General features: G+C 58.6%; 4 protein-coding genes and 1 long non-coding RNA gene across 9 annotated transcripts in view; 4 read left to right on the top strand and 1 right to left on the bottom strand.

Annotated features, from left to right (window-relative positions):
* The window catches only part of YJU2B (YJU2 splicing factor homolog B), a 12,978-nt gene extending 7,901 nt beyond the window's left edge, over positions 1 to 5,077 (top strand). The window contains exons 6-11 of one of the 2 annotated variants that reach the window (XM_045811991.2): positions 892 to 952; positions 1,310 to 1,438; positions 1,766 to 1,908; positions 1,999 to 2,171; positions 4,117 to 4,255; positions 4,389 to 5,077. In XM_045811991.2, the coding sequence (XP_045667947.1) occupies positions 892 to 952; positions 1,310 to 1,438; positions 1,766 to 1,908; positions 1,999 to 2,171; positions 4,117 to 4,255; positions 4,389 to 4,855 (1,112 nt within the window). In that variant the 3' untranslated portion in view covers positions 4,856 to 5,077. The remainder of the gene's footprint in view (positions 1 to 891; positions 953 to 1,309; positions 1,439 to 1,765; positions 1,909 to 1,998; positions 2,172 to 4,116; positions 4,256 to 4,388) is intronic. The other variant, XM_045811992.2, reaches the window with a different exon arrangement.
* Positions 5,078 to 5,223: 146 nt separating this feature from the next.
* Positions 5,224 to 14,812, top strand: MRI1 (methylthioribose-1-phosphate isomerase 1). 2 transcript variants are annotated; one of them, XM_045811993.2, is made up of 8 exons: positions 5,224 to 6,321; positions 6,400 to 6,638; positions 7,439 to 7,614; positions 8,817 to 8,993; positions 9,071 to 9,295; positions 11,009 to 11,138; positions 12,648 to 12,703; positions 14,733 to 14,812. In XM_045811993.2, the coding sequence occupies exons 1-6, from the start codon at positions 6,190 to 6,192 to the stop codon at positions 11,134 to 11,136; spliced, it is 1,077 nt and encodes a 358-aa protein (XP_045667949.1). In that variant the 5' UTR covers positions 5,224 to 6,189; the 3' UTR covers positions 11,137 to 11,138; positions 12,648 to 12,703; positions 14,733 to 14,812. The 2 variants fall into 2 exon arrangements, with proteins under 2 accessions (XP_045667949.1, XP_045667950.2); XM_045811994.2 differs by lacking the exons at positions 12,648 to 12,703; positions 14,733 to 14,812 and having other exon boundaries at positions 8,817 to 9,001.
* On the top strand, positions 12,423 to 15,184 carry C14H19orf53 (chromosome 14 C19orf53 homolog). The gene is made up of 3 exons (XM_045811995.2): positions 12,423 to 12,570; positions 12,648 to 12,703; positions 14,733 to 15,184. Exons 1-3 carry the CDS (start codon positions 12,474 to 12,476, stop codon positions 14,874 to 14,876), a joined length of 297 nt encoding a protein of 98 aa, XP_045667951.1. The 5' UTR covers positions 12,423 to 12,473; the 3' UTR covers positions 14,877 to 15,184.
* A 6,855-nt stretch (positions 15,185 to 22,039) lies between these two features.
* Positions 22,040 to 40,008, top strand: ZSWIM4 (zinc finger SWIM-type containing 4). Of its 2 annotated transcripts, none has more exons than XM_087867224.1 (14): positions 22,040 to 22,450; positions 24,445 to 24,646; positions 26,110 to 26,466; positions 27,101 to 27,180; positions 27,353 to 27,503; positions 28,359 to 28,526; positions 29,054 to 29,416; positions 30,744 to 30,881; positions 31,192 to 31,446; positions 32,010 to 32,145; positions 34,368 to 34,522; positions 35,821 to 35,984; positions 37,520 to 37,601; positions 37,996 to 40,008. In XM_087867224.1, exons 1-14 carry the CDS (start codon positions 22,292 to 22,294, stop codon positions 38,853 to 38,855), a joined length of 3,270 nt encoding a protein of 1,089 aa, XP_087723350.1. In that variant the 5' UTR covers positions 22,040 to 22,291; the 3' UTR covers positions 38,856 to 40,008. The 2 variants fall into 2 exon arrangements, with proteins under 2 accessions (XP_087723350.1, XP_045667964.2); XM_045812008.2 differs by having other exon boundaries at positions 27,101 to 27,249.
* A 1,849-nt stretch (positions 40,009 to 41,857) lies between these two features.
* LOC148108981 (uncharacterized) lies at positions 41,858 to 48,317 on the bottom strand. Of its 2 annotated transcripts, none has more exons than XR_015726706.1 (3): positions 48,191 to 48,317; positions 46,530 to 47,348; positions 41,858 to 43,126 (listed from the first exon to the last, which is right to left on the bottom strand). It is a non-coding gene; the product is annotated as an uncharacterized LOC148108981 (long non-coding RNA). The 2 variants fall into 2 exon arrangements; XR_015726707.1 differs by having other exon boundaries at positions 47,139 to 47,348.
* Positions 48,318 to 67,212: the final 18,895 nt, after the last annotated feature.

Here is a 67,212-nt window from a genome sequence, read left to right as displayed (position 1 = left end):
CTCTGAGACCTCAGGCCGGTGACTTGACCCGCCTGGCTTCCGTTTCCAACTCTGATACAGGGATCCTCAGCCCTTCACGCAGCGCCTGGCCCAGGACAGCAGCTCGCTCTGTAAATACGAGTGGTGGCCCTTGGCACGAGGGTCCGGGGCCGTGGAAGAGCAGGAGGAGGAGGCTGGGCCACCCCAGTGCTGAGGAGGGGATGAGTGACACTCCCCCTCCCCACCAGTAGGTCCCCCTGATTGGACCCAGCCAGGGGCATCTACTGCGAAGGCCACCAGGTGCTCAGGGGACAGAAGCAGGGTGCAGCCTGACACCAGAGGCGGGCCACCCTCAGGGCTGTGAACCGAAGCAGCCACCAGGAAAAGAAAACTCAGGGCCACACCACCCAGCAGCCCAAGCTCTGTTTCTGTAGTTTCAGCTGTTTTCACATAATGAACAAGATTAAGCAGATCAAGAGTGTATATCATCTAATCAGTGAAAAAACAAAAAACGCGGACATTAATAACAAAAGCCAACCGTCCTTGAGCACTTGCCATGGCCCAGACCCTGTGCTGCGTGAGCTGTGTGTACCGTTAGCTCCTGTGATTCTCTCAACAGCGCTGCGTGGTAGGCTTTATAGCCTTCCCTGTTGAACAGATGGGGAAACTGAGGCCCAGAGGGCCAAAGTAGCCGGCCTAATGTACCTGGTTGGAATGTAGTGGAGTCAGGATTTGAACGTGGACCCTCCTACTGCCACCCACACTCCTCTGTGGCTTGAGCACCTGTCATGGATCCTGGACATGGCTGTTTCCCACCTTGACTATTAGGGCCCTCTAGAGGTGTCTCTGGAGGAAGTCCACCCCCATCCAAGGAAAAGATGCTGAGCTTCCCTTCTTTCCCTCTCCTCCCAGGTGTTCGCTACAATGCAGAAAAGAAGAAGGTTGGCAATTATTACACAACCCCAATCTACAGGTACAGGCACCCTGGTGGGCATCTCAGAGGGACGTATCAGATAGCTGCAGGAAGAAGGGGCTCCAGAGCAGTCCGACTAGAAGGGCAGCCTTTCCATGATGGCCACTCCCTGCGGTCCTTTCCTGGAAACTGTCCTGGTCTGTCAATCAGGACACATCCCCTCTGCCTGGAACCCTCCATGGCTCCCACCTTCCTCAGAGTAAAGGCCTGAGCCCTCCCCATGGCCCATAAGGCCTTGCACGCTCTGCCCGGTCCCCTCCCTATCCTCACCTCCTCCCACTCTCCCCCTCGAGGTCCCTCACACACCCCAGGAAGGCCCCCACCTCGATTTCCTCAGCCTGGAACGCTCTTCCCCAGACAGCTACAAGGCTCCCTCTCCCTCGGGTTTCGGCTCCAACACCGCCTCTCAGGCCTTTTCCAAAGCAGCGCTCACCACCCGACACTGGTTGCTTATGCCGTTGCTGCCAGTGTGGCCTCTGCCGGAAGGTCAGTCCCTCCCTGAGCAGGCTGGCACCCTTCACTGCTGTGTCCCCAGCAGCTGCCGCCCAGCCCGCCGCAGGGCAGTCTGACTCGGGAGGGTTTGTTGAATACCCGAGTGAACAACTGAATACACACCAGACAGAGGTCAGTTCCGGGCTGATGGGACAGTGTCTGTCTCACCCACGCTGTAACCCCAGACGCAGAGACTTGGTGCGTAGTAGGTGCTCAGTGAACACTGGTCGAGTGACCCGCACAAACAGAAGGAAGCAGGCAGGGCCGACAGGTGGCCTGGGGCCGCCGCAGTGTCCTGCCTTCCGCCCTCTGCCCACCCAGGTTCCGGATGAAATGCCACCTCTGCGTCAACTACATCGAGATGCAGACGGACCCCGCCAACTGTGACTATGTGATCGTGAGCGGCGCCCAGCGCAAGGAGGAGCGCTGGGACATGGCGGACAACGAGCAGGTGCTGACGACAGGTGAGCGGGGGGGCGGGGGGGTGTCCCGAGGCTAGCCCCGAGCCAGCCGTGCGGGAGCCTGAAGGCCCTGCCGCCTTCTGGCCGTCACAGAGCACGAGAAGAAGCAGAAGCTGGAGACAGACGCCATGTTCCGCCTGGAGCATGGCGAGGCCGACCGGAGCACACTCAAGAAGGCCCTCCCCACCCTGAGCCACATCCAGGAGGCCCAGAGCGCCTGGAAGGATGACTTCGCGCTCAACAGCATGCTGCGGAAGAGGTTCCGGGTGCGCAGGGGCCCTGTCTGGGGGCGGGACCACAGGGGGCGGGGGTCGCCCGCATCGGGAGGGGAAAGAATGCAGGGGCAGCCCTCGCCCCACCACATCCTAGCTACAGGTGGGTCATTGAGCCCTCTGAGCCTCAGTTTCCCCATCTGATCACGTCCCTCCCTCAGGGCACCCGTGGGAAGCCCCAGCTTGCCGGGCACTCACCTGATGCTCAGCTCCTAATACCTTTCGTGGGTCCACTCCACTATCCCAAAACGAAGTCCGTAGATTGTCAACGCACCCCTACGTGATTGCCAAAGTCATCTCTGCAGTGCCCTGTGGTTAAACAAACAAACAAACAAACAGGGAAAGTCACCTACAATGAAATGGAATGTGCATATTTCAGTATACGAATGCTTGGCCAAGACCCCTGGCCTGGCATGGCAAGTCGCTGAGGGCACAGGGCAGACACCGGCTCGTGTCCCCAGGGACACAGTCCTGGCTTGAGGACACCCCGGGGCCCTGCTGTCAGTGACCCCAGTGGCTTCTGAACTTGTACCGAAGATGCTCAGGGGAGTCACGTCTCAGGGAGTCGGGGCCCAGGATCAGATGAGTGCACCGTGGATGGATTTTTCACCCTCTGGGGCATCCGGCTGGGCTCTGGAAAATCCTGCGGGACGTGAGAAACTTCTCCCTCTTCTCTCACTCTGGGGGGTGTCTTGTGTCGCCCCCCCCCCCAGGCAGTACCTTCCCCAGCAACCGCCATGGGGCACCAGCTGTCACCATCCTACGACTCCTGTCCCTTCCTGCTTCCTTTCCTGATCGTTCTGTGGTCATTATTAGGAGTAAAACTGCTAGTTTTCTTACTAATTGTTCGTTACCGAAAACATATGCCTCCAGCCAGGCCTGTGCTGCAAGCTGTGTCCCCTGCCTCCGGGCACCTCCCCATGAGGTGTCTGAGGGCCCTCAAACATAACCTCCCAACAAGCCCCCATCTTCCCTTTCTCAGCAATGGAGGCATCTTCTTTGTCCTTCCAGGGACTCAGCCCCAAAACCTGGAGTTGACTTTGACCCCCCCTCACCTCTGTCTCCTGTTGGCAAATTTTTCAGGGTCTGACCACTCCCACAGCCCCCATCATCTCCTGCCTGGACCAGCACAGTCTCTCTGCCCTGCTCTCCAGGCTCCTGCCCCCCCACTTTCCCCACATACAATCTGTTCCCCGCATGGCCACCAGGAGCCACCTGTGAGTCCCTGAGTCATTTCACATCTCTCTGCTTAGAACCCTCCATGGCTCCCACTTAAAACAGAAGCCAAAGTCCTCCCCATGGCCCACAGCCCGAATGATCTCGCCTCCCCTCACTCACTGTGTTCCAGCCACACTGGCCTCCTCACTGTTCCTCCAAGCACACTTCAGCTTCTGGGGCTTTGCACAGGCTGTTCCCTCTACCTTGGAACACTTTTCCACCAGATATGCACATGACTCCTTCACTCAAACGCCTTTTCTCAGATGTGACCTCCTCAGGGAGACCTTGCCTGACCCTTCCCTCTCTCCTGCACCACATTTACAGTTGAACCCTTCGCTCACTCCCTCCCTGCTTCCCAGCATTCTTTCTCTCCTCGCCGCTTTGTCTCACCCACTAGAATGTCAGCCCCGTGAGGGCAAGGGTTTGTCTGCTCACTGCTGCATGCCTGGTATCTAGAACAAGGGCTGGTACAAGCTGATCATTCTGTAAATATTCATGGAATGAATGAGCAGAGGACTGAACAGTACGCGTGTTAATGACACCCGGATTTCGCACTTGCTGAGTGACTTCTGCGTCCCAGGCCCTGTGTGAGGCCCCTTCCTCGAACGAGCTTGAAGGGGAGGAAGCTGAGTGGAGGGACACAGCCCAAGTCAACGGGCAAGGAAGAGTGGGTCTTTGACACCCACCATGCCTTTCCCCCACCCTGTCCTCCACCACACAGGAAAAGAAAAAAGCCATGCAGGAGGAGGAAGAGAGGGACCAGGCGCTGCAGGCTAAGGCGAGCCTGGCCATCCCACTGGTGCCCGAGACAGAGGACGACCGCAGGCTGGCCGCCCTTCTCAAGTTCCACACCCTGGACTGTGCGTGGGGAGCCAGCGGGTGTGGGGGACTGGGCGGGCAGAGATGGGGGTCCCCGGCCATGAGTGGGCCGTGACAGGCCAAGGCAGGGGGCAGCTTTGGACCTCCTTCCCTCTCTTCCCTCCCAACCCCCAGCCTACGAGGACAAGCAGAAACTCAAGCGGACAGAGATCATCAGCCGCTCCTGGTTCCCCACTGCCCCGGGCCCCGCCACCAGCAGCAGCAAAGCCGGCCACGTCCTGAAGAAGCTGGCCCAGAACCGCAGATCTGCACCGGCCTGCTCCCCCGTCACTGTAGGGGACCTGGGCATCGTGCGGCGGCGGTCCCGGGAGGTCTCAGAGAGCCCCCAGCACGCAGCGGAGAACCCCAAGTCTGGGGAGCCTTGGGTGCCAGATGGGCCCACGTCCCCCCGAGACTGCTCTCCAGAGACAGCTGAGACCCCCAAGAGCAGGGGGCCTCTGGGGCAGGAGGGGAAGTGTCAGGACAGGCCCCAGTCCCCACCAGGCTCCTCTCAGGAGGCGGCCACCCCCCAGGACACGCCACACCTGTGCACCCTCAGCTCCTCTCTTGTGGCTGATTACTCCGACTCAGAGAGCGAGTGAGCAGTTCTGGAGACCGGACCTGCTCCAGAGGCTGCCACTCGCCCAGGAGGCCCCTCAGACTGCAGCCCTGCTTGCCCACCAGCCCTTGGAGAGCTCAGACGCTGCCCCTCCCCAGACCTCGCCTTCAGCCGTCCACGGCGGGGAAGTTCCTTATTTGCTCCTGGAGAGGGTGTTTGTGCCTTGTGCGGCAGCATCCCAGCATTAAAGCCCTGCTTCTTTGTCCCTGCCTCAGGTTGCTAGACGGGCCGGGGCTGTCTTCCCCCACCCCTCCCAACTGAGCTTCCCCGGACTCTCACCAGCCATGTGAAGCTGCAGCCGCAAGTGTGGGCCCGGCCACGGTCCCCCATGGCGTGACGAGGCTGTCAAGGTGGTGGCTCAGGCGGGTCTGCAATCAGAGCAGACTTCCCAGAGGTGGCAGCCTGGGCTGAGTGTGAAGGGTGGAAAGGGAACCAGGCCGCAGGAGCCCCATGGGGAAGGTGGGGGCTGGGAACACAGGCCATGCCTGAAGCAGCCAGGCCTGGAGTTGCAGGTGTGGGGTTTTCATCATCACCAGCCTGAGGGGATGCCTGGGAAAGTCGTGAAAGTGCCCCCCTTCCCTTCCCTTTTGAAGGGAACTGGTGAACTGAGCAGAAAATGGCCTGGAAACAGCAGGGCATCCAGAGATGCAGCCTACCCTCCTCCCTAAACCATGGAAAAGGAAGATCAGTTAACAGATAACCGATGGGGTATTTGCAGTGTGTGCGCCAGGCACTAACCTAGGCCCCGGGGAGACAGTGGTGAACCAGACAGCCGCGCGGCCCTCTTGGGGCTGAGGTTCCAGCCAGATTCTTATTTGGCCCTGTCCCCCAGGGGCGATGGTGGCCCCAGTGGCCGTCCGCAGCTCACCAGCCTTTGCTCCCTGCCGGGATGGAAAGAGATCAGGGCAACAGTAAGACCCCTTAGTCCTTGGAATTCCCCGATTCGGGCCTTTCTCTACTTGAGACCACCTTCAGCACTCGCTCTGGCCAAGGTCAGCCGCCTAAGAGTGTCCCCCTGGAGCTTGGGAGCATGCTATGAGGCCCTAATTCTGGCCGGCTAAACACAAGGCCCAGAGCCCAGTAGTTGCCCCATAAACGCTGCTGTCTCGTTTCCAGCAGGCGACTAACCCCCCAAACTTAACCGGGAACGTACTGTGGGATTAGTCACGTGGACCGCGGGGCCTGCGGGTTTGCTGTGCGCATGCGCCTCCTTGGAGGAGGGGCGCCGGTCCCGCCCCCTCCTCGCGTTCCAGGTCAGCCCCGCGTGCGAGTTGCCCGCCCTGCTTCCTGAGCGGCTGTGAGCGGGGCGGTGACACCATGGCTCTGGAGGCGATCCGCTACTCTCGGGGCTCGCTGGAGATCCTCGACCAGCTGCTCCTGCCCCAGCACAGCCGCTACGAGCCAGTGGGCTCGGTGCGCCAGGCCTGGGAGGCTATCCGCGCCATGAAGGTGGGGCCACGAGGCGGAGTGGCAGGGCTGGGGTGGGAGGGGGCGCCCCCGCCTGACGCCAGGATCCCCCCCCTCCAGGTGCGCGGCGCCCCGGCCATCGCGCTCGTGGGCTGCCTCAGCCTCGCCGTGGAGCTGCAGGCGGGCGCGGGGGGACCGGGACTCGCCGCGCTGGTGGCTTTCGTGCGCGACGCGCTGAGCTTCCTGGTCACCGCCCGGCCCACCGCCGTCAACATGGCCCGCGCTGCCCGCCACCTGGCCGAGACCGCAGCCCTGGAGGCTGAGCGCGAGGGTGCCACGGAGGAGGCGGTCCGGGAGAGGTAGGGGGACCTTGTGCCAGGAGCTGCTCTACGTGGAGGCTATGAACGCATTTTTTCGCAGAGCGACCCGGTTTACATATAAGGAAACTGAGGCACGGCACATCAGTCCAAGGCCACACAAGCAGGACTAAGAGTCCACCCCAGGCAGCTGGGACCCAAGGCCCTTGCACTCAGTCCCTTGACTCTGCCTCCTGAGAACATGTCCAGCCCCACCTGCCTTAGAGGTCCTTTTCTGAGCCACCACATTCTCCTGGTTTTTGCTTTTGAGGAATGTTTCCTGTCCTGATCCCCTCCCTGCCGTTTTGTTTTTCCACTCTCCCCTGCTGTAGCTGTGTGGTTGCCCTCTGTGTTCCTTGATCCCACCAAGCTTGCTCCTGTCTCAGGGTCTTTGCACATGCTATCTCTGTAGGCAGGCTACAGAGCTAACTCTCCATCAGGTTTCAGATTTCTGCCTTCCCCACCCCTTCACGTAACACAGCTCATCTCTCGTGCTCTGTCCCCTGATTCTGCTGCCTTCTCCTTCATTAAGTGTGCACCGCCTGCCTCCCCCTCCCTACTGTGAGCTCCACAGGGACAGAGATTTTTGTCCTGTTCATTGCTGTGCTCTCCCACTTACCTGAGGTAAACGTGTTATGTGAGCAAATGGTGTGACAGGTGACAACGGCAGAAGGGTGTCAGCCCCACAGCCGGGAGAGGCTTGAGCAAGAGGGCTCCTGCAGCGTAGCCTTGGCCAGGGAGGAGGGGCTAGCCTGGGTCCCAAGGCCTGGCGACTGGTGCTGAGAGCCCCTTGTTGGCCCCAGAGTGATCCGCTGCGCTGAGGACATGCTGGAGAAAGACCTCAAAGACAATCGGAGCATCGGGGACCTAGGAGCCCGCCACCTGCTGGAGCGGGCAGCTCCTGGGGGCGGCAAGGTGACCGTGCTGACCCACTGTAACACTGGTGCACTGGCCACTGCTGGCTATGGCACAGCTCTGGGTGAGTGGGCATCCATGGGAATGGGGAAGGGCCCTTTTTGGATGCTAGAGAAAGAAGCCCTAACCACTTTACCCACCAAAAAGATATGAATTTATTCTTGTACACAAGTGCTTAGGGCGTTAACGTCAGGTATGGCTGGATCCAGGGTCAAATAGCGGCCTCAGGATCCATCTGTCCCCATTCCTAAATTCTGCCCTCCATGATGGCATCATTCTCATACTCCACACGTCAGCAGGGAGGCTGCTAGGGTTCAGGTCATGAAGAGCCAAGGGTCTCTAAGCTGACAGTGCCAGAAGACTCTTCGTATCTCAGGGGCTTTGATGGGGTCACTTGCCTATCCAGGATCACTCGGTCAGTGGGTCCAGCCCAAGCCATGTTCCTAGAGAATGGGCAGGATGCAAATTCCAAGAGTGCTGAGAAGGGAGGAGAGGACCCCCCAAAAGAAAGATTGGGGTGGCCCTTCCTTTGTTCCTAGGGACTGAGGCCTTGATGGCAAGACATCGATGTATTCACTCAACAAACATCAATTAGGAACCAGAGTGCCCTACCATTCCTGCATACATGCACTCCTTTATTCACTCAGCATTTACTAAGCACCTACTGTGTGCCAGGCACAGTTCTGGGCACTGGGGACCCACCAGTGAACACAGTAGACAGAACCTCTGGCCTGAGGAACAGGAAAGAAGGAGGAACAAACAACCAATCAGTAAATATGTGTGCTGTGTTCAAAGGTCATTAAGTACTAAAGAGAAAGAGCCGGGAAGGGGTCAGAGGTGTGGGGGCTTGCTGTGGGAGATGGGGGATCAGGGAAGGCCTTACCGAGATGTTCTCTGAGCACCCATGTACCCGGCAGAAGGAATCACTGCAAGGGCCTGGGGACGGGACTGTGCCCGGTGAGCCTTTGGTGAGCTGTGCCTCATTTTTTTTTTTTTAATATTTATTTATTTTGAGAGAGAGAGAGAGCAGGGGGCAGAGACAGAGGGAGAGAAAATCCCAAACAGGCTCCACGCTCAGCATGAAGCCCAACACTGGGCTTGATCCCACAACCCTGAGATCACAACCTGAACCGAAATCAAGGGTCGGCCGCTCAACCGACTGAGCCACCCAGGCGCCCCTGTGCTTTGCTTCTAAACAATAAGCCACCCCTGCCCGTGTGTCGCTTTCCATCTCATCCTGACATCCTGGTGGGCCGGGCCCCACAGGTGTGATCCGCTCACTGCATGCCCTGGGCCGTCTGGATCATGCCTTCTGCACCGAGACCCGACCCTACAACCAGGGAGCCCGGCTGACGGCCTTCGAGCTGGTGTACGAGCAGATCCCCGCCACCCTCATCGCCGACAGCATGGCGGCGGCTGCCATGGCCCACCGGGGTGTGTCAGGTCAGCAGGTGCGGCACCGGTGGGCAGGGCTCCAGGCGTCCAGGGCCAGGTTATGACCCCAGCATCTTGCTCCCCAGCTGTCGTTGTGGGAGCCGACCGCGTGGTTGCCAACGGTGACACGGCCAACAAGGTGGGCACCTACCAGTTGGCCATCGCCGCCAAGTACCACGGCATCCCCTTCTACGTGGCTGCCCCCAGCTCCTCATGTGACCTCCGTCTGGAGACGGGCAGGGAGATCATCATCGAGGAGCGCCCAGGGCAGGAGCTGACCGATGTCAATGGGGTCAGGATCGCAGCCCCCGGTAAGCTGTCCCCTTAGAGGGAGGGCACCACAGCGCCTGGGCACCTCCCTTTAGGCACCGTGGCCCTGTCATGGGAGCCGGTGAATTTAGGGTAGAGTCAGACTTCTGGGGCATAAGCAGCTCCTTCCAGCCATATCTTGGAACAGAAGCACCTTGCAGGTCAGATTCCAGGTCAGAGTGTACAACACTAATGAGTTAGGAGACTTAGGGCAAGTTGTCCTGCTGTTCTCCGTCTGGGTTTCCTCCCTTGAAGAAGAAATAAGAATACTGCCTCCCCTAGTGCCTGTGAAGAGACACTGATGTTCTCAGCTTCCCCGTGCCGCTGGCTGCCAGGAGCAGGATGCCTGAGCTCTCCCGCCCCCAGGGCCCCAGTGCTCCCTTCTGATGATGTGGTGTGTCCCATCCCTAAGATGAGCTCCTACCATGGCCCAGCTCATAAACCCCAGGGCGCTCGTGAGTTCACCCACGTGACGTGGAAGACAGTGCGTGGCCCTTGCTTAGTGCTCCTTAGATAGTAACAATTAGGATTGGAAATCTTTTATAAAAAGGACCAGTTAAGATCCCTAAGCACTGAAAATACTGTGGGGCTGCTACCCCAGAGTCCAAGTACGGAGCCAAGGTAAAACCACACTATACAGCTAAGCGCAGGCAAGTCCTAACATTCTGTTGTTTTGTGCTCCAATTCCTCACAGCTTTTTAAAAATAGATATATTAATTCCGTAATTTTTTTTCCTCCGTTTTGCTTTTGGTGCCCCTGCTTTCCTGGAGGCCTGATGAGCACTGGCCAGAATCTGTAAGACTGTGTAAAGCAGCATCAACAACACCCCCCTCCCCCCACAATAAAACCAGGGCAGCAGGGTAACCAGGATGCGAGACACGGGCCAGGTACAGTCTGCTCCAGCCAGTGGTCCCAGGAACGCAGACCCTAGGGGGATGGGTCTTCTGATTTTTCCAACAGCTACATTTTGAAAGCTGGCAGCTAACTCAGTGGTTTTAACAACTGTAAGCAGAGAGAACAGAGGCCATGAGTTTGCAGCCTCTTGTGTAAAAGGTTGTTATTCATTCAGCAAATATTTTTGAGTACCTGGCCGATGCTCGGTGCTGCGCTAGGGCGCCGGGGATACAGGGGTGAAAAAGACGTCAGTGCCCCTGCACTTGTGGAGCTGACAATCCAGTGGGGAAGACAGACAACAAACAAGATAAATAACAAAACCACAGTGTTTGTTAGAAGCGGGTGCGAGGGCAGGAGAAAGACACAAGGCAAGGACGGGCATGGGAAGGGTCTGTGCGGGGAGAGTTAGACGCAGTGATTGGAGAAGTCCTTGCTGGGAGGGTGACATCTGAGCGAAGACCTGAAGGAAATGAAACGGTGAGTCATGTGCCTACTGGAGGCAGAGGGGACTGCCTGCACAGAGGCTCTTAGATGGGTTCCTGGAGCTTACAGAGACCCTTGGAGCCGGCAAAAGTGGGGTAGATGTCTATAAGACTTCTAAGCCTTCTTGGACAGTGACCGCCCAGGAATGGTGGGGGGTGTAAACTTGTTCCTGGGTGCTAACACCCCATGTAGTGCCTTCGTGCCCTTACAGGGTTAGCATCCCCAGATTGTCAAGGGTTCCCCAACTCATGAACCACCGTGCGGGAGACAGGTGATGAGCTTGAGAACTTTCACAGAACCACGTACCTGCCTTCTTGCCTCCCCTTTCTCTCCCGCAGGCATTGGGGTTTGGAATCCTGCCTTCGATGTCACTCCCCACGACCTCATCACCGGCGGCATCATCACAGAGCTGGGGGTCTTTGCTCCTGAGAAGCTCCGGGCAGCCCTAAGCACCACCGTGTCCTGAGGGTAGGGACCCTAGGTGGACCCCAGAAGTAACCTAGGGACCCCCAGAAGTAACCAACCTGACTCTCCATATCCTGGCCCTGTTCCCTTAGGTTTTATAATAAACTTCTCAAATGGCTTGCTCCCAAACTGACCTCCTTCCCCCAACCACCCTTCTTCCTAGAGCAGGGAGAGCACACAGGGCCTTTGCATGGCCCTTAAGGGCCCTGTAACTGGAGCCAGCCTGCCCAAGTGCAAAACCCAGCTCAGCCCCTTTCTCTACAGTGTGATCTTGGCCAAGTCACTTCTCCTCTCCATGCTTTGGTGTTCTCATTTATAAAATGGGGACAATACCAGCACTGCCCTCTTAGGTTGCTTCATGGCTAGAACCAGGGCAGTGACTGGGGTACAGAATTTTAAACGGGACACCTAAAAGCTCATTAATCAAGATAAATAATAGCTTCATGAAATATTTTTTATTTTATTTTTTCTAGAGAAAGAGTGAGCACAGGTTGGGGGTCGGGGCAGAGAGAGGGAGAGAGAAAATCCCAAGCAGAATCCATGCTCAGCATGGAGCCCAATGTCCGGCTAGATCTCACAACCCTGAGATCAGACGCTTAACCAGCTGAGCCACGCAGGCGCCTCTGATTTTATTTTTTTAATATTAATCTTTTTAAGTAATCTCTACATCCAACATTGTGGCTCAAACTCAAAACCCCAAGATCAAGAGTCACATGTTTCTCTGACTGAGGCAGCCAGGCACCCCTAAAGTTTTATTTATTTATTTATTTATATCATTTTTTTAAAGACTTTATTTATTTGTCAGAGAGAGAGGGAGCACAGGCGGGGGGGAGCAGCAGGAAGAGGGAGAAGCAAGCTCCCTGCTGAGCAAAGAGCCCTATGTGGGACTCCATCCCAGGACCCTGGGATCATGACCAGAGCTGAAGGCAGTCATTTAACTGACTGAGCCACCCAGGCGTCCCATAAAATTGTATTTTTAAATGTTGAGAATACTATTTATATTGATTACTGAATTTTAGGCACCTGTAAAGTTTGCACCAGTGCCTCAATCACTTCACCCTAGTCCTAAACTAAATTTTACGTACAAAGAACATAAAACTAAGCTTTACAAAACAAATGAGCGGTCAGTAAATGTTATCTTACCATTATAACTTTTACTAGGAAGTTTCTGCGAAGGGTCGCGTATGGTCCGCCCTTTTGCGGTCCTGTCTGTGTAAAGCTTTGCCACGTTGTGTCCCGTGAGCCTTTGCGCCCTGCGGCCCCACTGTATCCCACTTTGCCCTGCGCCTTCCGGCTGCGATTGCTTACAGCCCCGCCTTTTCCGGCGCATGCCCCATCATGGCGCAGGGGCAGCGCAAGTTCCAGGCGCGGAAGCCGGGGAAGAGCAAAGCAGCGGCAGCGGCCTCGGAGCGAAACCGGGGCCCCAGGAAGGGTGGTGAGGAGCTGTCAGGGGTCTGGGGAGTGAGGAGGGCCTGGGGCTCCCCGGCCTTACGCGAGTGCGTCTCTTCCTAGGTCGTGTGATCGCCCCCAAGAAGGCGCGCATCGTGCAGCAGCGGAAGCTCAAGAAGGTGAGTGGGGGCTTGCGAGCGGCGAAGGAAGGAGCCTGGAAGCCCGGGGGGGGGGGGGGCAGAGGATGGTGCCTGGGCCCGGTGGGGGAACCTGGAGAACTCAGCTCTCTGAGTCTCAGTTTCTTTCGACTCCTGTGCCATGGGTACCGGAACATCACGTACCACGTTCCGCGGGCCTCGGAGGAGCAAGGCCTGACGCGCAGAGAGTGTTCAGCACACGTTAGCTGCTCTCGCTGTTACCGTTCATAGAAATCAGGAGGGGAGGTGGCGTGGCAAAGTAGAAACCCCAGCTTTGCAGAAAGTGCTGCGTGCGGTCGCAGCTCCATCAACAGCTAGTATTTCTTCACCCTGAGTCTTGTACATGTAAAATGGTCATAGTCATAGCACCTCTGTTCCAGAGTTGTAAGGATTTAATGCCATGGGCCACTTGTAAAGCGCCGAGAACAACACAGGACACAAGGGAACGTTAGCTGCGTTGGTTGTCATTTTTGTGGTTGTACTTAAATGCAGCTTCTTTATATAGGTGGGTAGGGCTGAGTTTATAAAGAAGTTTAAAGAGATTTGAAACTGGTTTTACTGGAGTCAGATTTGGGTTCAAATTGTACTCCACGCTAACTAATGCGTAGTCTTGAACAAATTGTTTAGTTTCCCCAGACCCTCGGTTTTCTGAGACCTGGGTACCCAGCGGTCCGCTTACCTCCATCTGGCAGCGGAGGCGGGCTGTCTCATTGGCGTGTCAAACTCAGCATAGCCAAAACCAAACTCCTGATCCTCCCCTCTCTTTCCCCGACATGACGCTGCCACAGTCTTGATTCAGGAAGACTCTGTCCTTCCAGATACTTGGGATCATCCTCGATTCCTTCCTTCTCTCACATCTGGGTCTGATCCCATCCTTTTTGCTTTTAGTATTCATTTAGAATCCACCCATCATTCCCTTACCTGGTCCCATCCCATCAACTACCACCTGGACCCGTGCATTGACATCCTCCCTGGTCTCCTGCCTCCTCCTACAGCAGCCAGAGGGCGCCAGTGAGCACCCAAGTCTGGGCACCTTGGTCCTCTGCTCAGAGCCTTCAGTGTCTCCCAACCCACCTCAAGAAAAGCCAAAATCCTCCCCGTGGCCCACAAGGCCCTGCATGATCTGCCCTTGTCACCTCCCTGCCCTCCGCTCCCATTTTCCGCCTTGCTCACTGGCCCCTTATCCCACCTCCGCACTTTTGCACTGGTTGTTTCCTCTGCCCAGATTCTTCTCCCAGAAATCCACATGGCTCCCTTTCTCAGAGTCTAGTCTGACTGCAGGCAGTGCTTCTGAGCAGCTGTCCCCAATAACACACACTCCTCACTTGTTATCCTGTGCTCTTTCTTGGATAGCAGCATTTCCCTTCACTTTAACCTAGCAGGTCATGGGCATTTATGTCATCTCCATACACACGCTGAGTGCCAGCTCCCTGAAATTTTTCTGTGTCTTGTTTGCTGTTGTGTCCCCTGTACCCAGGTATGTGACAGTCATGGTGGTTATGGTGGTCATGGAACTCATAGGCAGGATGGGGTGGTTTGAGAAATATGATTAAAGTACCAGTTTTTTACCCCAACCCCTTTGCCCTTGCTCGCTCACATCTCTGTGTCTCGGAACCCCAGTTCTGCCATCTGCCAGGCGGAGATGACATGGGCCAGGAGGGACTTCTGCCTGGAAGCTGAGACCAAAGGCTCTGGGCACGTAGGGTTCCAGTCTCCCATCCCTCACCTGTTTGGGGAAGCCTGGGCAAGTGCCTCCTCACTGCAGGAACCTGTTTCTTCATCTGTGAAATGGGAATGAGCAGAGATTTAGAAGCTGAGGTCCAGACACGGGAACGGAAATTTTTAGTGCAGGGCAAAAGCAGGACTTAAACCCCAGACCCTTAGGGGCTGTTTCGGGGCGAGCTGCTCACCCAGCCCCCATGCGCTCTCTACGGAGAGAGGGCAACAGGTCAGGCACTCCCCGCCCTCCAGCTCAGGTCCCAGTCTCATTGCCCTGTGGTTGCCCCCTCAGGACCTGGAGGTCGGGATCCGGAAGAAGATCGAACACGACGTGGTAATGAAAGCCAGCAGCAGCCTGCCCAAGAAGCTGGCGCTGCTGAGGGCCCCTGCCAAGAAGGAGGCAGCCTCTTCCTCCTCCACCAAGACACCTTCCTAAGGACAGCAGCCCGTTGGAGGCCATCACCACAGCCTCCGGGCTCAGCCCCATGTCGGTGACCCCATAGACGGCGCTGTAAGGAGGAGCCGCGCTCCCCGGAGCCTCAGGGGGCGTGCATCTCAAGTTTCATTGGGGGCCTAGCCTGTGAGCAGATGATCAGCAGATCTGAAGTGCACTGGTCAGCTTCCCAGGGTGCCATGGACTCCAGAAGGGAAGGAAATGTTCACCAACTTCCTGTGTCCCCGTCCTCCAGTCTTGTCTCCACTGGTTTAACCCAAAGCAATAAACCTGACTGTGATTCCTCCTGGGCTCTGCCTGCTCCTGTGAGTGGGCCGGGGCTGGGGCCCAGGTGCCCCAACTAGGCTAGTCCCCACAGTTTCCACCAGAGACCAGCCATGTGCCCGGGGGGGACGAATGGGCTTCTGCACCTTCACCCCGGGAGCTGGAGGAGTCTTTACACCCCTCCCACCCTGGGTGACTCCCACCGACCTCACTTGCCCGCACACCCTCCACAGACATGCCTAGGTCACCGCCTCTGCCAGAGACAAGCCAGGCGTCTTAGAGAGTGACTTTCCCATCCGTAGGACAGATGCTGACACCACCTGGGAGGGTCTCGGTGCCAGTTAAACCAGAATGCACTTCTGAACTGCTCGGGCCACCTTGATCTTGAAAGCCCTGACAACTTGTATTTATGTAGTATCGCCAGTGGTCTAGGCACTGTTCTAGTGCTTTCCACCCCACTTCAGCCCTTGTGATGGCCCGGTTAGGTCATGTCACCAACATGACAAGAGCAGGGATTTGCACAGCCACCAGCAGGGTCCTCGCTCCCCATTGACCAGCCGCTGTCTCTTCTAGACTGAGGCTCTCCTGCGCCCTCTTGGGCCCCTCTGTCATTCGTTGTTGGCAGTCTGCTGGACTGGACCGGACCGTGCGTTCCTGAATTTGACAGCCTTCCTGCCCTCCCCCTGCTGGGGTGTGGGCAGCAGGTCACGGCTCAGGAACTAGGCTGCAGACCAGGGTGATGCTGAGCTGCTGCGTTGGGGGAGGTGACGGCCCCGTGGGTACAGTATGACATCTGTGAGTGACTGGCCCCCAGCCCGCGAATCCACCGCAGATGGCTTTTCTGGGCCCCACACGGTGGTGGTCAAAAGTTTCTGAACTACTAAAATGTTACAAGCTAGGGGACATCCCCTGTGGAAAAGTTTGGTGGTCCTCAGTAAGTTTAGTCTAGAATCACCGCCTGACCCAGCCATTCCACTCTGAGTCACATGCCCAAAAGGACTGCAAACGGGGACTCGACCAACAGCTTGTACACGAATGTTCACGGCAGCACTAGTTGCATTCTACCTGAAGATAGAAGCAGCCCAGGTAGCCCTCGATAGACGGCGGGTAGCGTGTGGCCCTGTACGGCGGCCACAGTGCACGTCCAGCGTGAGAAGGTATGAGGTGCCCGCGCGCTACAACACGGATGCACCTTGAAAACGTGCTGCGTGAAAGACGCGGCCACAAAAGGCCATGTGTTGTAGGATTCCATTGGTGTGAAATGTCCACAGAGATCCACAGAGAGCAGACCAGTGGGGGCGGTGGGGACTGCTAATGGATGCTGGGGTCATTTTCTTTGGAGTAAAAGTTCTGGAACTAGACAGAAGTGGTGGTTGCAAAACAGTGTGAATACTGAATGCCACTGGACTGTACACTTTTTTTTTTAAGGTTTATTTTATTTTTAAAGATTTTATTTATTTATTTGACAGCCAGCCAGAGAGGGAACACAAGCAGGGGGAGTGGGAGAGGAAGAAGCAGGCTCCCAGCAGAGGAGCCTGATGTGGGGCTTGATCCCAGAACTCCGGAATCACGCCCTGAGCCGAAGGCAGACGCTTAACCGCTGTGCCACCCAGGCGCCCCTAAGGTTTATTTTAGAGAGCGCGGGGCGGGGGGGAGGCAGAGGGAGAGAGAATCCCAAGCAGACCCCCACCAAGCTTGGAGCCCCAGTTGGGGCTCGAGCCCACGACCCTGAGATCATGACCTGAGCTGAAATCAAGAGTCAGATGGCCAACCTCCTGAGCCACCCGGGTGCGCCTGACTGTATGCTTTTAAGTGATGGGTTGTTTGTCTTTTTTTTTTTTTTTAAGAAATTTTTTTTATTTGAGAGAGCGCACATATGAGCAGGGGGATGGGGCAGCAGGAGAGGGAGAAACAGACTCCCCACTGAGCAAGGAGCCCAATGCAGGAGTCAATCCAAGGACCCTGAGATCATGACCTGAGCCAAAGGCAGACCTTTAAAAGACTGAGCCACCCAGGCGCCCCTAAATGGTGGGTTTTATATGTGAGCAGTTTCACACAAAAAGTCCTAATTTACATCTTGAACAAATCACAACTTGTGGCAGCAGAGCCCAAATTTGATGGAAAGACGGGCTTGGGGTTTCCCCAGGCCCAATGCTCAGGTTTCAGCGGGGGCGGGTTTGGGGGAAGGGGGGCCGGAGGACTGGAGGGCAGGGCTGCGTTCAGGGGTGCGATACACGCACCCGCACGCCCTTCCGTGAGCCCCACTCGGGCAACCCCGAGGCCCGTGCTGTCTGCCCACGGCGCAGCAATGTCTCCCCTTAAGCAGGCAGCGAGTGGCTTCTGCCTTTCGAAATGGAGCCCTCTGCCCACTGGGCGTTTCTTGTACACCTGCTACGTGCCAAGCTCAGCTAGGTAGAGCGGAGAGCTAGCATCCTAGCAGGGAAAACAAAACCGGGAAAGCCCGCCAAGCCTGCCCCTTCCAACCCCCCCCCCCGTGTCCCGCCTCCTGCTGTGGTTCCCTTCCCCCTCCCGGATGTCACCTCAGAGAGCCTTCCTCTGCCCTCCCGCACCTCCACCCCCAGGAGTGGTCACTCCGCAAGGCTCCAGACTTTTCTCCTTAGCGGCTTTGTTCACCGCTGTGTCTCCAACACCTAGGACAGTGCTCAGGACGTGTGTAATGAACAGGTGTTCATTGAATGAAGGAAGTAATGAATTGTTTCCCTTTTTTGTAAGGAAAATTTTGCATTTCAATGAGCCCGTTCTGATTATTCGGTGCATCATCCCTATACAGCACTCCCTTCCGGGTTTTCTGATTCATAGCATTGTCTTTGAACTCTCAGCTTTGTAAATTGTAAGCAACTGATAGCAATATAAAACCACTTATCTGTAGACATGCAAATTCCATCCCGGCCCCCGGAGGTTTTGTTGACAACCCTTCTCCCCTATGGAAAAAACAATTCGCCCCCATCTGCACGTTTATTTGTGCAAATAGTCTGCTAATGTAAAAGTGCCTGTTCCCCACACTCTCTTTTGAACCGCGTGTAACATCTGCCTGGTTCCCACATGAGTTCAATGAAAGTGTTAACACGTGTCCATCTTTATGTGTCTACGAGAATCATGATTTCTCCCTCTTCTGGAAATTATTTGTAACCTTTATCTGGACTCTCCGAAGAGCGAGGACTGGGGCAGGGTGGGCTCCAAGTGTCTTCTGGTGCCTCCCTGGGCCACCAGGAGGCACCTGGAACCCAAGCCAACCCCACTGGGCCCCAGCGGCCGCCCAGATGGGTCAGGGAGTCCTGTAAACTGGCTCCCTTTGTCCCTCTGACGCCAGCCCTTTTGAGGAGGACCCCAGGGGCGAGGAAGGGCATTCAGGCGCAACAGGTATGAGGTCTGGAATGTCAACCCACTTGTTCCCCCTTTACCCCACCCCCTCGGCCTCCCCAAATAGCCTCACTGTCCCGCATGACTTTTCCCTCTATGCTTGTTCCTTCCACCGGCCCACAAAAGCCCACCACTGGTGCTGAAACCAAGAGCCCCAGACTTTGGAAAATACCTACACCCTGAGTTCAGGGCCAGTTTCTGCCACTTCCTGGCTGTGTAATCTTCAGCAAGTCCTGTCACCTCCCTGAGCCTCTGTTTGCCCATCTATTAAATGGGGATCCTAACACCCCTCGCTCGGTGTGGAGAATTCTGGAGCCTGAGGGCTGTGAGAGCTGCCTTTGTCCAAAGAGTGGAGCCTAAGACTAACCACCCAGCCTGTCCTCTCTTGCCTGTCACCGTGGCCCTCTCCGCAGGGCAAGAAAAGTCACTAAATATGGCTTTTCAGACACATTCCAGCCTTACCTCTCCTGCTTCCACCATCCCCCTCTGCCTGAATGCCCACTTTTCCTGGCGGGCCCTGACACTTAGCCCATGAATCTGTGTTCCAAAAGGGAAGAAAAGAAATGAAAGAAGTAAATCTTGCCAGTTAGGCAGGCCAGAGGGGCTGCATCAGAACAGGAAGCGAAACTGCCCCGGCTGGTTTCCCGCCTGAGTCAGCAAGGGCAGGGGTTGTGGGGGGGGGGGGCTGGCAGAAGACAGGGACCCTGGAAAGTTGGGGTGGGGTGGCCATAGAGCTGGGGGGGGCGGTTCCCCTCCAACTGAGCCTCCAGGCCCACCCTATTTCCCATGGGTCTCAAGGACATGTGGGTTTGGGGTCAGGAGCTGTGGATGCCTAGACAGTGAGCTCACAGAGGCCTGGCAGGGTAAATGTGGCTTCCATCTCCCTGCAGCCCAAGCTGGTGCGTGGAGAAGGCAGGACATGCGAATGGCGGGAACCCTGCTGTCAACCTCTCCTAAAAGTGTTGCTAGGAGGAGAGCTGGCTGAGAGAGATTCCCAGGGGCCTTTCTGACCTCATATATTCCCCTGAGATCACTGTGCAGCCTTGGGCAACTTTCTGACCTTCTCCGGGCCTCATTCCCCTCATCGGTAGAATCAGGAAAATGGAATAGAATGTTGGTGCTTCCCAAACACTGTGCGTCTGGTCCCCAGCCAATGTGACCGAACCAGCCCACCCATAGGGCTTGAATGCTGGCCCTATCCTTCCCTGGCTGGGGGCCTCAGACATGTCACCTGACCTTTCCGCGCCTGATTTTTCATCCAGGAGATGGGGATGATGACAATGTTAGTATCTATTGTTAGACAATAAACATCCTGACTCTCTGATAGGCTATTCTCGGTTCCTCCTAGAGTAGTCAACCGACTAGAGCTGCCTTGAGTGACTTCTCTGATTCAACATCTCGGGACACCCAGTGAAGCATCCTCGGGGACCGGGACCCCGGCTTAGCTGATACAGCCATGCGCCAGATGCTGAAGGGAACTGCTCGTAAGGGCACACCCCCCCCCCCCCCAGCGGTTCTGTTTGCAAGGGAGGCAGCTGACACACGGGCTTTGCTGAAGTCCTCCTGCCTCTCCCCACACCCCAGTGACTCCTTCCCCATCCCTCCATCTTTGCCTCCAGTCCTTTGCAAGAAAGGCACATGGCCTAAGGCCTAGGGCTTCCCAGTCTGGGAGACTTCAGGCAAGCACTTCGCTCTCCAAGCCTCAGTTTCCTCTTCTGAGAAATGGAGCCTGCAATCCCCACTTTGCAGCACTGGTGGAGGCTTAAGCCTGGTAATGTGCGGGAGCAGTAAGAGCACCGCCTAAGCAGTCAGTACGCCGTTGCCATTATCTGCGTCCTTTCTGTTGCTGTCACTGTCACTGGGGCAGGCTGTCGCTGTGGTTTCTCAAGACCACCGCTGTCCAATCGAAGTTAGAATGCAAGTCGCATATATAACTGTAAATGTCCTGATACCACATAAAATATAAAACGTAAAAGGAAACAGGTGGAATTAATTTGAGTAATATATTTTATTTACCCAAACTTACCTAAAATATTGTCATTTCAACATGTAATCAATATACAGAAATTTTTTTCAATATCAAAAATTCTTAATGAGCTATTTTACCTTTTTCTCCCCCCTGCTAAGTCCTTGAAAATTACATTTACAGCATAACCCAATTCCGCCCAGCCCCATTTCAAGGACTCAAAGGCTACTTGTGGTAAGTGGTGACCCTACTGGACAGCACAGGTTGGAGGGAGTTTCCTGAATGGTGAACTGGGGACCGGCCAGAAAGTGCAGCTGGAAATTCCTGGAAGGAAAAAGCCAGAGTTTCCATAGGAGGTGAGGGAGACTGGGGGGCAGCAATCAGGCCACGTAAGGACCGACTTGGGTTGCTCCTGCTTTGTAGACGTTTCAGCGGAACGGGAGCAGAGTATGAGTTGGTTCAGTTACTAAGTTACAGATTGAGTGACTGCTGTATACGAGGTGTTGTTCCTGTGCTGGCGGTATAGCAGTGCACCAATTACACATCCTACTGCCACTGGGGGTCTCGGTGGAGAGGGGAGAGAGACAAATTAAGCAACTGCTGAACTAGATAAAGAAATGTAGTGCTCATGGAGAAAAGTATGACGAAGGGGAAACGTAGGGTTTTCTAAGGACAGGGGGAGAGGAAGGATGGCGTGGGCAGCTGGGCGGGGGGGGGGGGGGCGGGGGGGCGGCGGGTGGTTGTGGGGCGGGGCCGGCGATCGAGATCCCGGGCGGCTTCCGGGCCAGAGACGGTGGCCTGGACAAAATGGGTCAGAAAAACAATCGGAGGTGATCGGATGTGACAAGTATTACTTGAATCTTATGAAACTGCCATCTTAGTAGGTCGAAAATCAGCAATTTCATATGACTCAACGTAATACTCAGGGCACAGAATGGATTGAGGGTTCTTGCTTGGGGCATGGGTTGGGCTCTATTTCTAGAAAACAAGTCTGTAACCTCCAAGAGCTCTACCGAGGGGCCTGTGATCCCCGCCACCCCCAAAATATCAAAACTTGACTCCGTGCCCAGAGAGGCTGAGAGAGTTTCTCGCCTCACACAGCCCAGAGGGAGGAGGGGCTGAGCTGCTGCCTTGGAATCCCGCCGCTCAGTCTCGCTCCCCGGCCGAGCCGTGTTGATTGTCCCCTTGCGGAGCCCGGAAGCGACCCTCAGTAAACAAAGCCGTGTGTGGGCGCAGCCCCAGCTGCCCGGGGCGCGCTGTCCAGCCGGAGGGGGGCGGGAGAGGAATGTTGTGAATGAACCTAGGGCCCGCCCCGAAACTCCGCATAAGGCTTGCGCTGCGGGGGTCCTCCCACTGTGATTGGCCCCCGGCTCCCCATGATTGACAGCACCGCCCGATGAGCTCTCTGATTGGGCTTCCGCGAAAGGACAGGCAGCACATCTAACGAATGAACAGCGAGAACTTGGTGACGAGCCTGGTGGTGTAGCCAATAGCGGAGGAGAGCCTCGGAGGCCGAGGGGGGTGCCAATGGGGACGGGCGGCGGGGGCGGGACGACGGCGGAGGATAAAGCGGCGACTGAGGCAGCTTCATTGTTGTGAAGAGTCTTAAAGGGGCCGCATCACCCGGCCAGCCCAGAGCTGGGCTGGGGTGGGTGCGGCTGGGGTCCCGGGGCGGCCGAGCGCGGAAGACGTACTGGAAGGCGGGTAGGGGGCGCGGGAGCCGGCGACGCAAAGCGGGCATCGGACTGACCCCCCAACAGGCCCCGCCCCGGCCCCGGCCCGGCCGATGGACCCCCCCGCGGCCAAGCGGAGCCGGGGCTGCCCCGCGGGACCGGAGGAGCGCGATGCCGGGGCCGGGGCCGGGGCCGTGCGCGGCCGGGGCCGGCCCGAGGCGCTGTTGGACCTCAGTGCCAAGCGAGTAGCCGAGAGCTGGGCCTTCGAGCAGGTGACGGGGTGGGGGGGAGGGATGCACCCCCAACCCCTTCTCTGACATGCCTTCTCCTCCCCTGCCCAACCCCCAGCCTCCGGACCTGCCTGCATACGAGACACCCCCAGAGATCCCCTCCAGGATCCTTAAGTGCGCCCCGAAACACCCTCTCATCCTCTCATTTCACTCCTTCAAGCCCTGTGACCCACTCCCATTCCTCCTGCCATCCCTGCCCTCCAGCCCACAAGACGCAGGGATGTCCTCAGCGCCCTAGATCCTAGCTCAGGACACTTCCTTCTTTTCCTGCCCAGGGTCGTCGCACAACTCTGGGTACCCTCTTTTTCCACCTCATCCTCAGCTCCCAATTAAGGCACCCCATTCAATCCTCACTCCTCTTTCCAACTCCTACAAGCTACCCCCACTTGGGGGACACCCCCATCTCATCCCCTAGAGACTCCAGATCTCTGCCCCACACCCCCAGTAAAGAACTCCCCCATTTCTACAGATCCCAGGCTCAAGATACTCCTTTCTGTCCCCAGTCCGTGTGTCCAGAACCCACCTGTCCCCTAGAGAACCCCCCCATCCTTCCCTGGAGTCCTGCTCTCCTCCCTCAGTACTTCTGGGACCACCTCCCACCTGGGGCTGCCGAGCCCCTCCAGTGTCAGGGTACCCTCCCACATTCCCCCTATTTCCCCGATGCTCCCCCTCCCTCTGTCCGCCAGCCATTCTAGTCCTTCCATAGGTTGGCAGCAAGGGCAAGGTCTGGGTCACAGTACCTGTACAGGTGCGCCTGGAACCCCACCTGTGTAGTTTCTGGGGGTTCTGCCACGCTGCCCCAGGGCTGGGGCGGTTAGAGTCCCATTTTCCAGCCTCAGAGTGGGCCTCTGAGGAGTGGAGATGTGGCCTGGCCCAGACCCAGCCCTCTGCAGTCCCCATAGGCTCTGTCCTCTATGTGGCTTTGGGGGGTGTTCTTTGCTCCCTGGCCTCCCCAGAGTGAGGAAGTCTGCTGGGACTGATGAGTCTGGGCCAAGTGTAGATGGGGCAGGCTCTGATTCATGGCCTGGAAAATCCCTCCTTAGTCATCTGCCAACTGTCCCTGAGGCCTGCGCCAGTCACTGGTCCTCCCACTTCCCCCAGAAACCCAGGACTGGGCGCTCTGGGAGGTTGCTGCCCCTTTATTGTGCACGAGACACCCAGCATCATCCTAAAACCATCTCTGATGGTTCCCATGTACCTGCCCTTGGATCGGTCCTGGTGCTCGGAAAGCTCTTGCCCCTCAGAAGCTCCTGGAATCCTCCGCAGCCCTTTGGAGTTGTTGTTCTCCCTCCCACTTTGAGGCAACTGGAGCACAGAGAGGTTGAGAAACTTGCCCAAGGTCACTCAGCCAGTGAGTAGTAAGCCCTGATTGGAACCTTGGTTCAACCAGCTTGGTTCACTGCCCAAACCCCACAGGGTGGTGAGGACTCCCTCCCTTCCTGCAGGCCCTTGGAAGCTGAGAATGGAGCCTGTCTTGGGAGTTGGAGCTTGCCAGCTGTGAGACTGAGCAAGTGAATTCACCCCACTTCTGAGCCTCAGAGTCTCCAGGCTGCAAAATGGGGTGATAACTAGTATGACTGAGATGTTGCTATGAAAACATGATTCCCCATGTGTTATGGGGAATCACATGCTCACAGCATTTAGCATAGTGTAGCCTGAGAATATGGAGGCCAGATCATTATTCTTATCACTTTTGTCTTCCCTTTTCCCTTCAAAGCCTGGGAGGTGAGACTACGTTACATTAGGACCTGGGACCTGACATCCAGAAGGGAAGTAGTAGAAGGTTCTAGAATACTAAGTACAGGCCAGGTGTTATTGTAAGCGCTACACTCAAGAGGCAGGTGCTGTTAACATCCCCACCTCACACTTGAAAAAAACAAGCTCAGAGAGGCAAAGTGACTTGCCCAGAGTCCTACCGCTCATAAGTGGCAAAGCCAGGATTCAAGCCGGGTTCTAACCCACCACCCTTCCCGCAGGTGGAGGAGCGCTTCTCCCGGGTGCCAGAGCCGGTCCAGAAGCGCATAGTGTTCTGGTCATTCCCACGCAGTGAACGGGAGATCTGTATGTACTCGTCCCTGGGCTACCAGCCCCCGGAGGGCGAGCATGATGCCCGGGTGCCCTTCACCCGCGGACTGCACCTGCTGCAGAGCGGGGCCGTGGACCGCGTGCTGCAAGTGGGTGAGTGCTTGCCCCTACCCTTGCCAGGGAGGCCAGCAGATCCAGAGCAGGCATAGAGAAGGGAGTAGAGGGGGGCCTGGGCCGAGGGGAGGGGAGGTTCCAGACCTCTGGCTCCGATGCCCAGGGAGGGTTTTACAAGATACTGTGCACTTGGGATCAGAGATCTGCCTAGACCCAAGGCAGAGGGCTTAGATGGGGCTGGGGGGAAGGATGGTGAACCAGAAAGCGGGGGAGGGGCAGGGACCAGCTAAGGGTGGAGGACTGAGGCTATTTCTAGATCCTAGGTGGAGGGCCACTGTGGGGGTTGGGAACGGGATTCTGAGCTGAAGACAAGGGTGGTCCTGGAGTCCTCAGACGGCTTGACTGGCATGTGGGAGAAGAGGTGACAACGCAGGGAGGAAGGCGGGTCTGAGACAGCGCTGAGGAGCGATTTGTAAACCAGAAGTGAGAGGAGGTTTCAGACCTCTGACGGAGGGACCGGGTGATGCTGTGGGGCCGAGGTTTAGAGCCGGACATGAGAAGTAGTCTTAGACCTCAGGCAGAAGGACTCAGGTAGAAGTTGGGATCGGACGTTTAGGGATGGTCTCACATCTAAGGCAGCGAGACTTAGGTGGGAGCCTAGAGCAGAAGTTTAAGATCAGCTGTGAGGGGTGGCCTTAGACCTCAGGCAGTGGGGTCCAGGTGAGGGAAGGGGGCAGAGGTTTGGGACTAGAGGTGAAAGAGGATTCTAGACCTCAGGTAGTGTGGCTCAGAAGGGGACTGGTAGAGGTTGAAAGCGAGTAAGCCCAGGAACACTACATCTCCTAGCTGGAGGCGGGGGCTTGGCTAAGATGACCCTCCCTGAACTCTGTCAGCCTGGGGGCCCCCTTGCCTGGACATGGCCCAGCCCGCCACAGGCTTGGCCATCTTCGGCCGGTATGAGGAAGCCGCCGTCTCTGCATGACGCAGCCAGGGCTGGCTGGGGCCTGAGCTGCCCAACCAGTTGGATAAGCCTGGCATCTGGGCTCCCCGGGGGCCAGGGAGGGGCAGGGGGTGATGGGGTGGCCTGGCCCCTTGCCTGCCACATCAGCCCCTCACCCCCAAGTGGCATAGGCCTTGGGCATCTTCCCAGGAAGTTACTGAGCTCCTGGAGCCCAGGCCGTATCCACGGTAACCCAAGGGCTGAGAAAACCACCTTCCACATCATCGCTATAATATTCTTCAGAATCAGAACAGGAGCAAGCATTTATTTAGGACTTACTGTATGTCTACAGGGTTCTAAGCACTTACCGAATATTAGCTCATTGACTCCTCTTACAAACGCATGAGGAAGATGTCACTATCCTTTCCCTTTGGACAGCGAGGTTAAGTAGCTTGTGCTAGGTTACTCCATGGGATCTGCACCTGGAGCTTGCTGTGCCCTGTGGACGAGCCCTCCTATCTCCAGGGTGACACAGTGGCGGCTGACTTGGCTTTGGTCTTAGGGTTCCATCTGAGTGGAAACATCCGGGAGCTGGGGGGCCCTGGAGAGCCCGAGCGCCTCTACCACGTCTCCATCAGCTTTGACCGCTGCAAGATCACGTCTGTGAGCTGCGGCTGCGACAACCGCGACCTCTTCTACTGTGCCCACGTGGTGGCCCTGTCTCTGTACCGCATTCGGCACGCGCACCAGGTGGAGCTGCGGCTGCCCATCTCCGAGACGCTCTCGCAGATGAACAGAGACCAGCTGCAGAAGTTCGTGCAGTACCTTATCAGCGCCCACCACACCGAGGTGCTGCCCACCGCCCAGCGCCTGGCTGACGAGATCCTGCTGCTGGGGTCCGAGATCAACCTGGTGCACGGTAAGGGCCCCCCGGGGCCTGATGGGGGTGGCACCCGTCTTGGAGTCCTCGCGCCCCTGTGATCCTTGTGTGGTGGTGGGGAGAGCGCCGTTGCCTGAAGTCAAGGTCACACACCTACTAAGTGGCAGATCCTGGATCTGACCTGGCCCCGGGCATGGGGGAGCTTCAGCCCCAGGGTGGGGGTGCCCCGAGAGCACAGGAGCCGGCCTGAGTGTGGGTGGGTGGAGGGCATGAAGGGTATGTGTGGAGGTTGGTGGGTGTCAGGGGTGGGGTACAGATGGCGGATAGAGTGGCAGGTATTGTGAGCTCTTGGGAGAGTTTGGAGCTAAAGAGGTGGGCGGATGGGGTAGGATGGAGGGTGGGGGGCTGCATGAGCAGTGGGTGCGCGGATGGATAATTGAGGATGGCCATGGGGGGATGATGGGGTGCGGGGTGACCTGCTGTGTGGAAGAGCGGATGGGGGGGACGGATGGATGGTTAAGGAGGACGGTAGGTGAACGCAGATTTGGCAGGAAGTGACCGCGGGGCCGGTGGGAGGGGCTTTGATTGGGATCAAGGTGGACTGGTGGGGGTGGACAGAGGGGACTGGTGGGAGATTGGAAACCCCAGCCTCACTTTCCCTCCCTCCCGGCAGGTGCCCCAGACCCCACGGCGGGCGCAGGCATCGAGGACGCCAACTGCTGGCACCTGGACGAGGAGCAGATCCAGGAGCAGGTGAAGCAGCTGCTGGCCAACGGCGGCTACTATGGCGCCAGCCAGCAGCTGCGCTCCATGTTCTGCAAGGTGCTGCGCGGGCGCGGGGGGCGCGGAGGCCGGGGACTGGAGGCCCTGGCGCCGGCGCCCCGCCCCCTCCTCACCGCCCGGCCCTGCCCCCATCCGGTAACAGGTGCGGGAGATGCTGCGGATGCGGGACTCCAACGGGGCGCGCATGCTGATCCTTATGACCGAGCAGTTCCTGCAGGACCCGCGCCTGGCGCTGTGGCGGCAGCAGGGCGCTGGGATGACCGACAAGTGTCGACAGCTGTGGGACGAGCTGGGTGAGGCCTGGCCCGAGGCGCGAGGGGCGCAAGGGGGCTTGGGCGCCCGGCGGGCTCTGGCTACCAGGTCGTGCTCGCCGCACCGTCAGCGTCTGGCCCCTGGATCTCTTCCGAGTGCACTAGCACCTCTGGTGCGGGAGGCACTGTACGGGTGCCCGGGCTGGGCAGGAAGCAAGGGACTGAACCCCTGTGCTGGCGGAGCTGACACCCGGTGGGGCAGACAGATGCATTAGCCCTTTTCTGTAAGGGCAGATAACAATAGTCGCTTTGGCTTTGTGGGCCATTGGTCTCTGTCAGGGCTACTCAATCTTGCCCACTGTCGCAGAAAAGCAGCCACAGACATGCCACCAGATGGGCATGGCGGCATTCTAATAAAATTGCCTTTACAGGCACTGTTTATGGGCAGTTCATATAATTTTCACAAGTCACAAAATATTCCTCTGATGTATTTTTCCCCCACCATTTAGAAATGGAAAAGTAAATCTTAGCTTGCAGGTCATTCAAAACCAGGTGGCGGGTTCAATTTTATCCCGGGGCGGTAGTCTGCTGACCCCTGTGATACATGGTGGTAAGTGCTATAGGGGAAAAAATAGCCAGAGGAGTCTAACAGCCTGGGTTCGAATCCTGGCTTCCCTCTTCCCAGCTGTGTGCCCTTGAGCGACTGCTTTTACCTCTCTGTGCTGTAACGTGAAGAGACTGGGTTTTGCAGTTGCAACCTCAGAGGCTCGAGACGAGGGGTGAGCAGAGACCAGTGCCCAGCACACAGTAGGCGCTCCACACGTGTGTGTGGCTCCTGTTGGCGTGAACGCCGAGACTCCCTCCTGCCCATGTTCACCGGCTGCCCTCCGTCCCCAGGGGCCCTGTGGGTGTGTGTCGTCCTGAGCCCCCACTGCAAACCGGAGGAGCGGGTGAGCTGGCTCCAGCTGCTTGGCAAATGGGACCAGCTGGACGTGTGCCCACTGGAAGAGGGCAACTACTCTTTCGACGGGCCCAGCCTGCAGCCCACCATGGCCCTCAGCCCAGGTAGGAGAGGGGCCCGCAGCCCTTGCCTGTCCTCGCCACTAGGAGAGAGTGAGTGCCCAGGCAGGGGCGGCCGGCGGCTGGAGGCCCATGAAGTGAAATGCTTAAGACGCCGGTAGTTCTGGGCTGGTCTCCCAACTTGGCCTCCTCCTGGCCGTGGAGGCGGAGGTGGGGGTCCTGAGAGAAAAGGAAAAAGATACTGAGAAGAGAGAGGCAGAGATGGAGGGAGAGAGAGAAAGGGGGAGAGAGGCAGAGGGAAGAAAAAAGGAATGGAGTCCGGGGAGGGGGCAGGGCAGGCTGGACAGACACGGGGACGGTTATTCAGCCTCCATTGTCCATGGGCATGAAGGGCTATAATAGCTCCCCCAGCGCACACACACGTCTTTGAAAGGCTGTTTAAAGCATGTGGGGAGACGCCACCCCCATCGCTGTGCCCAGAGTCTAGTCCCGAGCTGGCGCTCGGTCAGGGGAGCTGGCCTCAGCCCGAGTGCTAGGGCCCCCTTACCGCCATGTGGGCGCCTCTCCCGCAGGCCCGGAGGAGGAGGAGGATGAAGAGGAGGAGGTGGTGGCCGCGGGTTCCCGCCACACCGTCTTCGGCCGTGCCCTCCAGGCCGGCTCTCTACACTGGAGTGACGCCCACCTCCAGAGGATCCTGGCCAGCGACTCCTATGGCCCCAGCCTCACAGGCAACGTGGGCAGTGAAAAGCCAACCTTTGACCCCCAGGGCCGCCCACTGTGGCTGGGCGAGCCCTTCCCCACCGCCTGCGCCCGTGTGGACACCCTGCGCGCCCACGGGTACCCCCGCCAGGCCCTGCGGCTGGCAAGTGCCATCGTCAACACACTCCGGCTGCAGCGGCGGCATCAGCTCGAGAGCTACAAGCAGCAGAAAAAAGGTGGGTGCCACGACCGTCCTATTCCCCCGGGGCTGTAGACATGGAGGCCGACTGCTGGGTGCGGTGGCACCCCTGACATCTGGGGGTTCCGCTCCGGGTCCCACCAGGAAAGCCAGGCCACCCGAAGGAGTCTTGAGCCAAAAAGAATTTAATACAGGGGATTGAGGGCTCACGAAAGTACCGGAAGCGCTGCGGGATTGAAAGTCAGGGAAGCCACACGCAGGTTCAAGAACTCGAACTTCAGAAGCGCAAGGATTGCAGTACCCGGGTGCCAGTGTGCTCAGCAGCCTACAGCCCCCGCTGGGGGGCCGCTCCCAAGAAAGCACTCAGGTTTTGCTGGCAAAACCTCCTGTCTGTGCCCTGCAGACAGCCGCACACCTGCTCACGGAGGCTGCGGGAGAATCAGGGCCTCCTCCTGTCCCAGCAACCGCGTCTCACACAAAGGAGCCTGGGACTCGTAGTTTCTAAGCCTCCAGCCCCTGTGGTACGGGGCAGGTGCCAGTCACAAGTCTTTCAGGAACAGGGACCCAGTGTGCCCAGATCTTCCAATTTTTCAAGACAGGCCAGCAATCTGCATTATGTGATGTGCAATTTACTGATTTTTTAAACATGGGCAACAAATTCAAATTTGTGTTAGGGAAAGAAAAGCCACACTGTGTGGGCCAAGAAAAGAACATGTTTGTGTTGGAGCTATGGGGAGGCAGGAGGGAGGCCACCAGTTTCGTTGTCTGGGGCTGATGGGTCAGTTATCGGGAAATTGCACCCTGAGTGTCATGGAACCCTGGGGGACCTGGGACCCCAGCAGAATCCAGCCCCAGTCTTGAGGCACAGGGAGAGCCCCCCCAGAGCAGGTGAGAGCTATGCTGACATCTTACAGAAGTATAAGAGTTTCCCAAGAGAAGGGGAGGGAGGAACAGCGTTCCAGGTAGCAGGAACAGCAGGGGCAGGAGCCCAGGGGCAGGAAAGAGCCAGGCTCATGGGAGGAGATTGGAGAATGGGGCTTTCAGATGGGGCAGGTGGCCCCTGAAAGCTCTGAAAGCCAGGTGGGCTCAAGAGAGGTGGGAGGGAGGAGAAAGTCCGTGGGTGCATATTTTCGAAAGCACCCAGTTTCACTCCTGTGTCCCTGCCCGGCCGAGGTCTGGCTGTGGGACAGGAGGCCAAGGCTTTGGGGGTGAGGACTGCTACAGATCTCACGGGCAGACAGGATAGCTGCTGGGTGGGCGTGTAGTGGGCGGGCACTGGGAGGCTGGGCTGGGGGTTGGAGGAGAGAAGCCCCCCTACCTAGACTTGTGGGGAGCAGGCACTGAGCCCCTCAAACTGCCTGCAGAGCTGCTGCAGAAAGGTAACACCTGCATCACCAACACGGAAGGATGGGTGGGCCACCCCTTGGACCCCATTGGCTGCCTCTGCAGGGCGCTCCTGGAAGCCTGCCGCCTGGAGGAGGAGACCCTCGCCCTTTACCCAGGTACCCACATTGGGGCCCCCAGCGAGGAAATGGGACATTTCCCCTTCCCCCTCCCCAGCCCAGAACCCCGAGAAAGTGGGGCCACGCTCTTCTCCTTGGTCAGGTCACAGCCCCTGGCCAGTGCCAGGAGCCAACAGACTTCGCTCCTCCTGAAAGCAAGGCCACCACAGACCCAGCTATCTGCTGGTAGAAGGTGTCTGGTCAGTGCTGGGAGCTGCTGGGTTCCCCCCTAAACCCAAGCGCCCAGTCTCCATGTTTGAGTTGAAGAGCCCCGCCCCCCTCCAGCGACCCTGGTACCCGTTTCCCACAGACTCGGGCCCCGAGAAGCGGAAGGCAGCCTACCAGCACGTGCCGGTGCCCGGGAGCCCCGGGGAGTCCTACTTGGCGCTGGCCCTGGAGGTGGCCCTGCTGGGCCTGGGACAGCAGCGGGCCCTGCCCGAGGGACTGTACGCTCAGGACAAGGTGGTGCGCAGTGAGGAGCAGCTGCTGGCCCTGCTGGAGGAGGTGGAGCTGGACGAGCGGCTGGTGCAGGTGCTGCGCAAGCAGGCGGGGCTGCTGCTGGAAGGTGAGGCCCCGCCCCCAGACCGGGGCTGGGGGGGAGGGGTCCTGCCCCTGTCCTCTAGTGGCCTGGTGGCTGCTGGATCAGGAGGCCACTTCTGCTGGCCCTTACAGTTCGCTGCTACCTGGGCAGTGCCTAAAAGGTGCGATCAGCCCTTGGCTCACTCACTAGATAGTGCCGGCGGCCAATACTGCGGGGGGGGGGGGGGTCGGGGGGCGGGGGGAAGAGGCCCCGCCCCTCGCTCCTCAGCATCAAGGAGCTGGTCCTTGAGAGGCCCCACCCCTGGAGCCGGCGTAGCCCCACCTCCACCTTCCGGCCCCGCCTTGTCTCTGCGTCCGGCCGCCTTCCCAGGGGTGTCCAGGGTGTCCTCTTTGGATTTTCCCGTGCTTTTCTGTCTCCGCCCTGCACCAGCCCCCCACCCCTACCCCCGGGACCTCTCCAGCCCCCGGCCCCAGCCACTCTATCCTGGGGCCAGCCCGTCCCCTCCTCAGAGCCTGGGGTGTGGGGAGACCTGGGGAGGGGTGCAGATGAGCCCTCGCCGGGGGGCTGAGCTCAGGATGCCCCTGCAGGGGGTCCGTTCAGCGGCTTCGGAGAGGTGCTGTTCCGGGAGAGCGTGCCCATGCACACCTGTGCCCGCTACCTGTTCACCGCGCTGCTGCCCCACGACCCCGACCTGGCCTACCGCCTGGCGCTGAGGGCCATGAGGTGAGAATGGGCCGCTGGGGACTGGGCAGGATCGGAGGGTGAGCGTCGCCCTCAGAGCCCCATCCTCCCGCCTGAACTCACAAGCCGGTTAATCCCACCTCCCTCAGGCGGGCATCCGGGTTGCCCTGTGCTTTTTAAATATACACGTGTGGTAGTATTCCGAATTTGAGGGGGATCCACATGGCACAGAATTCAGAGCTCTTCTCCAAACATTTCTGACCCCACTTACCCAAGTCTCTCTGGAGACAAGCAGTGTCACCACTTTCTTCTTATCTATACCCCAACAATCAAGATTTCTGCAAACCCGTAATCTGGAAATTGAAGGCTAGTCTTCCTTTTACACCCACGATGCATCCTGTGTCTGTTCCTTGCACCTTATTTTCACTGAACTTGGCATCTTAAAGGTTTGGTTGTATCACATAGCATGTGAACTGCTTTAAGGATGTACCAGAAAAGAACCAATTTAGAGTTGACAGACAACGGCCACTCTTTCCCAAAAAAATGTTGCTATGAATAACCTTATCATTTCACACATAGCAGCTGAACACAGAAGCAGTTTGTAAAGGCCCTCTGGGTAGGACACCATGCCCAGCAAATAAGGTGAGTTCTGTCCCCGGTCTCTGATGCCATCATCCGGAGATACCTCTTAGCAATTTAGGGTGCATCTTTCCAGAATATTTGGAAAGAGTAATCTGTGAAAGGCTGTGATTTCCAAGCCAGGAACCAGCACAGGACAACCCATGGGCCAGACATGGCCTGCCACGTGTTAAACCCATGAGATCAGATCAGGTTTTTATATTTTTAAGTGTTTGAAAATAAATCAAAAGAATATTCTGTGACACATGGAAAGTATATGAAACTCGAGTTCCAGTGTCCAGCAATAAAGTTTTATTGGCACATAGCACGGCCATTCATTTACATAGTGTCTGGGCTACTTTTGTGTGGCAGTGGCAGAGTTGAGTGGTTGTGACAGAGACCAAATGGCCCACCTGGGAGCCGAAAATATTGACTGTCTGAATCTGTGCAAAACCAAAAACGGTGCTGATCCCTGGTCCAGATCCATGACTCAGATTACCTTATGTAATCTTTTTTTTTTTTTTAAGATTTTAATTATGTATTTGAGAGAGAGAGCGAGCATGAGCATGGCAGAGGCAGACTCCCTGCTGAGTGGGGAGCCCAACAAGGGGCTCGATCCTAGGACCCTGAGATCGTGCCCTGAGCCAAAGGCAGATGCGTCACTGACTGAGCCCCCTGGGCGCCCCTGCCTCATGTAATCTTACCAGCCTAGAGAAATAAGCATGTTTACCCCCATTTTACACATAGATGTGTTTAAGGTGTGTCCAAAGTCACATATCGAGAATTTTGGTAATATTCGAAACCAGAATAGTCTTGCCTCCGGTTGCATGCTGTTGATCCCATCTAACAACTTGGAAGAACTTTCTAAATATGAAATAGGTATATAGAGAGTGGGCCGTCTAGCAATATTCCCCTAGTGGGCGTGTAAAGTCATTCCAAAAACCTTTGTTGTCCGGCTGCCCACTGTGTTTGGGGCATTGTTCTGGCTGCGGGAAATGCAGCAGTGAATAAAATAGTCAAAGTGCCTGCCCCCATGGAGCTGACAAGTTTTAGTGAGGGAGATAAAATAATAAATTATTTTAAATAAATATTAATAGATAAACTATGTTGTGTGTCAGGGGGTGACCTATAGCAGAGAAGGCCTGGGAGAAGTTGGGAGTGGGAATTTCACATGTGGGGGTGTCAAGGAAGAAGCCACTGAAAAATATTTGAGTAAAGCCTTGAGGGAGGTGAGGGAGAAGCTGCAAGGATGTCTGGGAAAGAGTGTTCCTGGCAGCGGGAAGAGCATATGCAAAGGCCCTGAGGTAGGACGGTGCCTGGTTTATGTGAAGGGCCTTGAGGGGAAGAGTGGCTGGAGCAGAGTGAGAACGGGAAGGGGGGTGACTGAAGGACTACGGGGTGCCTGCAGCAGGACACAGTCTCCTCACATTTTTATCAGCCCTTGGTGCATGAAGAGAGCGTTGTTGATTTAATCCACCTCCAAGGGCTAAGCACAAACAGTACTCCAGTGGACAGCCGGCACACACATCTTCCGTCTGCCTGCGTGCCCGTGGCTTTGCCGGCCCAAGCAGGGGGGCTGCAGCTGAGGCTAGAGGCCCCAGCCTCCTCTCACCAGGGGCTTGCTTCTCGCCCTCCGCCCCCACCAGGCTGCCTGTCCTGGAGACGGCGTTTCGAGCCGGAGAACCTCACCCCAACCCTCTAGACTCCATCATGAGCAACCGCTTCCCCCGCTGGTTCATCCTTGGCCACCTGGAGACGCGCCAGTGCGAGCTGGCCTCTGCCATGCTGACAGCTGCCAAGGGTGAGGGCGGAGGCTGCCCCCTGTCCCCCCCTCCCCCGCCCGGTCCTCCTCTGCCTTCTCTTTCCTCCTTACCCTCATCCCTTCCCTCCTCTTTTTATCCTTTCACCAAATTTCAGTTTTCCTTGAGCACTTTCTGGATGGACCAGGCACTGTCCCAGGTGCTGAGGAGTGAACAATGCTGTTCCAAGGCCTGTGCCATCTGGTGTTCCATGGGGGGGCGGGGAGCATGGGCAGACCCTAAACAAGGTCAAACACTTAGTGACGTCACGCAGTGAGCAAGAAAGTAACAAGGGCCATGGAGGGGGAAAAGCAGACGAGCACTTAAGCCTAGAAGGCAGAGCTATTGCCTGCGTCTGGCATGCCCGGCACCTTGAGCCGCCCTAACAGCCTGGCAGACCAGGCAGCTTCAACCACAGATTTATCTCCTCAGCTCTGGAGGCTGGGAGTCCAAAGTCAGGGTGCCGGCAGGGTGGGTTCCCAGGGAGGATTCTTCCTGGCCTGCGGATGGGCCACTCTCCTGCTGTGTCTTCACAAGGCGGGGAAAGGAGTGCTCCCGGTTGATTTCTTCCTTTTCTTGGGAGGACACTCAAGCCCTCGTGGCGTCCTGCCCTCGACTCCGCCCCAAGCTGAATGCCTCCTGAAGTCCCCACCTGCATACCATCATGCTGGGGATTAGGGCTTACCCATTAATGTGGGGAGGGTTCAGTACAGGCACGGAGAGCATTCCAGGCAGAGGGAACAGCCTGTTCAAAGGCCCTGTGGCTGGACAGTGCCTAGTATGTTTGAGGAACAGAGGAAGTGTGTGGCTGGAGCGAAGTGACAGAACTGTAGGATCTGGGCCAGCGATAATAGCCATCAAAGCTCACATTTGTATAGCTCTTGCCACATGAAAACCTCTCAAGTAGGGGCTCACCGTGGGCCTGGCAGGCAAGTACCGTTGTGTTGGTATAGCCCATTTCACAGATGGGGCAGCTGAGGCACAGGAAGGTCAAGCGACTTGCTGGGCATCATGTAGCTAGTGGATGGTGGGGCAGGGATTGAACCCTGGTGTTCTGGGTCCCGAATCACTGCCCTTGACAATTAGGGGTCCCTTGGTGGCTTTCTCCTGCCGGGTGGGGGGATAGAGGAGACGAGACAGGGTGCCAAGGGGGGTCTGGATCTTCCCAGAACCACTGCCAGCTGCCCCTGCCTCCTCGCACGTGTGCACCTGGTGGAGGGACCTGCGCGAGCAGGTCGGGCAGCAGCAGGGGCTGGTGCCGGCTGTGCCAACCGTGCCCCCCTCTCTCCTTCCACCCCAGGGGACCCCAAGTGGCTGCATGCGGTACTGGGCTCCATCCAGCAGAACATCCACTCGCCCGCCCTGCTGTTCAAGCTGGCGCAGGACGCCTGCAAAACGGCCACCCCGGCCAGTGTGCCTCCCGACACCACGCTGCTGGGCATCGCGCTGGAACTGGGCCTGCAGGTGAGCGTCAGAGGGGGGATGCTGCCCAAGGACAGCCCTCAGCGTGAGCGGCACTCCTGGGAGGAAGGGTCCCCGGAAGGAGGCCCTGGGGTCCCCAGTGGGGGATGGGCCTGTGAATGAGGGACTCAGGTGATGGAGTCTGAAGTGAGCATCCCCTCCTGGGGGTGTGGCTGAGGACGAGGACGCGGGTCCCAGGTCCTTCAGGTGAGTGCGTGGGCCACGAGAAGAAGCCGTGCCTCAAGTGCTGGCCTTGGGGTGAGGCCTGGAGCTGGGGTGCCCACTGTTAGGGACCATGTGGTGGGGGGGGGGGCGAAGCCTGTAAGGGACCTGCCTGGAAGGAAAGCCTGGGGGGGAGGGGCGGGGCCGGGGGGAGGGGCCTGAAGGTGAGACACCGCCTCTGCCTATCAGGTCTGGTTGAAAGTCCTTGAGGCAGGGCCTGCGAGTTGGGGCCGTCCCCAGGGCTCAGGCAAAGGCTGTCCTGCTGGGGCACGTCAGAGGCCAGCATGGGTGCTGCCTGTAGGTGAGGAGTCGGCTACAGGGTGTGGGACCTGGAGGGGGCGGGGCCTCAGAGTGTGGCCCGAGGAAAGTAAGAATGGAGAACAGTTTGGGGCAGGCTTGCAGGATGGGGTGGGACCTTCCCAGCTAGAAGGGGGCCTGCAGAAGGTAGAATTGGGCGATGAGTCCGGAACAACCTCCTGTGGGAAAGTGGAATCATAGTAGGGGGTCTGGGAGAGGTGAGATGAGGGTGACCCACTCCTTAGGAACTTCCAGAAGGCAGAGTCCAACAGACAGGACCTGGGGAGGGGGCCTGGGGGAGAGGCAAGCAGGGAAGGTGCTTATTGGGGAGTAGGACCCCAAGAAGGTGGGGCCTGGAGGGCAAGTGCTTTGTTTGGGGGCCACAGGGGGGGGCTCTGCTGACAAGAAGCATGGAACTTTCCAGAGAGAAGGGGCAGGTTGGATTGTTGTCTGGGGTAGGCGCCACAGGGCCTCAGGGTAACACCCTCAATAATAACAACAGCAACGGCTGGCATGGGCCGAGCGCTTGGAAGCAACACTGTGCGAGATCTTTTTTTTTTTAAACAAATTTATTTTTTATTTTATTTTATTTTTTAAGATTTTATTTGAGAGAGAGCGAGCACGAGCGGGAGGGGCAGAGGGAGAAGGAAAGGTAGAAGCAGACTCCCCGCGGAGCAGGGAGCCCGACAGAGGGCTCGATCCCAGGACCCCGAGGCCATGACCTGAGCCGAAGGCAGCTGCTCAACCGACTGAGCCACCCAGGCGCCCCCATATGAGATCTTTACCTGAAAATTTGCACTGAATTCTCAGAAGAGAGCCCTGAGGTAGAGGTTTTGAATTCCCATTTTCTAGAGGAGGAAACTGAAGGCCCAGGTAGGTGAGGCCACTTGTCCAGAACACGTGGCTCACCGCCGATTTAGCACTTAACGCCCCAGTGTCCCGGGCCCCTCAGGATCCCCGATCCCCTGGGTAGGCCAGCGCGAGGTTTTGGGTGATCTTCTCCGCCCCACATGCCGCAGGTGATGCGGATGACCCTGAACACCATGACCTGGAGGCGGCGGGAGATGGTGCGGTGGCTGGTGGGCTGTGCCACAGAGATCGGTGAGTCCCCGAGTGAGCCTGCTACCCCTCGCCGTGTGCGGCGAGAAGCAGAGCCTTTGCCGTGGCTCTAGCCCGAGCTCAGGGCTACGCTGCTGGGGAGGCGAGTTGGGGGTATAGAGCTGAACAAAGGCCTGGAAGCTGGCCAGGCTGAAGTGGCTTGGAGAAGGGACAGGAGCCCCGAAGTGTAGCCCCCCACACACACTTCCCACCCAGTCCGGCCGCCCCCTGCTCCTTTGGAAGGTGAAGTGCAGTTTCTGTCAAGCTCGGGCTAGAAGCAGAGGGCTTGTGTCTTCAGCCCTGGCGGGTGGGGTTGGCGGCCTGAGGGCAAACCCCTGCCCACCCGTGTTGTCCCTGCCCTTCTTCCTGGCCAGCTTTGCCTTCTTGCCTCCCCCAGGCCCACAAGCCCTGATGAATATCATGCAGAACTGGTACTCCTTATTCACACCGGTGGAGGCCGCCACCATCGTGGCGGTGACGGGCACCACGCATGCCACGCTGTCGCGGCTGCAGCTGGACGCACCCCGGCGGGAGGAGCTCTGGGCCTGTGCGCGCACCCTGGCCTTGCAGTGCGCCATGAAAGACCCGCAGAACTGTGCCCTGCCCGCCCTCACCCTTTGTGAGAAGAACCACGCAGCCTTCGAGGCCGCCTACCAGATCGTGCTGGACGCCGCGGCCGGCGGCCTGGGCCACGCTCACCTCTTCACCGTGGCCCGCTACATGGAGCACCGCGGCCTACCGCTGCGGGCCTACAAGCTGGCCACACTGGCCCTGGCACAGCTAAGCATCGCCTTCAACCAGGACAGCCACCCCGCCGTCAATGACGTGCTCTGGGCCTGCTCGCTCAGCCACTCGCTGGGCCGCCACGAGCTGTCCGCCATCGTCCCCCTCATCATCCGCAGCATCCACTGTGCCCCCATGCTGTCTGACATCCTGCGCCGCTGGACCCTCTCAGCACCTGGCCTGGGGCCCCTGGGGGCCCGCCGGGCCGCCAAGCCCCTGGGCGCCGACCGGGCACCGCTCTGCCAGCTCCTGGATGCCGCGGTGGCGGCCTACATCGCCACCAGCCACTCCCGCCTCACGCACATCAGCCCGCGGCACTACGGCGACTTCATCGAGTTCCTGGGCCAGGCCCGTGAGACCTTCCTGCTGGCGCCTGATGGGCACCTGCAATTCGCCCAGTTCTTGGAGAACCTCAAACAGACCTACAAGGGCAAGAAGAAGCTCATGCTCTTGGTGCGGGAGCGCTTTGGCTGAGGGGCGGCGGGCGGTGGCGGGGACCCCCTTGCCCCTGCTTCTGCGGCACCAGCTCTCCATCAGGGGCCTCGACACTGGAGGCCCATGTGGCATTTCAGTATTAAGTCAGGGAAGGAGCCCGACTGGAGCTAGGTAGTCTTGCCTGCCCTCCCCCCAAGCCCTGCTGGAGGGGGGACGTGGGGGGGGGACGTCCTGCCACATGCGTGCCTAGGAGTGTGCGAGCGAGTGTGCGAGACGCAAGGATCCGAAGCCATACCACCACCCAGAGGCCTGGAAGGGGGTGTGTGCTTGGGCAGCTGGTATGACCCCCGCCTTGGGCACCCCAAAAGCAATAGGCAAGCTCTCCTTCCCCAAACTCACAGGTCTGGCTTGGACTGGGGGTGGAGGTGGGGGCTGCAAGGCAGGACTTTCCATAAACTGGCTCTTAAAGTCAATGTAGCAGACCCTCCCCACGCCCCACTCTGGGTGTCCAGGGGACTTGTGTTAGGGGTCTAAATCTCCTTTTATACCCTCCTGTCACTGCCTCAGGGGCCCCATTCCGCAGCCCTATGCCTGCGCCAGGCTGCCCAGCTGGGACCGCGATGGCTCATCCCCACTGAAGGATTTAAGGAGGCCTCAGGCCTCAGTCACATACCTCACCCCCCGTCCAGCCAGGACTCCCATTTCCGAGGATGCCAGGATCCCAGGGCGGGCTTGAGGGGTCACTACTGTCCCTCCCCCCTACCTGCTAGTCACTGGACATACAACTCAGGAACTGAGCCAGGCTCATGCTGTCCTCCAACCCTGGGGTTGGGGGAGACAAGCCCAGGAGAGCCAGGGACCCCCACCCCAGATCTGGAAAGGAGAGTGGTTGGCATCTTGACGTTTTCTGGCTCTGGCTCTGGCTCTGCCTTTCTCCTCCTCCATGTCCCTGCTCCACCCCTTCATCTTACTCTCCCTTTCCATATTTCCCTCTATTTCGCCTTTCTATTTGTGGCTCTGAATCTCAGCTGCTGTCTCTCTTGGGTCTCCCTTGCCCCACCTTGGCCCAGGGAGGAGGAGGGAGTGTCCCGCCCCGATCACCCCCCTCTGTCTTTTCTTCTCTTGTAATTAAGGACAAAATCATGTCATTTTGTAACTTTTTTTCTATTTATTGAACGGTATATTGTATTTCCTTTTTCCTTTTTTTTTTTTTTAATATCGAACACAGCTTTTGAGACTGAGGTGTGTCCCCTCCCCCCCACCAGGGCTCCCTGGTCCCTCCACAGAAAATCTCCAGCCTTGGCTGCTTGGGGCACAACTTGAAGCGAGGGGTGGAAGGGGAGCAGACTGCTGGTTTCACCCAGTGGCTCTAGTGTAGATACTAGCAGAGAGGGCAAACCCCAAGAGGAGTGCTTTATACCTGTCACCTGTTACAACGCCTGTCCCAACGGCCGTACGAGTCGGGAGGAATATCCTTCCCATTTTACAGACGAGAAAACTGGGGTTCCAAAGCTAAAGGAAAGGGTACCCGTTTTAGGAAGAGGCAGAGCTGTAATCCGTACTAGGCTCCAGGCTGGAGCCGCGGACCCTGCCCAGCTCAGCTGCATGGCCCTTGCACTGCTGGGAATGGCCACTAGGGGGTGTCCTGGCTCCAGACACCGCTACTGGGGATACTTGTCTCCCAAGTTGCTGAGTACGGGGGCCGTGTCAAGTGCTGGGTGCACCTGGGTGGGGAAGACACACCCTCCCCAAACCCACCCGCAAACACCCTCCCGAAGATGGGAATCCTGGGCTTGGGCTAAGCTTTGGTGGGCGGGCTCCGACGTTGGCGAGAAAGGAGGGTGGGCGTGGTCAGTAAGGGGCGCGGCCCGGGTGCGGCCCTGGACTCCTACGCCGCAGAGGAGACTCTCCAGTCCCCAAATAGAGGGAGCGGTGTGGTCTGGGGGACTGCAAAGAAGGTCCTCAGTTGCTGGCTCCCTGAGAAGCAGGACCTCCCTTGGGATCTGCCTGTCTTTGGAGAGTGACAGATGGATGAACAAAGTGTGTCTGGGTCACTGTCAGGGCCGGGGCAGGCGAGGACAAGCTTCCCGGAGGGGCGGGGCACAGCGCTGTGCTGGGTGGGGCTGGCCGCTAGAGGGCGCCTAGGCGGCGCGCGCAGTCGTGGGCGGAGTATCGGCAGCGCTGGGCACAGCGATTGGCTCGTGGCGACGCCCTCCGCCAAAGAGGACCAATTGGAGACGGACCCATCTCCCGCCCCGCTTCGCCTCTCCTGTTCCCGCAGGTCTGTGCCAGCGGACTCCAGCTGGCCGGCGTGCTCCTTTGCGCCGCCTGGAGGCCTGCTTGGGTAGAGGTGGCGGTCCCGGAGTGCCTGGCGTTTCCTTCGCCCTGTAGGCTCAGCTGCCTGCAGATGCTGTCCTCGGACTTGCCTCGCACCCCCGCCTCCTTACCGTGCCCCTCAGCTCCCCCTTGGGCCCGGGGATTCCTTCGTGACACATGAACACCTCAAGCCCAAATTCCCTGCCGGCATTCTCAGATACCAGCACCCCAAACCTTCCCTGAGGCCTGAGCGTCCCTTATGTCCACCCCCAATATCACTAGCTCAAGACCCTCAGGTCCCTGTTATCTCTGAATGCCCAGTGTTTCCTTCAGGGTCACCTGAAGGTTGGGTTCAATCCCCCCTCCACTGGGGCCAGGCACACTCATGTCAATGCCCTGGGCTTGGAGCGTTCCTCATGATGAGCCCACCTAAGTCCTTCCCAGAACAGTGCTCCCTGTCATTGCATTAGCCCTGAAAATCAGGGTTTCCCTCAGGGTCACCCCCTAATCCCAGGACACCCCTCAAGGTCACCTTTCCAGCTTTCTCTGTCCATGTGACTAAATTGTGGCCTTCCTCAGAACAGGTGGGACAGGGATGAAGATCCTATGAGGTCAGGAGCTCAGGGTGCAGGGACAGTAAATTCAGGGCCATCAACCCTCCCCACCCAAAAAGCCAAAACTGCAGGGATGGGAGGAAAGAGTAGACCACAAACTCAGACCTTCAGGACTGAGGCAGGGGGCAGCTTTTATTTAATTGGACAACAGGAGAAACACAACACAGACCCTGCCCCAAGCTCATGTCCGCCCCTACCATGGTTGGGAAAGGTATGCCAGGCCAGCCCTGACACCCTAGGGGGCTTCTCTCTCTTTCCCCTGTCTTCCTCCAAAAAGAGCCCCATTCCATCCGATACTGGACAGTCTCAACTCTTGGACACCTTGGGACCATCCGAGGACTGAAAAGGCCCGTTTGTGTTCTTTCTGGGCTCACAGGAACCTTGCTCCCCGCCCCAGGTGCCAGGAGGGTGTCACGGCTCCTCCCCCTGAGTTAGGAAGCTGCAGGGCTCAGTGAGAAGGGGCCAGGCACACTCAGGTCAGGCCGGCCTGGTTCCGGAAGCTGGAGTTGGCATTTAACGGTCTGGGGGCCCGAGGCAGCTTCCTCTTGAGTAACTGGCTGCTGGGAAGGTACAGGCCTGGCCTATGCCCCACCAGGCTTGGGAGAGGAAGGGCCAAGGCTCCAGGCTGGGAGGGTTGTCGGTGGCAGGGGTGTGCAGACACAGGTTTTCCCTTTTTCATGGAAGGGCCAACTACCTACCTGCCCGTTCTCCCCAGGAGTACAACCCAGCTATAGGCAGGACTGTGCGGGGGGGCGGCCCTCCCCAAGTACAGAGTTGGGGGTAGGCGCCTGCAGCAGACAGCTGGGCCCACCTACCCCATTCCAGGCTACATCCCTCCCCAAGTCCCTCCTCCAGACATGGGTCTGGGTCTTTTTCCCCCAAGCATCAGCCCACCCAAGGAAGGCAGGCGCCACACGCTCCAAGGGGGCTCGACTCCTGTTCCTGCTGAACTGAGCCAGTCTGCACAAATCAACTGTGTTTCAGCTCAGTAGGCACGGGAGGCAGAGCCCAGGGAGGCCCAGGCAGTGGCACAGGCAGGCGAAGCGGCAGAGCCCGAGGAGGCGGGGTCCCGGGGGGCGGAACTTAGCCACTGTGAACACGACTTGGTGTGGACTCTGCTCACAAGCAGCTAAGCCCTGCTCCCCAGGCCAGATGCAGACGGCAGGGGCCTCTCTGCCACCCAACCCCGCCCCCGTCCCCGTCCCTGGGCAGTGTCCTCAGCAGTGGCGGCGGTGGCGGCAGCCCCAGAGGCAGGGCTCAGGGTCGGTTGGAAATCCCTGGCAATGTGATTTGTGACAGGCAGCAAATCCCATCCCCAGGAACCCCAGCCGGCCATGGCACAGGGGTGGGGGGGCACCGGGCGGGGCCAGCGGCTGGCACCTGGGGGAGAGAGGAGAGAGAGAGAGAGCAAAGGAGGTAATGAGATTTGAAGACATCTGTTCTCCAGGTCCCCGCCTGCTGCTGCCCACTGAGGGAAGCCCTTCTAGAACCCCACACGTAGCAGCAGCCAAAGAGAATGCTCTACCATCAGGCCGGACGCCCCCGCCGCAGCCCTGCCCTCAGTCCCAGAGGTAGAGATGCCCAAAGGATCCCTTTGGGCCAAGGAGGCTGCAGGGACTCCCAGAGCCAGGTCCCCCCCTTTTCCCGCCCCCCCCCACCAGCGAGCCCTGGACGGGCTAAATGGGGCCATGAGGAGAGGAAGTCGAGGGGGTGGCGGGCAGGCGGGTGAGGAAGTGATCTCACCCCAGCTGGCGCCACTTCCTAGAAGCCTGAAGGGCAGGAGGAAACCACCGGGGCCTCCCCCCTGTGGCCCTGTCTCCTCAGTGGCCAGGCTCAGCCTGTACCCCACCAGAGCGGATGCCGGCAGTGGGTGTCCAGCTCTCCCCTTGGGCACACACAACCCCAGAGCACCAGACCCAGGCTCAAGGTGATCCCCACTCAGCAGTTTCCCGAATGCCCTCCAAGCCTCAGTTTCCCCATCTGTAAAACAGAGCCAAGGGCCTCAACTGCATATTTCACCGAGAGTGTGTATGTCATTCAGCAAGTGCCCAGCACCAGGACCACCTTCCAGAATTTTCAGGAATCAGTGCAAAATGAAATTGTGGGGCCCCTTCTTCACAAGTTAAGAATGTCAAGACGCTGACAGCAGAGCATTAATCCAAGCTTCAGGTCGTTCTAAGCAGGGGAGAGATCCTGTGAGCTGCATGGTCACAAGCCCAGGAGGCCGCCCCTATGTTCAGTAAATGGAGATCTCCTTAATGGCAAGAGCCCTGTGGCTAGGACACCCCAACCCTGGAGCCAGTTTGGGCAGATCTGAACCCTGGCTCTGTACCTTCGTAGCTGGGTGACTCCTAGAAAGTCACTCAACCTCTCTGGGCCTCCCTTTCCCCATTCGCAAAGCAGGGATAATGCCGTGGTAAGGATCTCAGAAGTGATAATGTGTAATCAGGATGGGGCTGGGCTGTCGTCATCAGGCAGAAACAGAAAAGATGGTGGAAATGAGGATTCCAAACACTGGTGGGACCCGAGTACCCAGAGCTGGTGGCACCCACCACTGGGAGACAGGTGGAGACAGATGTCCTGCTCTGTTCCCTGACCCCTCCCGTACGCACACACACAGACACTGGCCACCCGCTTTCCCAGCAGGCCCCAGCCCAACCCTGTCCCCTCAGGGTCTGGGGGCACCAACCGGGAGCAGACAAGGCCCTGCAGGGCGGCCAGCCTCCCTGGGCCGCCTCCGGAAGTGAGACAGCACATTCGTGTCCCAGGGACGAGAACGGGAAGGGCGGCCATTTGGCCAGGCCCGTTTCCTGTGGGGTTTCCCCTGCACAAAGCCCCGGGCTGGGGCCAAGGCCACTCCCCATCCCCAAAGGCACAAAAGGCCTGGGTCTCTCATGGATGGGGCACTGCCACGCAGGTGCCCAGGAGCCAGGACCCCCGTTACCAATGGTGTGCCTCTCGGGGCTCACAGGAGGTGGTGTCCAGGGAAGGCCAAGTTCTTGGCAGCTGGAGGCGTGGGGAGAAGATGGGCCCCTGGGCCGAGGGAGCAGAGCAGGCCCCAAGCCACACCGATGTACGTATGTACGTATGTATGTGCGCTGGGGTAGGCTCTGCAGACAGGGCGTGGAGGCATCAGACAGAAGCAGGCAGGCGGACTGCCACCCCCCCAACCCCATGCTCCAAGAATGAATCAGGGGCCGCTTCCGCCGGGGGCGCCACCACCACCGCCCCCAAGCCTGGTCCCCAAATACTTTCCACCCTCTCGGAGCAGCTGGGATCGGAAAATACCAAGGGCTACAGGCCCCGCCCTGCCCGCCACCGCCCGCCCTCCCAGCCTGTCACTAACGCTTTGCCTAATGGGCCTAGACTCTCCGCAGAGGCTCCCTGGGCCGGGCCCAGAGCCAGCCGCCAACCTGGGCTGCCCAGCCAAGTGCCGCCTGACCACCGGCCCCCCATCCATTACCCCAGCACAGCGACCATAACAACTGGCCCGATGGGCAGCCCTCAGAGGCTGACACCTGGGTGGAGAAGGGCAGGACGGTGGCAAGTGGGTGGGCCCCCGCTGCCCACCCAGGGCTGGGGGGAGGGGGCAGGCCCAGGAAGGGGTGAGTAAGTGAGGACTGAATCACTTGTTATAAATAGGGGAACCATGCAAGTCATATCCCAGCCCCCATTGCGCCTGGCCACACCACACCAAACTCCAACCCCGGCCTTAAACTTTAATCCCCCTACGGTCAGTCACAGAATTCCCAGGGGCCCCCTAACGTCCACACTGGGAGCCCTTAACTGAGGGGCACACTCTTCTGCCATGTTCACCCTTTGCCTTGTCCTCACAGGTCCCCGTCCCAGGCCTGGCCTGCATTTTGGGGGGCCGCTAGCCTCAAGGCAAATCGCTGGCTTCGGGGTCCTGTCCTCCTTCAGCACCCACAAAATTGCCAGACCCAAGGCTCAAGGCCCCCAGGATCCCCGAGGCATTCTAAGGGTGTGGATGACCACAGTCCTGGATGGTGATGCCAGACCCAGGCCAGGGGAAGGCCAAGGGTCTTAGAGGTGCAGAAGTCAGCTTCCTGGCCGCTCACCACCCAGGCCCCCCATCCCAGACCACCCAGGCCTGCTCTGCCCAGGGCCACAGCTCAGTGACCACACCCAGGGTGGCGCCAGCTCCAGCACCCTGGGGCAAGGCGCCGCTGGAGCATGACTCAGCCGTGCCCAGCATGGCGGCGTCCTTCTCTGCCCAAGGATTCCCACACGCCCACGCCCGCTGCCCTCCATGTATGTCCTCCCTAGGTGACCAGCCTTCTCCAGACACACCTCCTTGTCCACCCAGGACACCCAAAGGCAGGAGGGAAGGTGGCCAGAGCACCCCACAAGGGATCTGAAGGCAAGGGCCTGCCACAGGGAGGGGAAGTGCGCTTCTCTCTGCTTGCTTGCCGACGCTCCCCATTTACAGATGGAGAAACCGAGGCCCACAGGAATTCAGAGCCAGGCCCAGGGTCAGGCAGCAAATCTAAGGAAAAGCCAGGACTGCTCCTGGCAGAAAGTGTATCCAAATGGGAAGGGGCTGGCCAGCCAGCCCAGTGCGGGGCGGGAAAGGTGTTTTCTTAAGACCACCCAAGGTTCCTGGCGGTATTCGTCACGGCAAACAGACCCCCCCTCCACTCAGCTTCCCAAGGCGAAGGGCACACTCTGAAAAATGTCTAACGGTATACCAGAGGAACCCCCACCTGGGCCCACAGCAAGCAGGTCGCCCCACTCTACCCACCCTGAGCATAGGGCCAGTTACCCTGAGACTGCAGATGGGACGGGGTTCTGCCCAGCAGCTGCGGCCTGCACCAAACATCTGGCCTCCACTTACAACAGGCAGCGGTGGGTACAGGGGTCCCTGGGAGGACCCCTGGAGTGTCCGCCTCCGCTGTTTCTCTCCAGTGAGCAAGGGTCTGCGGAGACTTGGAGGCCGGGCCAGCACAGACAGGCCCGACCCCCTGGACACGCCCTGTCACGCATGTGCTCCGCGTGCCAGCCCTGGGCCAGGCCGGCAGCTATTTTAGGGCCCCCTCTTAGGCCCACAGACGAGGCCTGCCAGTTGGGGTCTTGAAGGAGCTCCCAGAGGACATCCTGCAAGGGCAGAGGCCAATGGGTGCCCTTCTGGGAGCCAAGACAGAGCTGGCACCAGGCCCCAGGGCCCGTGCCTTCCCAGGACGGCAGCGTGTGAACACATGCGCACGGGCTGGCCCGGGCAGGGTGCGTGGGCGAGCGGACAGGGTGTGTCCCACATCACCTCGCCTCTAAGCCCGGGCACCTGTTGGGTACTGCCCTCCAGCTCCGGCTGGCATGGGCAGGGCTGCCAGAGGACACCCTTCATGCCAGGGGTCCCACACACCCCCAGCCTTACCCTCATACAACACCCGTCATCATGAGCGGGCAGCTGGTTAGGGCTGAGGCAGGGAGGGGGCAGGTGACAGAGAGCCAACTGCACCTTCAAGGCATTCAGGAGGCCACGGGGTCGGGCTGGGCCTGGCTGGGCTGGATAGGCAAGTCAGTGTAGGGCTGGGGGCTTTGGTGGCGGTCAAGTCCAGTGCTGGGGTCAGAGGTCAGTGTGGGGCTAGAATGCAAGGTTCAGGTTTTAGTCTGGGCCCTTCCACCCTTCCGCAGCCCAAGGGCATGAGGACTGCTGCTACACAGGGCTGGGGAGTCAGCCCTCCAGGAATCTCCCAAACCCGGGACCCCCTTCCTAAGCAACCCTAAATGAGCGCTTCTCTCCTGGGCCAAGAGGAGCCAGGAGGGAGGAGAGGGGTCACCCAATCTCCACCAAGCTGGGACCCACAATACTGGGCCCCCACTCCAACTCCTCAGTGGAAGGCCTCCCCTCCACTCATTGGCTGACATGTGGAGAACTTGAACCACTGTCACCCGCCATCCATGGAACTCTGGGAGACCCCCACCCACTCCTCCGCCCCATCCCCACCAAAGGCCAGATAGGCACCCCAGGAGCCCAGGCACCTTGTATATCCATCCCTCCTAACCCCAAGCCCGGCATATGCCCTCCCCCTTCCCACCCTGCCGCTGACTCCCTGCCCACCTTGACCTGCCCCAGTCTCTGTGGGACCCGCCCTCCCCACCACACTCCCATGGGTCTCATGCGTCTCCGGTGGGGGGAGTGGCTAGGGGTCCCCAGTGGGCTCCCGGGGAGCGGGTAAAGGTTGGGCCGCCCTTCCCCCGCTCCGTAGGGGGCGCCCCGGGACTCTGCCGCCGCCGCCGCCGCCGCCAGATGCACGATCCCCGCTGCCCCCCAGCCACCGGCGGCGGGGCGGCGCCCTCCCCCTCGCGAAGGGCTGGGGACCCGCTGGGCGCACCCCCACTCCGCCCACGAGTCCGGCGCGGAAAAGTTGCCGCCGCCGCCGCCGCGGCGCCGCCGCCTCCCTCCCGGTTCCCTCCCCGACTCACCCGCGGGGGAGGGGAGCCGGCACTCGGGGCTCCGGCCGCCGCCCGGGGCCCGGCGGCGGAGACGTGGGCGGGCGGCGGGCCAGAGACGGGCCGGGGTCGGTCGCCGGCCGCGCTCCATCCCACTCAACTGGCCGGCCCGCCGCGGGGCCGAATCGCTTTTAAAACCTTCCCGTCTCCTCCCCCCTGGCCGGACAGGGGGCGGGCGCGGGGCGGGGCAGGGCGGGCGCCGCCGTCATGTGCCCCCGGAGCCGGTCCGCCCCCACTTTCTCTCTCCGGTCCCCCAACTCAGCCCCAACTTTCTCCCTCCTTGTCCCGACTCTACCTGGGGCCCCAAAGCCAGCCCGGCTTCCCCCTCCCAGTCCTGGACTCTGGAAGCAGCCCCAGATTTTAAGCGAAGGCTCTCCCTGCGGGAGGGAGGACAAAAGCAGGGGTCCTAATCCCCCCTCGCACCGCCAAACCCCTCTTGGCAAAGTCCTGCCCCTGAGCAGGAAAAGAAACCCAGGAGGCTGTGGGCAAGGGCAAGGAAGATGGGGGGGGGGGGTGGCGGCAGACCGAGGACATACCGCTACTGTGTACCCTTCCCTGGGAGGGCATGGGCCTGGGTATTCTGGGTTCCTGCCCAAAACCAATCCCCAGTTCTTCCACCGTGCCTTCTACAACCCCAGGAAGTCCCTTCTTTTATCCCACCCAACCCTCTCCTGCTGCTATTGAAGACTCTGCCCCCAGTCCAGGTGGTCCCTGGATCAAGGTTCCCTCCCCACTTTGGCTTCCCAGCATCCCCGCCCCCCACCTACCCAGGGGCTCTGGGAAACTCCCCAGCTCCTAGAGTATCCCTGGGATAGAGTCCCTCCCTGGATTCCTCCCTCCTTCCCTGCCTGCGTCTGTCCCACCACATCCTCCACCGACCTCCCCTCCACCCGGAGAAACACGGCTGCATTGTTCCCCAGGACGGGGCCCTGCCTTGGGGCCTGGCCTTGTGCCCAGGTGGGGGGCCAGGAACAAAACTAAGCAAAGGAGGGGCGGGGTGCCCTCTGCCGCCAAGACAGCCTCCTTGGGCATGCCTGACTGCCACTTTGCCCTCTACAAGATGGGACAGGAGCCTATGGCCGCCAGACCACCACCACCACCACCACCACCACCACCACCACCACCACCACCACCACAGCAGGTGGGTTTCTGGAGCCAAAGGACCCTTCTCAGACCTGTGTGGGCATTGCTTTAGAGGACTGTTTTTCTCCACCCACTCCCCAAATTTCTGAAGTCATATCATTAGGGCTGGGGGTCAGATTCTTCACCACCCTCCTCCTGGGCAATACGAGTAATGCTGGGGAGTGGGGAGCCCAGCAGCAGGCCCAGGCAGGGGACGAGAGGGGCTGCTGGATGCCTCTGGGTCACCTTGCACCCCAGAATTCCTCCAGAGTCCTCCATTTCCTCGGTTCAGCTCAGCAGCCTCCCACCTTGGATCTTAGTGGGAATGGGGAGAGGCGGGTGGAAGCCACACCTAGCTACCATCCCATGGGACCCAGCCTGGGGGGTTCTGGGTCTTTCTTCTCTGTGGGGCCCAAGGGGCAGGCTGGCCCAAGCTGCAGGATCTGGCAGGTTGGGGCAGGAGGGGGCAGAGCAGCCTGTGGGGCCCTGGGGGAAGATTTGGGGTGGCACAGAATTCCCCGACTCAGGGCGGGGCCCAGAGAGGGGTGGGGTACTTGCCACATGGCCTCCTGAGCAGCTACAAACAGGGGAATGGAGTTCTCAGGGTCCAGGGTCTCCCTGTGGAGACAAACACAGGCTTGTCATTGCAGATATAGAAAGTGACCAAATTACAAGGGGGCACCCCCCCATGCTGCCCCTCCAGAATGCTTCCTTTGGACCCCAGAACAAGACCTCCCATCCAGAACCATCCCTCTCCTGTCAGTAATCCAGTTGGGCACACATTTAGAAGAAATGCCTCCTCCATGCTGTCCTCCAGGGTTACCTGTATAAGCCATTGCCTGCACAGGGCTCAGACCACCCCAGCTCACTAAGCAGCCCTCAGCACAAGCTTGGCGGGACCTCCCAGTGCCACCAGCCCTCCCTCTGGATCCCCCGACGTTCGCCCCACATGCCCTGGTCCTGGGCTAGCCAATTTACCCAGGGACAGCAGCCAACAGGGATAGGAGCTCTCCAAACTGGCCAGCCGATCCTTTGTCATGACAGGGAGGGGTTGGGGGCCAGGGCCAGGGTGAGGCCAGGTTAAGTGGTCAAGTGGCACAGGGATTACACACACACCCATTTGTTTATTCTTCAAACATTCATTGAGTGCCTGCTGTGTGCCAGGCACTGTTCTGGGCCCAGGGACACAGCAGAGAACGAGCCAGAAGAAAATCTTTGCCCTCATGGGGCTGACATCTGTAGGGGAAACATACACACACAAAACCGGATAGGTATAAAGATATACTGCGTGTTGGGTACTAGGTGCTAAGGGAGAACAGAAGGATGGAGTGGTGGGGGCCAGGTCAGGAAAGGCTGCATGAGGAGGAGGTGACATTTGAACAATGACTGTTAGGAGATGAAGGAGGAGCCATGCAGACATCTGGAGGAAAAGTCCTAGGTGGAGGGAACGGCCAGTGCAAACGTCCTGAGGCAGAAACATGCCTGGGGGATTTAAGAAACAATGAGGAGACCAGTGTGATGGAGGGAGGAGGGGAGCAGAATGGAAGAAGAACTGACTTTCAAATGCTTGCTCCCCAAATTTCTAGCTGAATATCTTCGGCCAAGTAATCACACCTCTCTGAACCTCAGTTTCTTTATCTCGAAAATGTGCAGTTTGCAGTTATCACAACGCTCTGAGGTGAGATGAGAAAGGTCCCTGGGGTGGGGTCCAAGTTGGATAAGCACGTGCGCAGAGGTGTACCAGGTCTAGGCAGTCTTGTAGGCCTGGGATGGGGGTGCTGGGTCAAGGGACCCTGACAGACCCAGCCGCCTGGGCCAGTAGGTCACCCCAGCTCACAGGCAGGGCTGCCTGCCGGGCCCCATGGCAACGCTGCATACAGAGACATCAAACAGGCCCTGCCGAGGAAGTCCCACGTCACTGTGGTTAGGGTGGCTCCTCCCAGCCCAGCCCCCCTGGCGCGAGCGCTCCTCCTTGCCAGTCAGGGCCCCTGCCTCCCATCGCCCTGGTGACAGGCGGTGTTATGGAGTGAGCAGGGATCCCACCACCTGCCCCCTCACTGGGGCTCCGGCCATTCCCCACATCCGGAGAAGGACATTATGAGGTGGCCCCAATTCACTGGCCGCTAACTCTTCCATTCAGCCCCCTAGACCCGCGTGGGAGCACCAGGAAAGCCCTTGCCTACCCATCTAGAGTTCAGAGAAGCAGAGGCCCCAGGGACCTGTGGGGACCCCCCAGCCTGGCGCCTGAAATCCCTAGGGCAGGGTCTGGGTGTTGCTCCGGGGCACTGGAGGGGTGAGTCAGACAGGAATAGCCCCCAGGCCTGGCCCAGCCCCCACCCGAGGACTGACTCACCACCCACCCAGCACCGGATGACATCAGGGCCTGGCCTGCCACCCTCACTTGGCACCGCGCCAGAATGGGGGCGCCCAAGAGGTGTCACATCTGGCTGCCTTCTCCCCTCTGACTGGGGCCCGGCAGGCGCAGAGTTAAGGAGAGGCCCTCCTGGGGGTCTCCCCCGTAATCCCATCCCCCCTTTCCCGGGGATTTCGGGCCCCAGCCCCTCTGACGTCACTGGGGGTTGCTATGGCAACTGGCCGAAGTTCCCAAATAAAATTACCGCGGGCGGGTTAAGTTTCCTAGGAGGCAGCCGACGGGTAAACAATGGCGGTGGCAGGCGGGGCCGACGAGGGGCCGTCTCCCCCTCCCACCCCTCACTCCGCTGGGACCCGGGGGTCCCCAAGGCGCGGAGCAGGGTCCCACCCCCCTCCCGCCCGGAACCCGAGAGCCCGTGAGCACCGAGGGCACCGGCGCACAGATGGGGGACAGCGCGGCCACCGCCGGGAGGAGCGGGGGGGGGTGGGGATGAGGATGAGGGGGGACCTCGGACGCGAGGCTAGGGCGGCGGGGAACAAAGGGGGGGACCCGAGGCCTGGGACCCGCCCTCCGCACACCCCGCCTCCCCAGCCCCTCCCCCCCCCCCGCCCCGACCCCGGCCGGCCGCCAGTCCAGCTGTGGCTGCTCCCAGCTGCCTGGCTCCCCACATCTGGCGGGCCGCGCGCTCACTTCCTGTCGCCCCGGCTGCCTGGAGGGAGGTAAAAATAACCCTCCCCCTCCCCCTGCCGGCGGGCGCAGACGGCTGATCCTCCCGGCCTGGAGGAGGGCGAGGCCGAGCCACAGCAGAGGAGAGGAGCCCCCCTGAGGCCGCCTCCCGTCCCTCCCACTGCCTCGGTGTCCTGGGAGGAGGGGCGCGAGGAGGGGCGCAAGGCGGGGTGGCACAGATCCCGGCCTGCGGGAGGGGGCCGAGGATTCCGTTGCCTTGGGGCCACCAGAAACCGAGGGAACCTTAGTGTCCAGGCCCCATCTCCCACCCCGTGGAGGAGGGGGTGTGCCAGCTCTAACCCGCCGGTGGACTGCAACCAACACGCGTGGCTTCCAGGCGGGGGTCACTCACTAACTATACAGAGGAGTTACCAAAAAACTCTCTGGGCCTCAGTTTACCCATCTGTAAAATGGGACAATGGTATTCACCTCAAAGTGCATTTGCTCCATATCGTTAGCTATATTATCTTTTCGCCATCCCTGGGGAGGCGGGGAATAGGGGGCTTGAGACCTCCAAGTACTCTTGGCAGATAAAACACAAGACACCCAGGTAAATTTGATTTTCAGATCAACAAGGAATAAATTTCTAGAATAAGTTATGTCCCATGCAATACTTGGGACATATTCATACTTAAAAAAGGATTTACTTGTTCTACATCCGAAAATCAAATTTAACTGGGACTCTTGTATTTTTATTTGCTAAATCTGGCAACCATCATCTCTGGCCTGAAAACACTCCCAACAGACACCTCCCTGGTCTCCTTGCTTCTGGCCTTACCCCTTCCACCCCTTCTCCAGAGACAATCAAATCACATCCCTTTACCATCCACCGCAAAAAGTTCTTCCATGGTCCCCACCTCTTCGGACGACAGGCCCTGCTTGTCAGAACCCCACTTCTCCGCAGCTGGTCACACTCATCTGCCCACTGGGGAGCATCTTGCCGATCCTAGGGCATTACCTCTTCCTGGAAGCCTTCCTCACCTCCCACCATGACCCTCTGACTTAAGACTCTCCAGGAACCCTGTACTCTTCTGTCTCCCCACTTAACCATGTGAGAGATTTATTCAATCATTTGAGTAAACAACAACAACAACGACAACAACAACAAAACAAAACAAAAAATATATATATATACATATATAAAGGTGATCCCTTTCCAGACAGATGGTCACTTCCCAGTGGAGGTGAGGGGAGCAGGAGAGGCACATGTGCAGCCCACCCTGCTCTGGTGCTGGTACCTGCTCTTTTTCCTACCCTTTACAGGTCCTGTGGGCAGCCTGGTGGTACCTATGATGGGGTCCTGGGGAGCCAGATTGGAGTGATAGTGGCTTCTGGAAACCTTCTCCCTGCCTTCAAATAGCCTGGCAGTCTGGAAGGGAGCCTGGTACAGCCTCTGGAGGGCAAAGCCTTCAACTGTCTTGTTGACAGCCCCCACCACATCCTTGCACGTCCCACCCAAACTCCGAGACGGGTTTGGCACTCAGACCTGTGCTCCAGACTATCCCAGATAGGACCACGATGGCGCGTGCACCTGGGCCCACATCACCCTGCTTGGATCCCAACTTAGAGCTCCACATCCTCTGGCAAAGAATTGTGCCTCTGTGCCTCAGTTTCCCCATCTGTAAAGCAGGAATAATACCTGTGAACTGTCAGAGGTCTATTGTGAACATTAAGTTAGTTAATATACGTAGGGACACGTGTGTAGACCAGCTTGGAACACAGCATGCATTCATTAAGTGTTAGCTCTTTTTTGGGGGGGGGGGGGGGAGAAGCCCAAATGCCCCTCCTGATCCCTCAACCCCAGGCAGGCACCCTAAGTCCCTCTACAAAAATGGTTTCGACCCCTTGGCCACAGCTCCGGCCCAGCTCCTCAGGGCTCTTCTCACCCCAGAGCGAGTACACTGTGCCATCCCCTGACCCTGGCACCAGCCTTCAGAAAACGAAGGGAGCGTCTGGCTTGCGGCGACACACCCTCTGTCCCCCGACCGCCACTGAACCACAGCTGTCTCCGGAGCCCTCACGTCTGCGCCCACCAGGACTGCAGGCCTGATCGGAGTCCCTTAATCCCGGTAAGGCCACAGGTCGCAGAGCCCCGCGCAGCTTCCACCCGGCAGGAGGCTCGAACCCGGCTCTCGCGTGCGGACGGGGCGGGCCCCCGGCGGCGGTTGCTCGGCAACGCGCTGTTTGTTAGCGCGGGGGGCGGGGCCGGCGCGCGCGGTGACTCACAGCGGCGTGATGCGGCCGGGCAACGCGCCCGGCAGCCTGGCCGGCGGCCCGGCTTCTGCAGGCCCGCGCGGCTGGAGGGGCCCGGCGGCGGGGGCATCCCAGCCCCCAAGTGGGTGCCCGATGCCCATGGGGAACCGGCGGAACAAAGGCCCCAGCTCTCGGGTTCGGTTCGAATCCTGACCCAGCCTCTCACTCTTGATCTGTGACATCTGTGCCCATTGCCTCAGTTTGCTCTTCGGTAAAATGGAAGCGACATTGAAGGATGGAGGAACCGTTCACTGGTGCACAAGGCAGCTGGGATTATTACCCAGTTACACTCCGGGGCAGCAGTTGTGGTATGCCCCGACTTGGTTTGATCTCCTGTGTCTTTGGGCAAACTCCATAATCTCACGGAGCCTCAGTTTCCCCACCTTAAAAGGAGGTGGCAAGAATTTCCTACCTCTCTAGTGGTTTGAGGATTCATGAATCAGTCGTGAGACCACGGCTGGCACATCTCAGTACCAGGGGTCTGCGGCTACCAAGGAGGGGAGGGAGTGGAGGAAGTTTCCTCAGTGGTCCGAGCACTCCCTGCAGGGCAAGGTCAGTGCAGGGCAGGTGCGGGTGGAAATGGGTGTGGGTCACAGGCCCGGGGTAGGACGGCATGAATGCTGCTGCAGAGGCCCCCATCCCGAAGCCGGAGCTGGCAGCACCTGCTGCAGGCGGGCCAGAGGGGGGCCTGGGCGTGAGTCACTGCCCAGCAATGAGGCGTGAGTCACGCAGGGCGGGGTCCCCCCGCAGCCCCCCCACCAATCCCACAAAGGCCCTTTGAGAAGAGTTCCCCACCCCCTCCTCCTGTCCTTAGGCCCTCTGGAAGTTGGGATGTGGTGCCAAGACCCTGCCGGGCTACCCCCCAGGAGTCCTGCCTGGCCTGGGAGGCCACAGCCTGTTTCCGCTATGTCTGTGAGAAGTCACCGTGGGCAGCTGGGTGTCCCCCCCCCCCTCCGGGAAGGGGCTTCCAGGCCTCCTGAGTCACTCCGGGGACAGCAGTGGGTCACATGCACACAGTGGACAAACTGAGTCAGGCCGTCTGGTAAGGCCGGCAGGCAGGGGCCCTTGGCCTCAGGCTTTGTGGAAACCCCAGGAAGAACCATCATTCCAGCCCTCCTCTCCCCCTGCTTGGGACCCTGCAGCTCAGGGAAGCCCATGGCCTCTGGCAGGAAAAGGGGTGCTGTGGGCACAACTGGCCACGTCTCCCTGGCTTTACCACCTCTCTGTGCAGGCCTCCTCCCCACCTTAGCTGTCCTTTTGAGCTTGGTGTGGGAGGACCAGTAGGGCCCTGCCGCCTAAGGAGCTAAGGAGGTGAGGCACTCTGCATGGTTGGGTCCCAGAATTCACAGGGTCACCCAAACACTCAGTAATCAAGATGAAAAATTTTTTTTAAGATTTTATTTTTCGGGCGCCTGGGTGGCTTAGTCGGTAAGCGTCTTCCTTTGTCTCTGGTCATGATCCCAGGGTCCTGGGATTGAGCCCCAGGAGCCCGGTGTCCCGCTCCCTGCTCAGTAGGGAGCCTGCTTCTCCCTCTCCCACTCCCCCTCTTGCTGTCAAATAAATAAATAAAATCTTAAAAAAAAAAGATTTTATTTTTAAGCCATCTCTACACCCAACGTGGGGCTTGAACGTACAACCCCAAGATCAAGAGTCACATGCTCTACTGACTGAGCCAGCCAGGCACCCCTGAAACATTTTTTATAGCAGCTTTATTGAGATAAAATTCGCATGTCCTACAACTGTCCTATTTAAAGTATACAGTTCGGTGTTTTTAGCATCTTCACAGAGTTGTGTGACCACCACTACAATCAATTTTTTTTTTTTTTTAGAGACAGCCAGCGAGAGAGGGAACACAAGCAGGGGGAGTGGGAGAGGAAGAAGCAGGCTCATAGCGGAGGATCCTGATGTGGGGCTCGATCCCAGAACGCCGGGATCACGCCCTGAGCCGAAGGCAGACGCTTAACCGCTGTGCCACCCAGGTGCCCCCACTACAATCAATTTTAAAACATTTTCATTCCCCTAAAAAGAAACCCCAGTACCCATCAGCAGTCACCCCCCCCCCCATTTCCCCTCCACCCTGCCTAGCCCCCGGCACCCCTACTCAACCTTCTGTCTCTAGGTACGAATGGACTCTGACAGTGTGACTCGGGACTGGCTTCGTTCACTTGAAAAGGCTTTTTCATGTCAGAGCCCGTATCACTACTTCGTGACTTTTTCTTCCGGGTAATACGTGGTGTGGATACATCACATTTTTTTATCCATCGATCAGAGGATAGACATTTGGGTGGTTTGCTCTTTGGGGCTGATATGAATAAAGCTGCTGTGAACATTCTGTACAAGTTTTGTGGGGGAGATTAAATAAGATTTGAGAGCAATATTTTTTTTAAGTGATCTCTACCACCAACGAGGGGCTTGAACTCATCGCCCCAAGATCACGAGTCACATGCTGTATGGGCTGAGCCAGCCAGGCAGCCCTTGAGTGCAATATTCTTGAAAACCAAAATTAAAATTAATGCGAAAAATCCACAATGAAGAAAATATCAACATTTTAATTTTTTTTAAAGATTTCTTTTTAAGTCATCTCTACCCCCAATGTGGTGCTTGAACCTGAGATCAGAGTCACAAGCTCCACTGACTGAGCCCGCCAGGTGCCCCCAAAATATCAACATGTTAAATAAAGACAGGATCTGATAGGGCTGGGATTAGGGAGATGTGAGAGAGGTGAGTCATAAGTGGGCAAAATCGGGTCTTGCCTAGACCTGAGCCTTCCAGGGAAGTTACCACTGGTCACATGGGGCTATGGAGATGTGTCTTAAGTGTCGATTTTTTTTTTTTCTCAAAGAATGTAAACAGGGGGTGCCTGGCCGGCTTAGTCAGTGGAGCGCGGGACCCTTGATCTTGGGGTTGTGAGTTCGAGCCCCATGTTGGGTGTAGAGATGACTTTTTTTAAAAAAAGAAAGAATGTAAACAATCTCATTACTTTTTATTTGGTTACATGTTGAAATTATACTATTTTGGATCTTGGGTGAAATGAAATATATTATTAACATTCATTTCACCTGTTCCTCTTTCCTTTTTTTTTTTTTTTAATGTGGCTACTGTAAGTCTTTAAAATCGCACGTGTGGCAACTTGCATTTGTGGTTTGCCGGAGCCTTCTGCTGAAGGGTGCTGCCCTGAATTGGCTGCCCGTTTCCTTCCCTCTCGGGGACTTCTCCAGCAGCTGCTTGATCACACTGCTGACACCTAGTCGCCCAGTCAAACCAGCTTCCCCAGTCATCACTGTCCTCCATCTCTGTGTAGCACCCGTCACCTTGGTCTCTTCTTCTTCTTCTTCTTCTTTTTTTTTAAGACTATTTATTTGACAGAGAGAGTACAAGCAGGGGGAGCAGCAGGCAGAGGCAGAGGGAGAAGCAGGCTCCCCGCTGAGCAAGAAGCCCAATGTGGGGCTCGATCCCAGGACCCTGGGATCCTGACCTGAGCCGAAGACAGACGCTTGGCTGACTGAGCCACCCAGGCGCCCCTCCTTAGTCTCTTCTGCCTTGAGCTCAGGACACGACTTTCTCCTGGTGTCCCTCCTCTTTGTGAAATGCCTCCCAAGTGCTATCCTCCTCTGGTGTAGCTTTGGTCACCGTCTATCGAAGACACCTTCTCTGAACACCTCCTCTGGAGTGCCCCACAGGGGCCCCCGACTCACTCTGCCCCAGTGGACCCCCACCTTTCCTCCTTGGTTCCTCACCCCCACGCTTGGTCCGTCCCTCAGCCCTGCCGGCCCCAGTTCCTGAAGCTGTCCATTCCCATCTGTCCCCCAGACCCCCCTTAATCCAGTCCCATGTGTTTTCTCCTGGACAGCCGCACCGGTCTCCCCACAGGTCCCCTGCTTCCAACCTTGTACCCTCGGCAGGGCGCAGGACCCGGTGCATGTGACCTCGCGTTCTTGCTTAAAACCTCCCAAAGACTCTGCTTTTTCGTGATTCAGACGGTGGCCGCACAGCTCTATTTATTTATCAAAGCTCATAGTTTGTATAAAGGCTGAATTCTCCTCTCTGTAAATTCTACCTCAATAAACCGAACTAAAAATAAAACTCCTCCAAATCTTCCTGTCTTACTTCAGTCTAAACTCCTGAGTGGTCGTCGCAGCCCTGCATGACCCCACCTCCTCCAGAAGCCTTCCCTGATTGCACCCTGTCCCGCAGGCTGGCCCCCAGGACTCCCCTGTACTCACGTGTGCCTCCAGCTCTCAGCACTGACAACCCCTCGTGACGACCAGCTAGCTCTGTGACTGTCCTGCCCCCAGACAGTGGCAGGCAGGTGCCATGTCTGTGTTGGTCCCCAGCATGCCAGGAACACAGTAATTATCAATACGTCGATGTAACAGGCACTGTCGGAGACTCTGCTCTGATGCCACGAGGATCGAGACAGAGCTTCCTGCCCCGAAGGAACGGACACGTGAGTACAGGAGACAGACGAGAAATGAGATCTGCAGGGAAACATACAGTGTGGTCAAAGGTGACAGGGTGATGGGAGAAAGTAAGGCAGAATAACACAAGGGGGTGTGATTTTAAACAGGCAGGGGAGGTGGCACTGAGGAGGCAGGGGAGGTGGCACTGAGGAGGGGGTGTCTGAGCAGACGCCTGAGGGAGGCAGCCTTGCGGGTATCTGGGGGAACAGAGTCTCTCACAGAGGGAACAGCCAGTGCCAAGAGCCAGCGCGACTGGACTATGCTGGGTGTGTCTGAGGAACAGTGAGGAGAAACCATGTACTCAGAGCAGAGTGAGCAGGGGAAGGAGTGGAGGAGGTGAGGGCAGCAGGATGGGACAGGATCCAGGATCGAGTATGAGGGTCGGGGGCAGGGGGAGGATGGGAGGTCGGTTTGAGTGAAATGGGAGCCGTGGAGAATTCTGAGCAGAGCGGGGACACGACCTGATTCCGGGGTTCCCAGGTGCCGCGGGTGGACCAGACTGTGTGAGGCTGGGGCAGGAGAGCAGGGAGGTAGTGACTGCCCCGGACCGGGGAGAGACCTGGTGGGGGCCCTGGCGCCGGTGAGTGTCCGACGCACTTAGGAGGGACAGTAGCTGAAGGCATCAGGGGCTGCATTTTGCTAAGAAAGGTTTCAGCCGCAGCAGCAGGAACGGTACGGTGGCCATCTCCGGGGACTGAGAAGATGGCCGGAGAAGTTGGTTTGTGGGTGGACCAGCAAGCTCCCACATGGGGCCTCGCCCAGACTGTCCCCGTCCAGGCTCTGGTGGGGTGCAAAGGAAGGTGTCCTCACAGCCCGGGTCTTGCCTTCTGGAGCTTTTCTCTTGGCCGCCTCCTGCGTGTGCAAGCCACACACCCGTCTGGGGACAGACGGCCACCACCCAAGACCCTGTTGACCAGGCATGCGCATCCATGGCCGCAACCTTGGGCACCTCTCGGGGCTGGGGCTCTGAGCCCTCATTGCCTGCCCAGCAGGGCCTTCCGGCTCACACCCCCACCTGGTCCGCCTCTGGGTCTCTAAGGAGACCCCTGAGGGGACAGAAGGTGACATGGGGTGGGAAATCTCTCAGGGAGAGGTTAAGAAGAGCCGCTGCTGAGTCACAGCCGTGGGTCCCCTATGAGTCAGCACTGGCAGGGGCCCCAGGAACTGGGGGCTGGGGGTGGGGTGGGGAGGGCAGTTCCCACGCCCAGAGGAACCAGGCGGTTGGGGCACTGGGGCTTCCCCCACTGCCTCTCCCATCCTGTGCTGGGCTCCAGGGGATATTCAGAGGACTCTGGGGGGAGGAAACGGGGAAGGGGGGGCCTGACCACTGCACTGGGCTCCTGGAATCCTCTCCTCATCTGACCCAGTTCAGGAATGCAGAGGCTGCCCGCCCAGCAAACGTGTTGCAGCAAGAAGAAGTAGAGCTAGCCTTCAAGAGGGACCACGTGCCAGGGAGGGATTTGTGGGGCCCTCCATTCTTGGGGCTTTCTATTTAAGAAGAGCTCCTTACTCCTGCAGCCTCTGCACTTTGGCAGTGGAGGTTCCACCCTGGGGGTGGGGTGCAGGCAGAGTCCACAGCTGCTGAGAAGTAAGGGGTGTGGGAGGCAAGGGGAGCTGAGCTCCCAGCCTCACAGAGAGGAGCGTTCTGGAATCTGCTGCCCCCTGGTGGTGGCCTCGGGCAGCTGGGCGGGAGGAAGAGTGCGTTGGAGCGCTTCTCCGGGCCAATCCTGGAAGGAAGATGGGGAAAGGCCTCGCTGGGCATTGCAGCTCTGCCGCCTCCAGGCTGTGCCACCTTAGGCAAGGGGCAGACCCTCTCTGGGCCTCAGTTGCCCATCTGTAAAAAGGACAATATCCACTTTGTTGGCTTGCCAGGAAGAGTCTGAAATGATTGTGAATGAATGAATGAATGTTTCATATTCCTTTTCAGTTAAGGAAGGGGAGGGCACAGGAAATGACCCCACCCACGAAGGCCCATTACTATTTCCTCCCAACCTCTTCCTTGCATGCCCTCCCTCTCGGGGAATTATCCCCCATTTAAGGGGGAGTTAGGGATAAAGTAGGGCTGGACCCTAGTAGCCTTTTGGGGGGTCTCTAGGGCCATCCACCTGCCTGGGCCAGCTGGAGCTTGGCTTTCTGAGCTGAGACCTGAGAAAGGGGGCAAGGTTTGGGGAAGGTGGACCTGTCAAGGGGACAGCCAGGCAGGGCTATGGTGAGGGAGCAAATGGGGGGGGGGCATAGCCAGGTAGAGCAGGGCCATGGCCCAACAAGGGTTAAAGCCTAGGCTTGAGTGGGGTGCAGGAAGGTTTCTCTGGTCCCCTGTCAGACTGGGATGGGGGATAAATAAATAAACAACATGAGAAATCTGTCAGCTCAGCCCTGGCCAATGGGAGGCCACCTGGCTCCACAGCCTGCCCTGAGGTGACCTCCTTCCACCAGCCACCAGCCACAGTGGCCACAGCAGGCAGGGACTATGTGTGTGTTGGGGAGTTTATGGGGTTATGTGTGTGTGGGTCCCTGGAGGGAGACTCGGCAAGTGTCCATTCCCTGCTGGGGGTGCCCAAGTACCAGGTGTGTGTGTGTAAGGGAATCGGGGGGCTCCACGTAAGCATCTCCAGATCAGGGGAGCCCCAACCTGTGTACAACTTCTGCGTTGACCTCCTGTATGTGGCCTGGGTATCTGGCCATGTATGTGCCTATGCCAGAGGGCCGCAGGTACACATGTCCCTAAGTGTCTCTGTATTTCCTGTGTCCTTATGGATGGACCCCTGTGGCCCCAGGGACCTGCCTGGGGAGTCTTGTGGGTGTGAGCGTTGGTTCTATGAATTCTAGCATGCCTCTGCCCTTTGTACATGAGTGATTGAGCTTATATTTGTGTGTCTGTGTGTGCCCCTGAGGCTGCGTGCCTGGCGTATCTCTATATACGTGTTTCTATTCTGTGTGTGTACCCATGTGTGTTGGGGGTATGGTGCTACGGCGCAGTCCCACGACCCTGCACCTAGAGGGTGCGGAGGTATGTTGGTTCTGTGTGTATCCCTGTATCTTTGTGTATCTTGTGTGTGCTCTCTCGTCCGTGCACGCGTGTGTGTTCTGTGGCCATCCCTGCAAAGTGAAGTCTGAGCATGTGTTTTGTGCGTGTGCCCCCGGCTCCTCTCTAAGCATATTTCAGTTCTGAGGACAATCCTCCTGTCCTGTGGAAGTGATGTGTCTGTATTTTGCGTGTGTCTGTGGGCTTCCTGGGTCTATGTGTGTAGCTCCGTTCTGTGGACATCCTCGTGTGGCCCTGTGGCCGGTACCCCAGTGTCCCTACGTGTCCCGACATCCCCTCCCGTGGGTATGTGTCTGGAAACCCCTTGCACACCCTTCCCTGTGTTTCTGGTCCGCGTGCCTTTGTGCGCGTGTGCTCCCCGTGCGCCTTTGAGGTCTACGTGCGTCTGGGTCCCTGCGTGTGCCCGCTCGCGCCCCCGTGTCCCCCGCGCGGGCCCCGGGAGCTGCGTCCTGACGCCCCGTGGGCATCCCCGCGTGCGTCCCGGTGCGCCTGGAGGGAGGCCTCGGGACACACACGGCCGCCGCCAGACCCACCGCCCGGCAGGGCGCGGGGAGGAGGGAGGGGGCGGCGGCGGCGGGGAGCGCGGGCACGTCACCGAGACAGACAGGCGGGCGGGCGGGAGGCGGCGGCCGCGGGTTCGAGGCGGCGCCGGAGCCCCGCCGCCCCCTCCCCCGGCTCGCGGCCCGGGCGGGGGGGGGCGCCCAGCACCGAAGCCGCCGAAATGCAATTTCCCGTGCTGGCGCCTCGACTCAGGGGGCTTTTCCGGGCTGGTTTGGAAAGAAGAGGGGCACCGCGGCGGCGGCCCAAAATGAGGTGAGCACGGGCGCCGGGCGGGCGGGGGCGCCGCCCGCGGGGAGGGGGCGCGGCGGGGCGGGGCGGCGGCGGGACCCGGCTCCGGCCCCCTCGCGCACCTGCTCGCGGCCCGGGGGCCGGCGCCCCGGCCTCTGCGGCCCGGCCCTCCATTGTTGCGGAGGCTGGAGAAGGGGGGCGGGGAGGGCCCGGCGGCATCTCTGCGTCTCGCTTTCCCCGAGGAGGGGAGCCAGGAAGGCCAGACCTCGCAAAGAGGACAGGCCCTCAAGTCCCCAAGCCTGGGCCGCCGGGCTGGGGGGGGGGTGACGGCGGGCCGAGATGCCCCCGCAGGGCGGGGACGCATGATGGGGGGCTTAGGGACAGGGAGCACCGGCCGCCCGACACCTGACCACAGGGAGGCCCCGGGGCCGGGCGGCGGCGAGCTTTGTTCTTGGGGGCGCAGAGCGGGTGGGGGGCCTTGGATACCCAGGGCTGGAAGAGGCTCCGGCCCCGCGCGCGCGTTCGGAAAGGCGCCCCCGGCCAAGTTCACGGACGCGCGGGCCTGCGCGGGCCCTGCGGAGATCGATCTCGGCGGGGGCCCGGCTAGGGCCTGGCTGTGGCTGTGGCCGTGGCCCCGGGGCTGCAGCGGCGATGCCTGCAGGAGCCCCGGCGCTCTCCGCGGGCTCCCCGCCGGTCTGTCATTACCGGCTGCGGCTGCGGGGTATTTACTGGGGCCAAGATTTGCTAACAGGAACACGCCCTCCAAAACTGGCCATAGAAGGGAAAAATGGCCCAGAATCCCACTGCTGGGGAGCCCTTTTAAAGCGACAGGACTCCTTTCACAGGGACTTCGCCCTGGAGGGCAGGCTGAGGGTGGGGGGATGAAGATCCCTCATTGGCTGATAGGAGCTGAGAAGTGCCCCCGCCCCCCGCACCCCAGTGCACTTCAGTTTCCCCCAACTCCTTTCCCACCCATTCCACGCGGCCCTGGACTACTCACAGATTTACAGAGTTAGATACTCCCAAATCCCTGACCAAGTCTCCCAATCCACACTTTGTACGTGGACAGACATCCTCCCCATTATTACATCACCTGCAGGAATGCTCATACACTCACACACAGAGTCAGTCACAATAATACTGCCACGTGGGCACACACATCACCCCCAATGACGAGGACATCCAGGGCTGACAGCTGGAAAACATTGCTACATTGAAAAATGCAGCCACTGCCGACGGTGGCTACAGTGTAGACAGCTTTGCATATAACAGTGACACACATAGTTCTCTATGGCACACGCAGAACACTCACTGTTGCACGGGCACCCGAGGGCTGTTACCCAGAGTCACCATGACTACCACAAATATATTAAATGCCCAGACGCAGTTATAGATGGATACCATTATCCACAGGAACTGGCATCCATGTGCCTGCCCGAGCTAGGACCTACAGTCACCGCGGTCACCCAGGCAACTGAACACACATATACATCGATGGTACAAGGCCTGTACAGACCCTGACATCGTGGCATACACACATGCAGACCCCCAATAACACAGCTGCACGTGCGGACACATGGCTGCCCGGGGTGAAACTGACCTCCGAGACACCCATTATGACACTGTCACCCACAAACAGACATGAACACTCCAACAGTACCTATCCCTGTAGTCATCTACCCTAACCCTTGCTTATACCCCTGGACACCTACCATAATACCAACACACACACAGACAGAGTAACACCTGCACAATGGCACATGACCCACAGGACAATGACACAGGGACAGGCAGAAATCCGCAGTCACCAGGGATGGCCATAAATCCCACACTTGTTTATTGAGCATCTGTTACGTGCCGGGCTGCAAGAGATCAACTTCCTGCCCTCTCGGAGCTGACATTTTAGTGAGAGGGAGGGGGCACCATAATCAGCTCACACACAGACTACAGTCACCCACAGTGACACTGACAGACGCCAGACACCCACACACCCTGGCTCACACATCGACCTGCAATTACCCACAATTAGCCTGACACACACCCACAGTCACACTGACATCCACACACAAACAGAGGCCTGCGGGAGTGCCGACACTTGTGCCAACACAAAGACACCGCTGGCATAGAGACAGGCACCCACTATAGCACACACCCACCTGGATATACAGGCACCCACAGAACCCCCCAGAATAGCCCACCAGAGTAGCTTGGAACCCAAGCCCACTGCAGCCCCCCCCCCCCCTCTGGGAACGGGTCCATTGGTAGCTGTTACCTGCGTTTTGGCAGATGGAATCCATCCTGACCCAGACCCAGGCTCACCCTGCACCATGAACCTCAGCAGAAGTGTCTGAATTTCCCATCAACCTGCCCTAGGCCCCTCCACAAGGCCCAACACTAGCCCTGGGGAAGCCAGAGCCTTCTTGCCCAACCCCTGGCCCCATATCTGGTGGCCTTGGGACAGAAGCTCAGGCTCCGAGCCCACTGGGTGCCCCCAGGTCTTGGTGGGACAGATGAACCCCTTGGCTGAGGACCCCACCTGAAAGGCCAGGCAGCTGGAGAGGACGCCAGGAAGATAGCATGGCGAGGGCAGGTGGGAACCTGAGAAGCCATGGTGGTATCGGGGAAATGAAGGGCCCCCTCCCCCCCACAGCCTGGGCCATCAATGGGACCCCACTTGGGTCCCCAAGTGCACTTTTGTTACACACTCCATCATGGGCTCTTTGTCTGCCAGGCCCTCACCAGCTCCTCCTGCACGCCCCCCACCAACGTCTATCCACACACACAAGGGGACACACACAGGGACAGATGCACACTGGGACATACAAACAGGGGCATGCAAACAGGAACACATGCATGGACATCCATACAGGGACACACAGGCTGCCAGACACCCTCTGGAAGCTCTTGGGTCTGACCTCATGCCCCTGCTCCCTGTTCTTCAACGTGACAGCAGAGCTGCCTCCATCCATCGTCTCCCCATCTGGCTCCACTGGGACCTCTCGCCTCCAACTCTGACCTCCAGACCCATGCCAGCTGCTTTGCCTTCCTGGAGCGCAGGGTGAGGGTAGGGGTGGGGGCAGGTCAGTGTGGCTTCTGGATGGCTCCGCTCACCCCATGACTCCCAACCCCCTGCCTAGACAATTCCTCCCAGCTGGGATGCGGTGGAGTGTATGTGTGTGCGGGGACTCCCAAGGACTAAGGACCAGGAAGAGGCAGAATAAGGCTAAAAGACACTGAAGAGTGTTCCTCCCTCGCGCCAAGACCTGGGGTTGGGGGTAGGAGGAGACAGCTACCCACCTCCATTATGCTGAGGTTCAAAGTCAGATGGAAAACCCAATTGGCCCTCCAGAAAGCTGGTAGGATGCTGGATGGGAAGAACAGTCAGCTTCCCCTCTCCTACCTTCCCAAGGGCCCCAAGTCCAGACAGTGAGATGCAGACAGACCAGAGGCCACCCCTCACCAAGGGCCAGCCCCAGACATAGAGGGGACAGGCTGATGGACACAGATCAGGTGTAAAGAGGCAGACCCACACAGGCAGACCCAGACAGCCAGAGACAGGAGCACACACAGAGCGGGAGACCCAGATGAATACTGGCCCATGAGGGGTAGCCAGACACAGACACCAAGGGCAAGGGCAGAAGCCTGCACTGACCACCGCAGACAAAGGCGGACAGTCAGACCCAGGAGAGGCCCCAGGCAGCCCCTCCCCCATAGGGCTGGGAGGGGCTGCGTGTTTCCTCCCACCCCTTCCTTTCTCGCCTTCTTATCCCAGCTCTGACCATCCAGACCAGGCACCCTCTGATGTCCTTCCCTTGTCTTAAGATCAACCCTTCTAGAGACTTCCCTCCTGTAGGTCAAGGTCAGAGCCTTCAAGGAAGCAAGCCAGAGAGGAGGCACAGAAGGAAAAGGGTGTCTTGAGGAGTCCCCCACCAATGTGTCCAGTACCTCATGCCTGATGACCCCTCATTCTAGCTCCATAGTCATCACAAACAAAGCTTTTGAGGAACCTGGGTGAATTCTGTTCCAAAATCTCAGAGCCTCATTATCCTCAGCAATACAATGGGTATCCTAGTAATAGAGTGGTGTATGTAAAGCATCATTATTGTAACCCTGCCCTCCCAAAACACCCTTCTCCCCAACAGTTCTAGGCATTCTGCTCTTTAGGACTTTGATCTTCAAGGCAGGAGACCCCACATGCTCCCTTAGAAGGACCTAGATATTCTGA

The sequence above is a fragment of the Ursus americanus genome, chromosome 14, assembly GCF_024610735.1.
Source record: "Ursus americanus isolate L20-20 chromosome 14, mUrsAme1.1.p, whole genome shotgun sequence".
In the NCBI taxonomy this organism is placed as follows: Eukaryota; Metazoa; Chordata; class Mammalia; order Carnivora; family Ursidae; genus Ursus; species Ursus americanus.
The sequence above is the reverse complement of the archived record's forward strand: the minus strand, read 5'-3'. Positions and strand labels throughout refer to the sequence as shown.

Coding starts and splice junctions, on each gene's coding strand:
- MRI1 (XM_045811993.2), top strand. CDS start 6,190: ATGGCTCTGGAGGCGATCCGCTACTCTCGGGGCTCGCTGGAGATCCTC. Junction 7,615..8,816: donor TGGCTATGGCACAGCTCTGG/GTGAGTGGGCAT, acceptor CGGGCCCCACAG/GTGTGATCCGCTCACTGCAT. Junction 8,994..9,070: donor GGCCCACCGGGGTGTGTCAG/GTCAGCAGGTGC, acceptor CTTGCTCCCCAG/CTGTCGTTGTGGGAGCCGAC.
- C14H19orf53 (XM_045811995.2), top strand. CDS start 12,474: ATGGCGCAGGGGCAGCGCAAGTTCCAGGCGCGGAAGCCGGGGAAGAGC. Junction 12,571..12,647: donor CCGGGGCCCCAGGAAGGGTG/GTGAGGAGCTGT, acceptor GTCTCTTCCTAG/GTCGTGTGATCGCCCCCAAG. Junction 12,704..14,732: donor AGCAGCGGAAGCTCAAGAAG/GTGAGTGGGGGC, acceptor TTGCCCCCTCAG/GACCTGGAGGTCGGGATCCG.
- ZSWIM4 (XM_045812008.2), top strand. CDS start 22,292: ATGGACCCCCCCGCGGCCAAGCGGAGCCGGGGCTGCCCCGCGGGACCG. Junction 27,504..28,358: donor ACAGCTGTGGGACGAGCTGG/GTGAGGCCTGGC, acceptor CTCCGTCCCCAG/GGGCCCTGTGGGTGTGTGTC. Junction 34,523..35,820: donor CATGCTGACAGCTGCCAAGG/GTGAGGGCGGAG, acceptor CTTCCACCCCAG/GGGACCCCAAGTGGCTGCAT.